Raw genomic sequence first — 70885 nt, 5'->3', positions numbered from 1 at the left:
AATCTGAATGGGGATGGGGAAGAGAAGCTGGGTGCCAAAGGATTCCTGGAAAAAGAATGTCCTTTCCCGAATACCCTTCCTCTCCATGTCCAACTGAGCTTGACCTCAACTTTGCAAGTTCTAACATTCAAAAAGTTGGGTCTGGGCCTGATTGGGCTGGTGCTAGATGTTTGTGATTTGTACAACCATCATGGCCTGATTAGGATCTGCAGATGGGAGGCCCTCAGCCATGACTTTGGGAGACAAAAGCCAAGAGTAGTTACCCAGGGACAGCTTCCTGGACCCACCCTTCGGGCTAGTTACAGGACACTCCACTACCACTTACCGCCACCCTCACTCACTCCTGAATCTCATTAAGACTACTTTATAGGTCTCCTGTCTCTTCCTTGGAATTTCCATTTCTTCTCCATTCCAAGAACTATAAAACCTCATCAATTAATTGGTAATCATGGGAGCAAGAACACAGTCCCCTTGAAATAACTTGTGTTTAAAAAGTTATTACATTGGCTCGTGGTGAACTGCTCAGAAAAGGAAGTGATTCGATTCTCTCAGGCAACATTTAATGGCAGATAAGGCTCCGGCTGGTCACACCAGAGTCTTCTTTGCAGTAAAACGCTGGTCCCCCACGGCCTCTGCTTGTCAACACCTCATAAATTTTCTCTGAGTTGCTTCATAACCTCCTAAGTACAGTGATCTCTTCTGGGAATTAGGCTTTGTAATCATTCTCTTGTGTTAAACAAATAAACTTCAGAAAGCAGGGCAAGCTAGACCCTGGGGAAGCTATACGGATATGCAGGCTGGAAATTGCTGGAAAGTTAGTTCTGAGGGATTATGTTCCTAGTTCTCAAAGGAATGTCATTTCATGGAGGGGGAATGGAGGCCCAGGGTGGGGGCGGGGAGGGTGATTGGTTGACATTTATACATGGCAAAGCCAAGGTTAGGACATAGCTCTCCAGACACCAGATTCTATTTCTCTTTAAGAGAATCAGACAACTGCATGTGGGGGAGTGAGATTCAACCATTTTCTCTCCTTGCCTGGCCTCTGCATTTTAGGAAAATTTTAAGGTTTGAACTCAGGGCCTTGCGCTTGCTAGGCAGGCACTCTTCCACTTGAACCGCGCTCCCAGGGCTCTGGGCTTTGCATTTTCAGTCAATCTTTACCATGTCACGAAGAACTTTGTGCTGTGTCAAATGAGTTTCAAGCCGGGGGAAGAAACCAGAGATACCTTAGGAGGTCCCTGAAGTCCCATCTGGAATAAGCCAGCAGTTCTCCTCTCTTTGGCTGCATTTTAATCACCTGGGGTCATTTAAAAAGTCCCCTTGTATAGGCCACACCCCAGAGTGCTTGCATCAGAATTTCTCAGGGTGGAGGCCAGGCTTCAGGAATTCTTAAAGCGCCCCAGGGCTTCCAGCCAAGTTCTGGAACCATGGAATTAAAACCATTCTGGATCAGATGAAGCCAACGAAGGGATGGATAGGCTCTGGTGGTAGTGATGAATGTCCGCCATCTGTGTAGACAAATATGTTTGATCTCAGGCAAGTCACTTAATATTTTGGGGCCTCTGTTTGCCTCATCTGAAAAGTGAAGATAATTTTATAACTTCACAGGGTTATTGTAAGGACTGGATGGTATAATGTTTGTAAGGTCTTGGCTGGGTGCCTCGCACATGGAAAATACCCAGTAACTCAGCTATTACCATCGTTATTACTTTAGAGTTCACATTGATTTTTTTCTATGCAACATAGTATAAATTAAACCATATTTCCTCAATTCTGGGAATGCTTTTTTTTTTAAATTTTAACATCTTTAAAAGAGAGATGCATCTTATCACTGATAGTGGATGACATTTGGTGACATATAGTCATATAAGTCCAGTGCCAAGTATCACAAGGGTTTTATGCTTATCACCTCCCTTACTTCTCATACTATTCCTATGAGAGGAGTTTTATTATATCCATCCCCATTTAACAGATTGGTAGACTAAAGTCCAGAGTTTAAGTGCCTTGTCCAAGTTCCAATAGTAAGTGGAAAGAGTGGGATTGGAGCCTTAGATCCAGCTATGCCCCTAACCTTTCTACTCTACAGCAGCTCAGCAAAACCAAAAATCCAGTGAGCTGAGCAGAGTTGCCCAGCTAGGACTTGAATCCACGGCACCAAAACCGTCATGCTCATTCCTGCCCTGCTCTGCCTGAAGATGAATCCCTAGCTGCTGCTGGGGAGATGCACATGTGACTGTTGGTGCGTCTGCAGGAGCAGGGCCTGGACACCTGGGTGTGTAACTGGTGCTCTATTCTCCTTTCCTCCTTGCTGAGCTGAACTAAGACCCTTCCTGCCCCTACCTCCACAGACAACGCCTTGGGCATCCTCTCCCACCCATATGACATGGTTTAGGCCAGAGTCAAGAGCATAGTTCAATTCTCTCTTGCTGGCCCAAGGCACCTATGGTTTCCCTCCTGCCTCATTTCTGCCATGCCCACCCTCAAGCAGTCTGTCCAATGGCTCCTAGGCCCTCACCTCAGTCACCAGAGGGATCCTCCTGCTAGCAGCTCCCTTTGCTGAGGGTGTATTCTGCCTCACCAGGCCTTCTGCTGAGAACTTTGTGTGCACTGCCTCATTTTCCCCAACGCTGCCTGTGAGCCAGCTGGAATTACCTTCACTTTGAAGATAATGAACGTGGGTCTCAGGTTGAGGTTCTTGCTGAGATGAAATACAAACCCAGGTTGGCATGACTGCTAAGCCCCTCTTCCAGTAATTATTTATTTACTTGTTTGTTTAGCAATGCTGGGGATTGAATTCAGGACCCCTCTGCTGCTTGAGCCACACCTCCAAGTCTTTTTGCTTTTTGTTTTCCACATAGGGTCTTGTGCTAAGTTTGCCCTGACTGACCTTGGATAACCATCCTCTTGTCTTAGCCTCCTAAGTACCTGCAATTACAGGTATGTCCCACCATGTCTAGCAGGAAATACTTTTTAAATCCATTTACTGGGTGCCTCACAGGAACCAGATGTTGGGCCTTGAGTGGTAAGCAGGGCAGGATAAGGCTGACCTCAAGAAGTTCACACTCCATGAGCCCAGGGGCTCTATTTACACATTTGAATGTGCATGCAAGCAGGCATCTCCAGATGCTGACAACTGCAAAGGAGGCCAAAAAGAGGCTGCAATGGGGGGCCTGCTTACCAGAGTGGCAAGAAGTGAGACCAGGAGAAAGGCCAGCCTGATTCAGCAGGCAGATGGCAGAGCTGCCCAGCTACCTCCACCTTGGGAGAGTCATCAGATGCCCCCGAGGTTGCAGGCAGAACAACGGTAAGGTCGGATTTGAGTTCTTATAGGCCAAACACCCCGTCTGTCTCAGTGGCTCCTTGGCCCTCCAGTGGGGGCACCCTACCATCTGAGCCACCCACCTTCCTTGGGAAAGGAGGGCAGGGCTGACAGGCCAAGCATCACGTGTTCCAGCCAGCTCCAGCTCAGATTCCTAGGAAAGGAGGAAACATCAAGACAGCAAAGTGGACTAACTCAGACAGAGGAGCTGGAAGGTTTTAATCAGAAACCACACCAAAATTAAAACCTTAGCCCAAACCATCACTGCCAGATGGAAATTGTCTGAAGTTCTCTCACAGGGCTCTCCACACACTGCCACGCAGTCAGCAGCCTTGGTGTTTAAACAAGCAAGATTCCTCGTCTGCTGAGCCAAAATTTGCTGAAACCTAATGCAGACACTGGCTTTTTAATCATATTCTATTTGTGAAAAATTAGGTATATTTGAAGATAGTAACTGTTTTCTAATAAAAAGTTAAATATGAACGGTGGCCCTAGTGCTCCTCTATAAAATGGTGGCCATTCTCTTAAACCACTTCCCTTCCTAGGTTTTGTACCTGACAGGTGCCTAAGCTATGGTGCCAGTAAGGAGGCAGCTAGAAGGAGAGCAGGTCCCTGCTGTTGAGGGGCAGGATGAGCATCTGGACAGCTCAGCCCAGGAAGTCATGAACATCAGCACATCCCAGCAAGGTCCTGAGCCCTTCTGGGGATACTCCAATCCTTGTCACAAGAACCAAGACACACACACACACACCACATGTGCACGTGTGTATACATATGAACACCTTAGGGGTATCAGAGCCACCTGAAGGCAGAATTCACAGATTTAAATTCTGTCTCAGCTCTATCCCTTCCAGATATGTGACCTTGGACAGGGTTCCTAGCCTTTCTGGGCAAATGGGGCAAATAATCACACAAGACATTCTTCATGGGTTATTGTGAGGACTGATGGAGTGAAAGTGGTTTGCGAAACTGGAACAAGATAATTTGTTAGATGCGTGTGGCCTTGGGCCTAACTCTGAGGCAGGAGTCCAAGAGGGACAGATAGGAGAGGGAGAAGTAAAAGTTGTGGAAACTAGAACTGGCGGAATGGCTCAAGTGGTAAGAGCACCTGCCTAGCAAGTATGAGGCCCTGAGTTCAAACCCCAGTACTGGAAAAAAACAAAAAAAGTGTGGGAACCTTAAGGATATCTCTAAACCCCAAAGCTAGGCACCCTGCAGCTGCTGGGGTCTCCCCTGGGCTCTGAAGCTCACCTACAATGAAAACAGAGGGGGTTTCTGGGATGTAGCTCAGTGGTATAGTGTTTGCCTAGCATGCGTGAGGCTCTGGGTTTGATTCCCAGGATTGCATAAAAGAAAAGAAAGGAAAGGAAAAAGAAAAGAGGGGGCTTACTCGGGTCAGACCCCAGCCAAACACTTTGTACATGGTAATCTCCTAAGAGCAAAGGGAGACAAGAATTCTTATTCCTCCATGCTGAGGAAGAGGAGACTGAGGCTCAGTGTGTGGTTCAGTTTCAAACTGAACAATGTTCCCCTGTGACATCCGAGCATTAGTTTTTGTGCTGCATGTGGATGACACAGATTCTAGGAGAGGACTGGAGAGTGGCTCAAGTGGTAGAACTCCTGCCTAACAAATGCAAGGCCCTGATTCAAATCTCAATACCTCCAAAAAAAAAAAGAAAAAGAAAAAGAAAGTGCTGGGAACTTCCCCCATATGACCAACTTCTCCGTTAGGCATGATGCCTATGGCCCATGACAATTTTAGGGGCCCATAGAAATGTGGGAGTTTATGTTTTATTTTTAGTGCTGAGGATCAAACCCAGGGCCTCACACATGCTAGGCAGTGTTCTACCACTTGAACCAAGCCCTTTTGTTTGTATGTTTTGTTTCTGAGATAGGGGCTCACTACCTTTGCCTAGAGTTGTCCTCAAACTTGCGATCCTCCTGCCTCTGCCTCCTGTGTAGCTGAGATTATAGACATTTCCTGGCTCCACAAAAAAAGTTTTAATTTATTTCAAAATCAGAAGAAAATTTGAATAAAATAATAATACATAGTCACGATGCCAGTTAAGTTTAAATTAGATTCATCTTTATATTAACATGCTCATATAATATATTTTTAATATTTTTTTATGGAGAAAGAGACCCATAAGAAGATGTAGGTCAGGGTTCTGGTCCCACACAGGAGCTACTTCTTCTCCCCCCTCCCCCCATGCCTTTTCTCAGCCTCCAGAGTGGCTCAGCAAGGCCTGGTCAGGGCAAGTCCAGCTGGTAGAGCCAACACCCTCAGTACAGTCCAAGCCATGCTGACTTAGCTTGTGGAGCCCCCACCCTGCTCACATCCCACTGCCATGCCAGCCTCCTCACAGCCCAGAGCCAAGCAAGGGCCAGCTCCAATTCCTGGCAGAGTCCAGCTTCCTGTTTTTCTCTAAATGGACAAGGTCAGGCTGCTGCCAGAAAGGGACACGTGGAGGAAGGAGGGGATTCAGGCCACACTGGGTTCCCTCCCCCTGCAGATCCCTGTGAGGCCTTCTTGTCTCCTCTGACCTCCTGGGCTTCAATTTCCTCATTTATAAAATGGAAAGGGGCAGAGAGTGGTTCTGTGAAACCTGCCCACCTGCTAAAAATATCCAAGATGGGAGGGGGAGGGCTTTGTCCACCATAAAGAGCCTAGCAGCAGAAGGGCTGTGATAAGGAGACATGCTATAACAGCAGCCCTCATCCCTGCCCCATGCTGGGCCTTCCCCCTCCCCCATCTTCCCCCCCCAATCTCATCTTCATGGTGACCTCACCAATATGGACTTTTTATTCCTGCTTTGCAAAGAGGAAAGTAAGATTACATGCACAGAGGCAGGTTTTCGAGTGTAAGGCTTTGGGCTACGTTCATAACCCATCTTCCCTCCTCAGTAGAACAGGGATAATAAAGTTGGGCATGGTGACACATGGCTATAACCCCAGCACTCAGGAGGAAGAGACAGCAGGATCTTGAGTTTGAGTCCAGACTGGGCTACATAGTGAGACCCTGTCTCAAAAAACAAATAAAGGAATGAGAAAAATAATAATACTACTGACCTCATAGGGAATAAGGTGTTAACGAGTTAGTTCATGTCAGGTGTACTCCTCAGCATCTTCTCATCCCTCTTCACTCTCAACTCCTCTTGCCTGACTTGCCCTCACTCCTTTCAGCCACTCTCTCTGCCCCCAACTCTCCTGTTTTCTTCTCCCTCAGCTGTTCCAGGGCCTTTCCTGAGCTGGAAAGCTAACATCCAGGAAGATTAGGCACAAGGCCATGCTGCAAAGGATCCAAGGAAAGCCCTCATCCTCCTTTCCTGCTAAGCCTTGTTGGGTCTGGGAGGAAGGGTCCGTGGCTCCTTCATGACACTCACCCTCAGCCCAAAGATTCAAATCCAGTGGCTGAAGGTTCAAAATGGAAGATAACAGGTAGCTGTGCCACACAGAAGCTGGCTTTTCATCTGGATGACCTTGACCTTGAACAAGAAATGGTGGAGGAAGGAGCCTTCCCATCACCAGCAAAAGCAAACTCAGGACAGCCCACCCATAAATCCAAGGGATGTAGGAGAATAAAACAAGGGCTTAGTGCCTGCTGCATGGACAGGTGCTTGAGAAATATTTGTTGAATAGATAAATGACTCGGGGTGGGGGGGAGTTAAAGGGTATTTGACATAGGAGCAGACAAGAAGAGATGCCAACAGCTACGTCTGCCCTGCTGAATGTAAACCAAGATGGCAGCCTCACAGGACAACACCAATAACCTGGTAGAGTATTCCCTGTGCCTCAAGCACTGTTCTAAATGGTAACTCAGTACTTCTCCTAATAACTGTATAATAGTTATATTTGCACACCCATTTTACAGACAAGGAAACTGAGGCACAGAGACATCTAGAAGCTGGCCCAAGGTTAACCAAGCCCAGGCACTTTGGTCTGAGAAGTTGTGTGTTAACCTACTATGCTCTCCTGCCTCTCAGGTTTGTTCTTAAACTTCCAGCTCATTTTTCTATTAGAATATCAGGTTCTTAGCTTCCCTGAAGTTTTTCCAAGGTCTCTACCTGCATCTCTTCAGTGGTCTTTGGTTGTTGTTGTTCATGTTCACATTGTTATCTGCCTTCTCACCCGCTCCATGTTGTCAGGCGCCTCCATTCAAAACCAAAACAAGGTCAGCAAGCAGAGAGAGATGATAGTGGTTTGTGCTAGAAAGAGAATGGTTTGGGGCTCTGCTTTGGGGATAACAGTGAAAGGACCTCCTGATAGTTCGGATGTGGTGGGAAGGTGTGAAAATAACGACATCTGCTTCATCTCAAATTAAATGATATACTGCAGGTGAAGTAGATGTAATGCATGTGACAGCCCCGATTCCTCCTTAAAACAAAGGAAACAGCTGGGCACCGGTGTCTCACACCTGTAATCTTAGCGACTCAGGAGACAGAAATCAGGAGGATCAAGATTTGAAGCCAGCCTGGGCAAATAGTTTGCAAAACCCTATCTCAAAAAAATCCCATTACAAAAAAGGGAGGATGGAGTGACTCAAAAGTACAGGCCCTGAGTTCAAACCCAGCACCAAAACAAAACAAAGGAAACCGGCGAGGGAAAGGAGAGGTGAGAGCCATGAAGCCCTGAGCGTGTTCCTATGGCCTGGAGCTTTGCGCCTCCCCCTGCCCCCCACCGCCAGCTGTGCAGAGTAACAGCTGAGACATCCAGTAGCTGGATACCTGGGACAGCTCTGGCTCAGGCCTAATGTCTGAGTATGATAACCAAGAGAGCCCTGCACCTTGCAAATCCCTGGCTGTGAAGAATTCTGCCAAAGACACCTTCAGCTGTCAGTACTTTTGTGCGTGTGTGTGATACTGGGGTTTGAACTCAGGGCTTCATGCTACACTCTAACACTTGAGTCATGTCCCCAGCCCTTTTGCTTTAGTTTACTTTTTAGAAAGGGCCTTGCGCTTTTGCCCAGTTAGCCTTAGATCACAATCCTCCTATCTACACCTTCCAAGTAGCTGGGATGACAAGTGTGTACCACTATGCCCAGTTTGTTTGTTGAGATAGGGTTTCATTAACTTTTTTCTTATCTGGGCTGGCCTCGAACCTCAATCCTCCTATCTGTACCTCCCAAGTAATCACTCATTATAATCATTTATTTAATGACACTAGACTGGGAGCTCCAGGAGGCAAGGAAAGTGTAGGTCACATCCCCAATCCTGCAGAATCCAGGGCCTGTCTCAGCAGGTGCTCAATAAATATTTGTTGAGTGGATAAACTACCTCATCTGAAGATTTAGAGACTAGGGCAGCTCCAGGGGCACGAGGAGGAACAGGAGGAGGGGGAGAAAAAGGAGGAAAGGAAGGAGGAGAAAGAAGAAAGGGAGGATGGGAGAAGCTTCTCTGAGCAGCTAAAAGACAAAAAGTAGCCATAGGACAAGTGCATCCATGCCCCACCCCAGTCAACTGCCTTTGCTTTTAGCTCCTTCAGTGTCTTGCCTCCTTCCAAGGACATTCCACCTTTGACTGTGTCCATCACCTTTGAGGCTTCGTTCCTTTATTGATTCATCACAAATTCATGTAACACTGATTGACCCCTCTCTGCACAGGACATTGGTGGCAGAGGTGAGCGCAGCCCACCACCCCTGTCCTCCAAGAGCTCACAGGTTAAGGGGGAGACAGATATGTGTCCAACTACTGTGACATAGCGGGAGGAGTTGGAAGTACACCCAGGCTACCCTTGCTGAGTGAAGGCATAGCTCTGATCCCCATAGCACCTGTTCCCCTAAGAGCCCCATCCCTTCGGAGCTCCCTGACCCCCTGCTGCTCCTGACGCATTCCTCCCACTCCCCACTGAAATCCATTATCCTGTGGCCCAGGCCAGGCACACAGTGCTTTCCAAGTTGACAACCACCTAATCATAAAGATGGAGCTGGGCACTCGTGGTTCATCCCCATAAGCAAGCCTAGCTACTTGGGAGACTGAGATCAGAAGGATCCTGGTTCAAGGCCAGCTAGGGCAAATAGTTCCCAAGACCTCTGTCTCCAAAAGAACCAGAGCAAAATGGACTCAAGCAATAGAGCACCTGCTTTGTAAGCACCTGCTTTGCAATCATGAAGCCAAATTCAAAGATCAAACCCCAGTTCCACCACAAAACAAAACAAAAAAAAAACCACTGTGGGGTCACGTTCCTACTTTGTTAGGAACGTGTTTTTAAAAATGGGCTTCGAGAGGAAACACTGTTTGTTTGGTTGCCTACTCCAGACCAGGTGGACAGAGAACTGGATCCTGGCTCCTGGGTGGGAAAGAACCTGTCTTGCAGACTTCTCAGCTTGGCACAGCAGGCAGGCTTCCACCCATCCATTTGGGGAGGCTCTGGGGAGTCCCAGATCAGATCCTGGAGGAAACCTAGAGCCAATCTGGAGAGCTGGCAGTGTCCCCCCCCACCGCCCTCGCCGAAAGGTGGCAGGGCAAGCCACCTCCCGCCCACCCTCCTCGCTTCCCATTCTCATCTCCTGTTAGTCAGATGGGGCCCTGGCTGCCCTGGGAAGCTCACCCACAAGGCAGAATTCCAGGAACTCCAGGCTGAGCCAACTCTTGGCTGTGTTCTCAGTTCCTTTTTGTTTCTTAAAGGTCTCTGGTGCCGGAGCTCAGCCCCATGACCTTCCAGGCAGGACCCTGGCTTCTCTCTCTGCACTGCTCCCGCCCTCCCCCACAAACACACTTCTTCCTTCTCCAACCTTCTGAGAATCCTAGAAGGTCACCGCTGGAAAGGACCGTATTGATAGCAAAAGAGGAACCTGAGAGGCCCTGGCCCATCTAACTGTTCCCACCTGTCTCCAGCCTCCAGAATTGCAATCATTAATCAGGCACCAACTGGTGCCCTCTTTCTATAGGTGATGAAATAAAAAAGGTTAACCATTCTAGAAAAGCGGGTGGGGTTTGCTGGTAAGTGCTCCTCATCCCACTTCCAGTAGCCAGAATTTTCTAGAAGGATGAAGGCATATCTGGAGGGACTGCTAAACTGTCTGAGTTGCAAGTGATGGGAAGACAGAACAGAGATGATGCCAGGCAAAATGGGGGTGATCTCTTCAGGGACTTTAGGAGACTACACTTAGCCTGTGATTTCTACTGCAATTGCTATGATACAACAGGCTTGCACAAGGGGATGTAAGTGCAGTTTGGGGACAGAATCACTTTAAACTCCTTCCCTTCCCCCATTCTCACCCCTCTCTCCCTCGCTGCGACCACAGACAAGAGCCCTAGGCAGGATGCACTGTGTCCTGCTGAAGCAGGATAGATTAGGGAAAATGAAGCACCAGAAGGTGAATCAGAAGCCAGAAACTAAGGAAAACACTAATAATGAATAACTTGATTAGGAGCAGGCTTACTTTTCTCTTTGGTCTCAGCATCCCTCACTGAGCTGCAGCACATAGTAGAAAACAACCCCTCTTCCCAATGATTGCTGTGCTCAGCACTGAGGTTTGAACTCAGGGCCTCACGCTTGCTGTTTGCTAGGCAGGTGCTCTTACCACTTAAGCCTCTCTGCAAGCACTTTTTTTTGTGATGGGTTTTTCTTTTTCTTTCTTTCTTTTTTTTTTTTTTTTTGTATGATGGGTTTTTCGAGATAAGGTCTCATGGACTATTTGCCTGGGCTGGCTTTCAACCTGAGATCCTCCTGATATCTGCCTCCTGAGTAGCTAGGATTATAGGTGCGAGCCACCAGCACCCAGCTGATTCCTGTGTTCTGAGAACTGGGTAAAGCATATCTTGAATAAAGACACTTATCCTGGGGGAAAAAAAGTTGGTAAAAATGACTGCTTTGATCACAGAAATGCTTGCAAAAGAAAAATATTAGTCTTGAAAGGAACATCTAGTGAAAACCCATCCTTTGCTTAAAGGTATGCTCAAAGAGAACAGACCAAACTTAGTATCTCTGGACTCTGTTGATAATGTCAAACATCGTAACTACAAAAATCATTGAATGTACCAGATGCTCAGAACAAAGAGGACAGTTATCCAAAGACATGTTCAGCTAAATCCCCTGCCCACTGCCTCGATGCATTGACACCATTAATGGTAAAACACTTGGCACGCATCTCCTTCGTGTGCCGGCATCCTTGTCTAGATGTGTACTGTCCTTTCCTTTCCTTTGTTTTACTAATAAACTTCCTTGGTCTCTACCTCAATGTGTAAAATTGTTTTCCATGACAATGTCACAATCCTGGTACCCAGATTCGAAAGAGCTGACTCCTGCCACTGGGGACCTCTTTGGGCCTTACCTTGGTCCCATTGACACTGCCACCTTGCAAAATATATGTTCACTAATTTATTCATTTCCTCCTCCAGCAAAGATTTTCCAGTACCTGATTCAGTCCCTAATGGTACAACTATAATCAAGGTAGATGTGGTGTCTGTCCTCAGGAGTGCATGGTGCAATGGGGACAATTAAAGAATGCTACAACAGAGTGAGATAAAGTGCTATGTAAGCAGAGAAAAGAGTAAACAGTAAGGGAACAGAGAAGAGGCCATCAGTGAGACTGGGGTGCTGGAAGAGGTAGCCAAGGACAACCTAACCTGGGTGAGGGTGCAGAAGCGGAGGGGCGGGAATCAACAGGTTAGTCAACCAACAGTACCTCAGCCTCAGAGGTTAATTTTCCCCAAGATCACACATCTGGTAAGTGGTAGGCACCAACTCAACTCCCAGTCTGTGTAAACTGACTGGGTTTGAATCTTCCTTGCCACTTTCTATCAAGGTGCCCCTGAGTAACTTACTTAACTGCTCTGTGCCTCTGTTTCCTTGGCTGTAAAATGGGACTATAAGAAACCTACCTGGGCTATATGGAAACTTTAAATTCACTAGTATAGCACTTCTCTCAAAGTATGGTCCTGGGACCCCATGGAAGTCCCCAGAACTCTGTTTTTTCGCAAAGCAGCATTTTTATTTCAAATTTAAAATAAAAATATGGGGGCTAGTGGAATGACTAAAGTGGTAGAATGCCTGCCTAGCAAGCATGAGGCCCTGAGTTCAAACCCCAGTACTGCCCAAATTAATTAATTAATTAATTAAAAATATGGAATGCTTCACGAATTTGAGTGTCATCCTTGGACAGGGACCATGCTAATCTCTGTTTATTCCAATTTTAGTATATGAGCTGCCAAACAGAGCACCTCAAACAGAGGTCATGAGGACAACACCATTTACACAGTAATACTAAGACATTGTTTACCTTGATTGCTCTCCAGTGGAGTTTTCCAGAGACCACACAATGTATGACATCACAGCAGATCTAAGGTAGGCATATGAATCCAGGTATCTTTGATTAAGCTAGACGTTCGTTAAAGGGATTTGGGAAAATAGAAAATAATATCATTCTTGCCAAAATGTTCTCGAGACCCATCTCCAAAATAACCAGAACAAAATGACTGGAGGGGTGGCTCAAGCAGTACAGCACCTGCTTTGCAAGTATGAAGCTCTGAATTCAAACTCCAGTCCTACCAAAAAAAAATTTTTTTTTAAATATTTTATTTTGCAAAATACAGTTGTTTTCATAAAAAATGTTTTATATATGTAATGGATTTATCATTGGTATTTTTGACAGATGCATGCTTTAAATTTTTCAGTTTTAATTTCTAATACCTTAAATATCAGTAAATGATGTGCTGGAACCAGCTTGCACCAGCTTGGACAAGTTGTAAACATCTCTTTCCGCTTCACATTCAGTAATGTCAGATTGGTATCTTGAACTTGACCCTGGTGGAAGTATTTACACCATGGAAATTGGCGAATGCTACAAATAAGGACTTTTCCCTGGAGAACCAATTGTTAAACATTTGCTATCTTAACAACAGATATAATCTACATAAACAAAGCTCTTTGGGCCCTCAAAAAATTTTATGAACAAGCCAAAAGGTTTGAAAGCCACTGAATTAGCATTTATGAAATACTTACGTCAGTGCCTGGTATCTGGTATGTCCTCTGTAACTAATTGTAATCAGGGACTTAAACTGAAATGAATGGCCTTACTCTGTGTTGTTTCTTATTTTCTTTCTTTTTTTTTTTCTTCAGTACCGGGGCTTGAACTCAGGGCCTTGAGCCGCTCCACCAGCCCTTTTTTGTGAAGGCTTTTTTTGAGATAGGGTCTCTCGGAACTGTTTGCCCAGACTGGGTTCGAACCACGATCCTCCTGGTCTTTGCCTCCTGAGTAGCTAGGATTACAGGTAGGAACCACCAGCGCCTTGTTTCTTATTTTCTAAGCCCCCTTATGTTCCTTCCATTTCTTGGAGTCCTGCTTGCCTCTCACCCCTCCATTCAACCTTGGCCCACCAGAAAACTACTCTGCCCCAGGGCTTTGAGGGACCACCCACCTCTGGGCCTGTGCCCCAGAGAAAGCTAACAGCCACAGCTTTGTTACCACCTACTTGGCACAGAGAGCACATCTGTGAAAGGCCCTTGTTTACAGTTCCAACCACAAAGCTAATTGTTTGTGTCTTTAGCTAACAGGCTGTGGGTGATTACAGGCCCTAGGGTGGTTGTGGGCATTGTTCAGAAGGTTCTGGCTTTGAGATCTCCTTGAAGGCTTACTTGGGTTTGGCGGTTTCATCGTGTTATATTTTAAGAGAATTACTGGGAAAGCCTTGCCAGATAATGCAAACCTGACTAAGGGTGCTGCAAAAGGTCCCTGGTAGAAGCATCTCCAAAGCCAGGAGTGACAAAGAGCCTGGGGCATCTGGCAGATTCCAGTGAAAGAGATTTTCTGAGGGGATACAAATTGGTGGCAGTTTTTTATACATATATATTTTTGTTTGTTTGTTTGTTTTTACATTTACTTACATGTGTTGATGAGAGTTTCTTAAACACAACAAAAAACTTTCAAGACCAGAGCTCAGTGAAGCCTAAGCATAAAAATTACTGAACAAATAATAAATAATAATAATAAAGAGTAAACAAATAGGCTGCCTAGAAAAAAAAGAATGGAGGTGAGGCCATCTCAACCCCAAAGAGAGTGAGGATACAAAAATTAACATCCAATACAGGATAGAACCTAACTTTTTCTCCTTGCTTTGTTTAATTCACTGATTTCCTAACCTTGGTCATTTGAATATCACAACTGGGTTCCACGTACACTGTTATTTATTTAACATTTTTCTCTCAATTGTCTTGCCTTTTTTAAAAACTTAAATTATTTTGAAAGGAGCTGTCATACTTTGAAGGTAAGCAAAAAATCAGTGTCATTTGCTATGTAAAAATAGATTCAATAATAACCAAACATTGTTATTAAACTCTAGGCTCTATAGCCAAGCAAAGACTCTAACCCTGAGGCCAACATTCTCTGTCTTAAAGAGGTTAACAAGTGTCAAAGACAGGCATTAAGACATATTGGAGCCAGTAGGTAGCTCATGCCTGTGTCCTAGCTACTCAGAGGCAGAGATTGGAAGGATCGCAGTTTGAGGCCAGCCCAGGCAAAAAGTTCATGAGAACCCCATCTTAATCAATAAAAATCTGGGTGCAGTGGTGGGCACCTGTCATCCCAGCTATGCAGGAAGCATAAATGGGAGGATTGTGATTCAGGATGGCCCAGACATAAGCCTGAGACTCTACTAAAAAAAAACAAAAAAAAACACCGCTGAGCGCTGGTGGCTCACGCCTATAATCCTAGCTACTCAAGAGGCAGAAATCAGGAGGATTGCTGTTTGAAGCTGGCCCAGGCAAATAGTTTGCAAGACCCTATCTCCAAAACATCTTCACAAAAACAGGGCTGGTGGAGTGGCTCAAGGTGAAGGCCCCGAGTTCAAGGCCCAGTACCACCCCCCCCCCCAAAAAAAAACACCTAAAATAAAGGGCAGGTGGTGTGGCTCAAGTGGTAGAGCACCTGCTTGGCAAGTACCAGGTCCTGAATTCAAAAGGAAAAAAAAAAAAAGATAAAAGAAACTATACATATTGGCACCAAAGTGAGCTTTTCTCATTTTCTTAATGAACCTTTCTTTTTGACTTAATTAGGGTTGAAAGAAATTCTAGGAATATTTCCTGTGGCTCTTCTCCACTCTAAATGCAGCAATGTGATCAAGTACTCCCTTCCCTGGGTTCCCTGCTCTACTCCCTGTGCCCAGAGTGGACCTGGTGCAGAGTAGTGCTCAATAAATATTTGTTGACTACATGGATTCATTAATATGCAAAATGAGATAGGTACAAGGATATTGACTTCAGCAATTCTTATTCTAGGAAATAGTTGGAAACAGGTAAGTCCATTAAGAGGGGAGCAGGTAAATTATTATCATATAATGGAATCCTTGTAAATGCAGTCTTTATAAAAATGAGGCAGCTCTATGTGTAGTATGTGGAACTCACTGATGTGTTAAGTGAAATAAACAAGGTATAAAGCAGTCTTGTACAGTATGCTTGCATTAATTTCTTAAAATAACTATGTGGATGTATGCATTTATAGATACATAAAATATATCTAGAAAATAATACACAAAAACAGGTAAGAGTGGTTACTTCCAAAGAGATGAACCTGAGACCAGAGATGGGAAAAGCATGCTCTTCTGAAATTTCTGTAAGACACACACATCAACTATTTAAGAAATAGACACAAAAGACGAGAATTGGAAAGAGAACTAGATCAGCATGGTTCCAGTGTGACTTAGAGGTGTGGCCTACCCCATACCTTCTAGTGAACCACTTGGGGGACCCTGCACCCCTCTCTGGGGAGCCATGGCTTACAGGAAAGCCCTGTCTGCATGGCATGGGTTGTTGGAAGCACATCTCCATAGATGGGCTGTCTAATCTCTGAATCTTGACACCTGGGTTTTCCCTCCACCTAATTTGAGCATTCTTCATATCACTTACTTGGGTAAAACATATCTTGCTCCTGATCAGCCCATTAGCTGGAGAAGTCATGCAACCTTTGACTGGCATTCTTGGTATGTGCTCCAGCTCATTGAGTCATTCATCCCTTGCAAGCTTTCCCAGGGGAGGTTCCTTTCCCAGAAAACAGGAGTGGCTGCAGACCTGGCTTTTCTTTCCATATGTTACCCAACTCTAATAAACACACACTAAAGACATTTTAAGGTTTTTGCCAGTGTCGCTCCATTCTAGGGCTACTTTTCACTGTTGGGAAATCCTACAAATCTCACTATATTGGCAAGTATTGCATGTCACAGAAACCTAGCTCCAGTGGCTTAATCATATAGCCAGAAGCTGAAAGTGAACAGTCCCTAGTAGGTGGGCATCCCTGGTTGTATGACAATTCCATGTACCTCTCAGAGACTCAAGGGTCATGTAGCTTTCTGCTCTACCATCACAAAGGTTTCGTTCTTCTGCTTAGACACTGGCTGCTTCACCTCCAGGCTCTAGGCCCACATTCCAGACAGAAGAAAGGCATAGGGAAAAGGGCAAGAGACAAAAGGGCATGTGCTGACTGAGTTGGCTCCTATGGTTGACCCAGAGACTTCCAGATCCATCTATTTCACTGGCTGGAATTGAGTAACATAGTTACTCTAGCTGCAAGGGAGCCAGGGAAGCATTTCAAACCAAGCAGGTCACCACTATGAATGAAATCAGACTTTTGATCATAAAGGAGAGAGTGTCTACCTCATAAGCAAAAGATATTGTTTTAAGGTAACACTGTATTAGCTGTTAGTATGCATAGCTTACTCACCTTGGGAATTGACATGCTTCTAGAGAGGAGGGAAGATGTATTTTATTTATTTTTATATTTTTCACAGTTTTAGCATAGGGCTGAAATTGAACATGGGATATATTTTGGGTAACAGTAGGGAAGTAAGATTAAATATCTTAGATGGAAACTGGGAAGTCACTAGAAGCAGGCTTCTGAAGCGGCTAACAATAAAGAACCATAGCAAGTTCTTGATCTGAGGAATGGTTCTCAAACCAATTCAATTCAACATGTTTACTAAACGCCAGCTCACCATGTGGTGATTATAAATTGCCATCAAAGTATATACTGTGTGTTAAGGAGTTAAGATAAGCGATAAATAGCTGGGAAATGTTTGATCCTTGGAGAGGAGGCATTTCATTAGTGACTTGACACATGGGTGTGATTTGACAGGCAGAGGTAGAGGGTGTTTTTCTGTCTGCAGGGAAGCCTTCATCTGGATACAGAAACACGTAGCTAGGGCAATGGTGAGTAGTACAGAAGGGAGCCTGCAGAAAAGCTGTAAAAAATAAGACCAAAAGAAGTGAATTTGGGCTAGACTGTGAAGACTTTGAGAGCCAATAATAAACTTGACCTTCATCAGTAGGTAATGGGAGCCACTGAAAGCTTCAAGCAAGGGAATAACAAACCATGTAGGAAGGATTGGCATGGAAATGACAGGGAGAAAGAGGAAATGGTGAGCTATCATGAAGGCACCAGCAGGAAGGGGAGACAGGAAGGTCCCTGACACAAAGAGAATTATAGAGATCAACTCAACTCGAGTTGGCACAGCAAGAGGCAATGGAGACTCCTGGGTTTGATGGTAATGTCATTAACACAGAGAAGCCAAAGAACAGTTTGGAGGACAATGTAGAATTGGAGAGGGCAGGTGGCCAGAGGGTGGAAATTCTGGTTTGGAGGTTAAGATCAAGGTCAAAACTGAAGGTGTTAATTTGGGAGTCAACAGCGGAGTGAGGGCAGTGGCAAGGGCAGAGGAAGCTCAGATACACGTGTCCCAAGCCAGCGTCCCCTCCTCAGCCCAGATCCTCTCTCCTCCTGACTCACAACCTCAGCATCCCAGATACACCCCTCCATCCTCATCCACACTCCACCTTTCCACTCTGTTGCTCAATACTGACTCTCTCCCTGTTTTGCTAACCTGTGCCAGCAAGGGGACAGGAGTTCCTTCTGCCCTCCACATTATTTTGCTAATCTGTCTTCCTACCACTGCCTTAGTCCAGCTCCATCATGTCACATTGCACAGCCCCACTGACCTCCAGCTCTGTTGTCAGCACTCACCCACACTCACCCACTGCAGACAGAGATTTTGTTCTAAGATGCTGTTCTAGCAATGTGATTTGTCTTTTCTTCAGCCTAACCTACTAAATATGGGTCTGTCATAGTCTAGGTCGCAGACTGCAAGGCCAGCTGCATCTGTTACTGGCATTTGACGCCCAGTTCCCAAATGTGTCTTGATTGCCCCTTGTCTTCATTTTTATTTTATTTTATTCATTTTATTTAATAAATTAAATAAAATTTATTTTTTTGGTGAGTCTGAAGTATCAACTCAGGGCTTTATGCTTGCAATGCGGGAGCTCAAAAAGCAGGCATACTGCTGCTTGAGGCACACCTCCAGTCCATTTTGCTCTCCCTGCTTTTGGAGGTGGGTCTCACAAACTATTTGCTTAGTTAGGCTGGCTTCAAACCTTAGTCCTCCCAATCTCAGCCTCCTAAGTAGCTAGGACTACAGGTGTGAGCCACCAGCACCTGACTATCCTTGTTTTCAGACCTTTATATATTACTCCTTTTGCCTTTCCACCTCATTCATTTAGCTCACTGCTAGTGTCCTTGGGAGAATCAATTTAAGTATCACCTCCTCCAGGAAGCCCTCTTTGATCTCCCCCATGTGTTCTTACCTTGTCCACAGGTTCCTTCTGACCTTCACATTATATTGCAACCATGCCTATCTCCAGTGTTGAGGGCAGGCATGCTGACTCATTCATCTGTCTATCACCAAGACCTAGTCAAGTGCCTAGCACACAGTAGATGCTCAATTAATATTTATTGAATGATTCAGTGAAGCCAAGAAGGGATAAGAACTCTAAGGGAGAATGTAGAGAATGAGGGGCTCATGAGTGAAACATGGGGAATGCCTCAATTTTTTAAGAAAAAGAAGGAGACAGAAAGCACAGTATTTCAGAAGCAGGATAGGCCACACATACCAATGACTGCTGGAAATCCTTCTCCCTCCCCAACCCTTTTTTTTTTTTTTCTGTACTGGGGTTTGAACTCAGAGCCTTGCGCTTGCTAGGCTGGTGCTCTACCACTTGAGCCATATCCCTAGCCCTCTTTTCCCCTCTTTAACTTCTCTTCTTTAAGGGTACAGCTTAGTTCTCCAAGGATACCCTCCACTAAGTTAGTCCCCCTTATCCTCTCCCACCCCTACCTCTGCAGGCGTTGGGTTTTGTGCTTTCCCCTCCAGCCTTCACCTCTACTCTGTGCAGTACTGCAGGTGACTGACTCTGGCAGGAAACTAGAAGGTGAAAGGCAAGAGAAATCCAGAGTTTTCTCACCATCCTCTTGGTTCTGAGTGGGAGCTACAGAAGTAGGTGTGTCTGCTCTGTGGTTCCACCTTCTTCTAAGTGACCCTGGCCCCAAGCCCCACCTAGTCAAGTCCCACCAGGGGGCAGTAGTTAGTTCCTGATCATTTTGTCATCCTTTGTTGGACTTCTCCACTCTTCCATCCCCTGTGTAAACTATTCTCTCATTAAATTCTGTTTGAAAATCCAGACTGGGATCTGTTTCCCTGGTTGGATCCTGCCTGACACAGTACATTCTATCTCTCCTTTCATCACTCTTACCTCAGGATGACTTAAGTTCTCATCTTTGGTGATTTGTTCCAGGTCTACTCTCCCACAAGACAGGAAGCCCTGAGTACAGGGACTGGTTTGGAGGCTCTATACTCCCTCCCCACAGTGTGACACATAGGTAATCAATGCATTAAATGGAGATAGGCTGCAGATAGGAAGTGGGATGAGGACATCTCCCAGGAGCCAGCTAGTGGGTGTCCATGGAGAGAAGGGGTGGTGGGCAAAAACCAGACTACAAGGGGTACACTCAAGTGGGAAATGAAGCAGATACCTGGAAACAGTGTAAGGGAATGATTGGTTGGTGGGTTGGTTTTAGCTTGACTGCATTGCAGGTTGAAAGGAAGAGGCTAAAGGAGGGAGATGTTAGAGGGCAGGAGATACTGGAACATTGTGGGTGGAACAATATGACCTAAGTGGTCTCTTAGAATTTTTTTTGATGGGAGCCATGCTTGCAAAGCAGGCACTCTACCACTTGAGCCACACCTCCAAGTCCATTTTGCTCTGGTTATTTTGGAGATAGGGGTCTCGTGAACTGTTTGTCCAGGCTGGCCTCAAACCCCAATCCTCCCAATCTCAACCTCCCAAGTAGCTAGGATTACAGGTGTAAGCCACCAGGGCCTGGCTCTTAGGGGAGAATTAAATCTACCAGAAAGGCTGGGGATAGTGTGGAAAGAAGACTAGAGGTAAAGAGGTGACTTAGGAGGGGAAAAACCAATCAGGAAGTGAGAGGAATTTGAGTCAAGACAGGAATCTCTAAGAAGGCTTCAAATTCAGGAGAGGTGTCTAGGAAGGTATGTCCAGGACCTGCTCTTGGCAAGATCATCTTTGCCTAATGTCCCACAGAGTCCCCTATCAGGCTTCTCTACCATTTTCCAAGATTGGCACCTCTTCCCCTCACCTGTATCACCATGGCTGCTCCTCTCCCCACTGGCTCTGAGGTTCATGGTGTCACTTCTGTCTCCCCCATGTGGGGTAAGACTGGGCAGCAAAGAGTGAGAACTAGAAGGCTGATGAATGTTTATCAGCTTGTGCAGTGGGTAGGCCTGGTTTATACCACTGGCCAATTTCCATGGTGTAAATACTCCCACTAAATCCAATTTAATCCAAGCTTCCAACATGAAGTCACAGACTGCAGAACAGGAAGACAGCTCCATCACACCACTGCCTGCATCCATTCATCCATTCCCTCTCCTGTTTCCCTGCTCCCTGCCCAGACCTCTGCACTGAGATGGCAGCAACAAGGCAGGTCCAAACTTCAGGACAGCAATGGTACCATGGCTGCAGACTTGAGTAGGGCCCTAATGGGAAAAGTAAAAATGCATCTCCCCCAGCCTCCAGTCATGTCTCATTCTTAGCTTCATGTCAGCATTCTTCTCAAGTGTAACTTGAGATCTCATAGGACTGTGGGGCCTGAAAGCCACAGACACTCAGATGATTCACCAGCCACTTTCTCAATGTATTGACTAAAAGCCAGAAGAAATTTCCTTTATCCAAGGCAAACAGAAAAGGCAAAGTGACCCAAGGATAACATTCTCTCACTGATGCACAAAACTTACTCACTCTTCATCACTCTTCTGTAGAACTGATGGGTAGCTGGCTCTGTGAAGCCCAATGTCTTTGTGGAGTCCTGCATGCAGGAGGGAAGGGGCTCTGGAGTCATACCTGGCAAAGTAAACCTGGGCAAGTTACTCTGTCCAAGCTTCAGTTAGTTTGCCCATCTATGAAGTGGGAATAATAATACTATCTATAGTGTTAAGACTGCAGATCTCTGAACTGGGGACAATTTTGTTCCCTTGGGGACATTTGGCAATAACTGGAGACATATATTGGCTGTCACATACGGTGGGTGGGGGAGTGCTATTATTATCTAGTGCACAGAAATATTCTTAAACAGCCAGGCACCAGTGGCTCACATCTGTCATTTTAGATACTTGGGAGGCTGAAATTGAGAAGATCACAGTTCCAGGCCAACCTGGGCAAATGAAAGTTTGCCAGACCCCGTATCAATGGAAAAACACTGGGCATGATGGTGGGCGCCTGTCATCCCAGCATGGCAGGAAGCGTAAAATAGGAGGGTAGTAGCCTGGGCAAAAAGTGAGACGCTCTCTCCAAAGTAACTACAGCAAAAAAGCTCAAACAGTACAGCATCTGCCTAGCCAGCATAAACCCCCCTAAATTCAAAAATCCAAGTTCCACCACCACAAAAAAAAAAAGAAAGAAAGAAAATGCTCTTAAATATCCAACAAGGGCTGGTAGGGTGGCTCGTGTGCTAGAGCACCTGCCTAGCAAGAGTGAGGCTGAGTTCAAATCCCAGTGCTGCTGCCAAAAAAAAAAAGTTTCCCAGGGGATTATTTGAAGACAAATTATATATGATCAATCCAACTTTAAGCCGAGCACCTCACGCCTGTAATCCTAGCTACTCAGGAGGCAGAGATCAGGAGAAACCCAGTTAGAAGCCAGCTTCTGGCAAATAGTTTGGGAGATCCTCTCTCAAAAAAAACCCACCATAAAAAAGGACTGGTGAAGTGACTCAAGGTGTAGGCTCTGAGTTCAAAGCCCAGCACTGCAAAAAAAAAAAAAAAATCCTACAATGCACAGGACAGTCCCCCTCTAACTATGAATTACTGAACCCAAAATGTCAATAGGACCAGGTTGAGCAAATAGTCAGTGAAGTTATGCAGACAAAACACTTAGAAACTGAACTGTCTGGCTTACTTTCTTAAGCTCTCTAAAACCAAAAGCTGATCTTCTTTTGAACTAGCACAGTCTCACCCTAATATTTTGAGTCCTAAAATAGATGGGATGTGAAACTCCCTGAGTACTGAGAACCTAGCTCGCTGCTCCAGGTGAGTCATCCTGTAAATGTCAATTCTTTTATTTAAAGCAGAGCCGAGGCTGCACAAGTGACTCAAGGCTAGAAGCCTTCCCAAATCGCCCTGGCTTAGGCTGGGAGGAAGTAATTTTGCCCAGAAGCTCGAATTCCAGAGGGTGTGTAAGTAATTCAGGCTCAGAGACACTTCAAGACTGACTCCTGGGGGTGTCGGATTGTTTCTCATCTCACCTCACACACAGTGGGGCTTGGAAAGACCTAAGAACCCAGGTCTTTCTTCTGAAACCCAGAAGCCTGCTAATACCACCCTTACTAGTGTGTAGTGGTTTGTTCTTCCTCTGCAACCTGAACTGAAATTCCTTCTCCAGAGCTTTGGGTCAACAGAGCTGACTCTCTCACACACACTATTATTAGTGCATAGGTCTAAAGACAGATTGTCTTGATAGGTAAGTATGGCATGCAGGGGAGCCAGGACCAGAGATATGTCAAGGGAAGCTGGGTAAAGCACAGGGGTCCTGAATGCCCTAAAGAAGGAAGGATGAAAGAGGGAGACAACAAAAGTGAGCAAGAGTGTGTGGAGACTCTGGGCCTGTGCCCACGTCTTTCCTGAGAAGTGGTGTGCCCACAGGCAAACAGGTGGTGGCACCCAAGTCCTGATACCTGCATGTCTAGCCCAACCCCACCTCTCCCTGAGTCACTGAAATGCAAAACTCTGGAGGTGGAAGGAGCTTTAGGGGCGCCCAGTTCAGCTTCTTTCTTGCCCACAAACTTCCAGCAGGTCACTGGCAAAGCCAGTATATGCCCCAAAGACCGTATGGCTCCAAAGAACAGGGTCTATGGAAGCAACAACCAGAAATGCTGTAGGGGTTGGACACGACAGAAGACAGGACATGGTTGGGAATATACAACATGGGCTGGGATTATAAGGAACTGCAGGCTCTGCTCTCAAGTATTCAAATTCAAAGAAAAGGCCAGCCAAACAAAGCAAACTTCTTACCTGAGGAGTGGGTAAGGCCCTCACTGTTGTAGGTTTTCAACCACTACCTAAATGAATACCCCCAACAGATGTCTGCTGGGCACAGATCTCTGGAAACGAGGATTTCAACTACCACGGACTGTCTACAAAGTGATCCAGAGCAGACAGACGTGGCCTATCCCTTCCAGAGGTAGGGGGCTCCTTAATTCTCAAGATAGCCTTGGATGAGGCCTGCTTCCCCACCACTATAGACAGTCCCCACACCTGCACTAGATTCCTGACCGAATCGCCAGCGTAGGGATCCATATTTTATTTTGCAAACTTAAAAAAGTAAGTTTGGGATTTTATTACAAATAAATACAAGCTCACTGTGGAAACACTAGAAAATATATTGGCAAAAGTTGGAAGGAGTGGGAATCTGTACCTTCCCTACTTCCCTCTGTCTTTCCCTCCTCCCATTCAGAAAGGTGCACTGTTGACACCTCTGCACATTCAAACTCAAGGTCATTTCTTAGCTTATGGAAAGCTCCCTTTTCCTGATTCTATAGCTTGTAAACCCAGAGAGGAGAGTGGCGCACACACTATGCAGCTTCTCCATCGGCGGGAAGAGGTTGCACCACGCCCGCTGCACGCTGTCTTGGTCTTCGAAAAGACCTGGGTTTCAACACACGTGGTCTTCCCTGTGCAGGCCCCTGGCTCCCCAAGCTTCTCGAGAGCAGGCAGCTTAACCTTCTTACTCATCCTAGGTACTCTACAGCGCCAGGCACAGTCAGTGTTCCACAGACGTATTTCTACCACCACCACCTTGTGCCTCAATAGCTACGACCTCACAGCAGAAAGGAAGCTGAGCAGCTAGAGCGCCCAGACGTCTCCAAGGTAACCGAAGTCGGAGCTGGGAGTGCCCACGCATGCGCCCCGGCGCCCTTCCTTCCCGTAACCTCAAGAAGAATACAACCGGTAAAGATTGCCAGAAGTGGATCGCGCATGTGTAGTTACACCAACACTCGGCTTGTCTCCGCCTTTCGTCCATCGGTTCGCCCAGACTTGGCCGGAAATAATGACCATTTCTGGTAACTAGACCTCGTTAGCCAATAGTTGATAGGGAGTGGGACGATGGGCAGGCCAGGAAGAGCCATCTCATTGGCTACTTGGGACGAGTGGGTGGGATCAAGGGTAGCTGTGCGGCCAAAAAAAGGAGGCGCGAAGCTAGGCAAAGTATCAGCCGCGGGGGAGGGGGGGGGGGGTAGGCGTGGTCCCGGGGGAGGTCGGGAAGGCGGTGCGGGGGCGGGGCGCAGGGCAGAGGCGGGGCCGGGGCGGGGCGACCGTGGGCCCGGATCGCAGCGGTCGGGGACCGGCGGCGGGAGATCGCTGGCCAGCTACACGCTACACTCGCTTGGTTGGGGAGATCGGCGCTCCGCCGGTAGGTGAATGGGCGGGACCCCAAGACCTGAAGCGGGGCGCCGTGGGAGCGGCGGGGATGGGTCGTCCCTCAGAGCCCTGCTGAGCTTCGGCCTGGCCCGCGCGCTCGAATGGTGGGGATCGGCGGCTAGGCGTCCGCGGTCGGACCCATTCGCGGCGGGCCTGGGCTCCCTGGGCCGTCCGTTCGCGCACCCTAGCTGCCAGCGCCAAGATCGCACACCGTGCTCGCCCCAAGCCTCCAGGCCGCGCACTCTCGCAGGCCACACGGTCGCCCGAAGCGTGCGCGAGGACTCCCTGCTTCCCCTTCCCCAACACCCGTGCCACCGCGCTCAGCTGCCCTGCAGCCAGGCCCGCTCCTCCTGCTCCGCGCCTTGGGTGCCCCCTTGCAGAATTGCGCGCTCCCACCTGCCCTGGCCGTGGAACCCTCTGGTCTCCCCTGGGAAGTGCCTGGGAGGTCACACCCCACCAACAAGAGGAGCAGACCCTGCCCTCGGCACCCAGCGGGGCAGTGCCGGCCACCCCCGGCATCCTTCTCTCTGACCCCGACTCTTCTCTGTAGTTCTGTGTGTTCCACTCGGGGACTTTTGGAAGCCCGTTGTGGCCCCATCAGCTTGAAGCCACCGGCCACCAGGTAGAAAGCCACTTGTACCATGCAGAGATTCACACCTGTGCAGTTCCAACTTGGGGGTCTTAAAATGTTGCTCTCAGCTCCAATGGCCTGCGGTGTGAAGGAGTGTGGAGAGGAGAGGATGAGTGGGAAAAAGTTCAGAAATCAGTGGTGTCAGTGGCAAAATTCTTTTTGGTAACTTGAGACAGGGAACATGAGTAACTTGTTTAAGGAGTCGAAAACTGAATGAAATTTAACAAGAGTAGGCCCATGACCAATGAATGTCAATAAATTAAAGTTTATTCCAAGAAAAATGTTGAAAAACCCTGTGACTAAAAACACAGTTTTTCTGAAAGATTAGAGGAAGATAGTATCCTAACATTAGTGATGTGCTGTATACTTAGCATCTTCATACCTGTAACCTTTTCCCTTTAACCCTCTGTGTGGTAGATGGATAGCATCATCCAGTTTTATAGGTGAGGCACCTAAGGCAGGTGTGGGAGGCATATTTCTTGCCTGGTGCCTCAAGTTAGGACTGAGGGTGGGTTCCCCAGACCCCTGAATCAGGATGACATAATAGGACTCTGATGGAAAAAGGAGGGAGAAGTGTTTGGTGTGATATTTACACCTTTAATGTAAGAGGACATTTATAAGGTGTTTGTTTTGCTTAGGATGTGTTTGGATTTTCTTTTGCTATTTTAAAAGTGATGTCAAAGTCAGTTCCTTTGGAGTGATACCAGACTCAGAGTTTTTAAACACCTTTGACATCCTGATTTATTTGGAAGGGTGTAATGAACTTCTCAGGAGATCTCTAAATAAAAGTAAGTGTGTCTGACTTTAGAAACTTTAGAAATTAGTCTCCAGCTGTGTGTGTGTGTGTGTGTGTGTGTGTATATATATATATATAATATAAGTTATATATTATATATCTGGGAATATATATATATAAAATATAAGTTATATATTATATATCTGGGAATATATATATATATATATATATATATATATATATATTCTCCAGGAATATGTACCAGCAGTTTGTGAAATCAGACAGCAACAACTCGCCAAGTTTTATGTCATCTTCTGATTGTTTGCTGATATACAGAGCAGTTCTGAGGGGGTTTTTGCCTCTGGTGTCTGTTAGAGTTTGTGGGAGCGGCACCACAGACAGAGACCCTGCCAAATGAGCCTTCTTCTATTAAACAAAGACGCCTGGTTGGGCCGTTTTGCCTCAGCAGATGGAGGTTTGGTTCCTCATTTTGGTTCTCCTGATGAACACTGACTCCTTTGTGATCTGCTTGGAGTGTTTGTGTATCATTTAATGCTGAGAAGAGGGTTTGTCCTGATTGGTTGTCCAGCCCTAGGCAATGGTTGTGAGTGATAAGGGTTCATCCCTGGCTAGGGTCTGGTGAGAGACCTATAGAGGTGTAAAGGAGAGAAAAGCTTCATCCAGGGTTGGTGGCCCCCTAAGAGCGTTGTGTCACTTTGGCCTGTGAACTCACTTTTAGTTTCCTATTTTTTTCCTGTCTCAGTGGACAGCACATGGACTTTCCTAACAGGCTTGCCTATCCTGTGAAGAGCTGACAGATTCATCGTGGTTGGCTTGACAGATGTTCTTTCTGGAGGGAAAACAGAAATCTTAGAACCAAATTCAGTCCTAAATTAAAAAGTCAGAGTTGGTTTGATACATATACGAGCAGCATACTTCTACTGATGGCTTCTGTCATCTCAAAGCTGTTTTTTGTTGTTTTTTTTTTTTCCTGGCAAAAGGTTAAAATGCAACTAAAATTCTGCTTTCGTGATTAATAAGTCACTACCGCAGTTGTGTCTGATGCTTCCTGTTTGCCCCATTTTAGTATTTCAGTTAAACTGGAAGCATCTGAGCATCATGGGCACTTTTGATGGCACCAGTGTGAAATGGCTGGGGAGGGGGACAGTTTGGAGAGTGGACTTGGGGAGCTCTAAAGATAAGTCAACCCTCTGGGCTCTGCACACCAAGATCCTGAATAAGGGAAAGGAATGGAGCTGAGCATCTTCACTGGCTAGGGTGTGCATTTAAAGGGTGAAGGCTTTGCATTTACTTGCTGATGCTGACTGAAAGGTTGATTGCAGTGGAGTAGATAGGGAGGGAAGGAGAGGCGGAGGGCAGATGGCACAGGAGAGCATGTAGCTGAGCTGAGCAGGGTGCTGAGGTATGGGGGCCTTGGTTATGGACCAGTCTGAATGCCTGAGTGATAGTACAGAAAAAATGAGTTTTCCTCAGTGGCTTGTGTCTTCTTCCCCCACTCCCCATAGTACTGGGATTTGAACTCAGGGCTTTGTGCTTGCTAGCCACCCTGCAAGCCCATGTGTGTTCTTCAATTCTAGTTTAAAGGGTTTGCTGTCTTTTTTGGCTGTTTTTCATCCTTTAATCCTTTAGCTCACTGATATAAATCCCTTGGAATTATGTGTATGAGGAATAATTTTTTAGCCAGGCTTTGTAGTTTCTTACAGTACTTATGTGAAGGGAGGCAGGGACTCAGATCAGAAAAGTGAAGCCTAGTGAGGAGAAAGTAGACAAGATTCCTTAGCAATTACTGTCATGCCTGGAATCTAAACCCACTGTTCTTGACATCTGCTTCACTGCTTTTTCGAACTTGCTCAAAAAATTGTAAGTGCCCCCTCCAACATAACAATTTTGAACATAATTAAACCAGGGAAGCAGCTTTATCTATCAGTTACGTCAGTTGATATCAATAATCAACTATTAATCAATACTGGTTCTTAATTAATCAAAGCTTAAAAGACAAATAGCCTACTGCTGGGACAGGTCTGCCTCTGCCCATTTTCCAGGTGTAGAAACTAAGGCAGAGAGGTCAAGTAAGCTGTCCAGAGTAATAGAGCCATTTGTCTCCAAGCCAGTGTGGTGTTTTAGAGTGTCTGCTCAGACAGATGTGAGCCACGCCCAGGTCTGCGGTGGTCTGCCTGCGTGCCCTCAGGCAAATCACTTCACTTCTATTTTGGCATGGGTGCCTTATCTGTAAGTGGGACCAGAACTATTTCATGGGAAGTTTTGAGTAGAAGAAAATAAGAGAATCCATGTGCAGTGCCGAGCACAGTGACTGTCACAGGTTGTTGTCAGCAGTGGTAGTAGAAATGGCAGTGGTAGTAGCCGTCAATTACTATATTGTGACCAGACCGGTTTTCGGTAACCTGGTGTCAAGAAGAGTCAGATTGCCTGACAGGACAGTTATTTTCTCAGTAAGATTTCCAGGGCAATGTTTCTCCAGCCTAGAGGTTTTAGATTCTGCCCTCACCTCACTCCAAATGAGCCTAAAGGGGCCCAGATTCTGCCCAGTGAGAGTTGGCAATCATAAACAGGGGGCATCCCCAGAACTCCCAGTTCTCTGAACCATAGGCAGAGCTGGGCCTGACTAGGGGCTTCGGAGGGTCCTGCATGGGGCTAAGTAGGTCCCATCATTAACTCTCAGGGGTGAGAAAAAGGAAATATAAGTCAACAAGGACTTGTTCTTTGGGGGACTAGAGACAGTGCTTGGTTCTCTGGGTACAGTTCCTACCAGCACATGGCACCCAACCTCACCCCCCTTTCTCCTTTGAAAATATGTCTTGTCATTTTATCTCTACTACTAGGTCTGGGGGCCCTGGATCTACAGTCAGGGACTTGGAGATTTCCCTTAAAATCTCACAAGAAAAAAAAAAAATCACATTAGATTTTAAATTATTTTTGCTCCCTTAATACAAAACGAAAACATAAGCTCCTACCAGGTTGATGTTCTTTAAATAACATTTTGTTTTCTCTTGGGGAAGCTGTCTTGGATGGCCGAAGAGTCATTTCTAAAGTGAACCTAGTTTTTAGAAAAAATAGATCACCGGATGTCAAGCCTCATGTGGAGCTTAGTTCAGACGAAAATGAAAGCAGCCGGCCTGGAGCGCACTTGCCTTCAGGCTGGAGTAAGAGCAGAGCCGGTAGACCCTACCCAGTCTCTGGCTGGGCCCACAGCCTGCATTTGATAAGTGCCTTAGTCATTTTCCAAGCATCTTTGCTTAGGTGAGCAGAGCACTTTCTCTGGAAGGTGAGTCACCCGTGCAGGGATGTAGGTGACAGATTTATTCCCTGCACAGTTGCAGAGGAAGTCCCAAGCAGGCCTTGCTGAGAAGTTCTCTGCCAGTGACCACTCTCATTCCCCAAGGGTTTTGAGGCAGGGAGCAGAACGGGAGGCTCCCAGGGTTGGGGCTGGCTAACTGACAGCTGGATCCCCTGGCAGGGGTCATGTGGACAGAGCACAGAGCCCAAGTCAGCAGCATCACTGTACTCCTGAGCCCAGCCACCTTGAGGGTGGAAAATGGCCCACTTCCAATGACAGTCAGCAGAGCAGCAGGAGGGGAGCTTTGGCCCCAGGGAACTGGGAAACCCCTTGGCAGAGAGTGGAGAGATACAAACTATACTTTGGCATGAAACACCTTTTGGGGAGCCCTTTTTTGCCCTTCCTTCCTTCTACCCACCTGAGTTGGAGGCTTATAAGAGTTCCAGTGATTGGAAAAGGCTCCATTACACCCTGAATTTCAGGAAGCTTTTGGAACTCCAAGCCCACCACCACCTCAGTTGTATACGCTAACCAGGGCCATTGTTGGGACTCAGAAAGAAGCAGGTTGAGAACTCCGGAGCCATCCTTCCCTCCCAGTTTCTGGTGGCTGCAGCCTCTGCTAACCCTCTTCCCACCAAAGCCATGATCAGGTGTCCACAGGCAGAGATTCATTCACACTGTGTTCTTGACACGTGCGGTCGGTGTTGAACTTGACTGCTGACTGACAGGCATGTGCATAAGCATGTTCAAGAACACCCACAAGGTGGGCTTGACATTATGGAGCTCCAGCAGAGGAACTCTTATTCTCCTGCAAGTAATCTAGTTTCCTGTTTTAGGCACAGAGATCTCCAGTACTCACATCCCAGCAGTCACTTCGGCTTCAGGCTGGCATGACTAAATAATCTTAACTACTCTGTCAAGAGTATTGTATTTGTACCCTCCCCTGTTTTACAAAAGATAGAATGGTGGCCCTAGAAAGCCAAGAAAGTTGCCTGAGGCCACCCAGCTAGTTAATGGCTAAAACCTGGCTCTGCACTGTGCTCTGCTGCCACTGGGCAAAAAACTACTCTAGGAGCAGGAATTTTATTTTGTTAAGCAGCTCCTCCCTTTATTCCCGCCCCCCCCCCACTCTGACCCCATCACTCTCAGCCTCCCTACAAGTTCTGCCAGGCTTGGGAAGGGCGGAACCTGAGCAGCTGTTGGCCTGCATCTAAGAAAAAGTAAACAGAAAACTGTTTTTATTCGATGCTTTCTCCTACCAGGAGGTTCATGTGATCGAAAGGAGGCCAAGGTTGATAAGAAAGTACAGTTCTGGGCAGGGTTACCCGGAAGTCTCAAAGGTTGCTTGCACCTGAGAGCACTTTTCTAAGTCCCTAAGCAATGTCTTACCCAAGGGGTCATTCAATGACTATTGACGATTGATTGTGAGACTCCAAACTTACCTGACACCGAGAAGCTCTTTTGCACCTTTCTTTCTGAAGAAGTGGCGTATTGCCCACCCCTTGCAGGTGGTAGAGGAGCCAGAGCAGTCAGGGGTTATCCCAGCTGGATCTGTCTGGCTCCTATCAGTGAAAGGCTCTTTCTTGAGGGCAAAGCATAATGTCATATCTGGATGGTGGCCCCCTGTAAGTACAAAGAACTGTTGTAGCTGAGGTCTACCACACACCTTCGGCCAACATTGATCTTTCCTTTAACTCAGCCAGAATTAGCATTCTGGTGGATAACTAGGGATAGCTGGGATGTTTGGAAGAAAAGGGGAGAGGAGGGGAGGCTTCACCAACTTCAAATGAGGGTATGATTGCCAGTGAAGGTTACACTTGGAGTCAAGGGAAGTAACTGAGTAAAGTAAACCTGACTCCTTGAGCCCAAGTCGAGCAGTCTCGCCTGGCAGATGCTGTGCTTTGAGAGGTAGGAATAGCTCTACAGAGAAAAACATAAAGACCCAAGTTCATGTACCACTTCCCATGAAGTTCCCATAGGCAAACCTGAGCCCAGGTGGATATTGTGCAGGTCAGAGGTTCATCTTCCCAGGCAATTAGAAATAAATGGGTCTCCAGGTGAGCGATTAGGAAAGTGGCTGGCAGGAATCTCAGCAGCCAGCTTGCAGGACACTTTCTTGCTAGGGTGCAGTCAGAAGACAGCCACTGTGATGTGACCCCTTCTTCAGGGATCTGGCTCCATCCTCTTGAGTGTGCCAGGACTGGACAGCATGGGTGCTCCTATCCCAGTCCAACAGGCTCTCAGAGCCTTGGCCCTCATTTGGTCCTCGGGGAGTGTGTCCGTCATTCTTTCACTCAGGGAATGCTTGCCAGGGGCCAGGCTCTACTAGGTGCTAGAATACACAGATGTCCCTAACTGACGATGTTCAACTTACAGCTGAGCCATGATGGTGTGGAAGCAATACACATTTGATGGAAATTGCTTCAAAATTTGAATTTGATCTATTCCCGGGCTAGCAATATGTAGTACAAGACTCTGGCAGTGCTGGAGTCTGGTGAACCACAGTTCCCAGCCCTCTATCAGTGTGCTGTGTTGTTAAGCTGTTATGTTGGGTAGCTTAGAGGTATTCAGTGCACTGTGCCGCTTGAGCCACACCCCCAGCCCCTCAGTGCATTTTAAATTTCTGTTATTTTCAGCTTACAGGATTCATTGAGACATAAGACCATCGTAAATCAAGGAGCATTGGTAAAAACAAGTACAACTCAGGCACTGCTTACCACGGGGAAAAAGATGGACATGGAAGGAGACATGATAGAGATCAGCCCAGGTGTTGAATGGGGAACCATGGCTGGAGGGGATGGAGAGGAGTGAGGAAGGCACCCAGCCCAGGTGCCCCTTCCCCAGCTTGAGCCAATGTTGGCCATCGCACAGAGCTCCCTGGCAGGAGGAGCCTACCTCCCAGCCTGCATGTGTCTGAGCGGGAACACCTCTGCATTTGTCTCATCCCCAGGCCTCTGCTTGTCAGCTTGGAATAGAAGCTTGATAACCATCTGGAAACTTCAGCACTCCCCGGGGGAATGGAACACATGTTCCACAGTGAAGGCGCTGTCAGTGGGAATGTGCTCGAACATAGTTCAGGGCAGAAGCAGACAGTGAGTGGGCCAGTTATTAGAGACAGAGCCCACTTCTACCCTCCAGGCTGGAACAGAAAGGGCATGGACCACACTGGCAAATGCCATGCTTGGTGCCCTCAGACTGAATTATAGGCAGAAGGGCCAAGGGTTAGCATTCCAAGAAGGCCTTTCAAGGTCACAACATGGAAAGTTCTTGTCTATCTTGGTCACCGTCATATTCCTCTTGGCCAGCCCAGTGCCTGGGACCTGGTAGCCAGTGATAAATATTTGTTACCGAGTGCAAGACGCAAATCCAAACTACTCCTGTTAGGTCCTTCTGGTCTGAGTGAGGGACAATGAGAGAGCCACAGGCTGTCTCCTGGTTTTCCTGCCTTCACCAAGGAATTGGTCTGAGATCTCTCAAGAACATTCCCTGTCAGACCCCACATCCCAAGTCCTTTCCTCTCCCTCCTAGGAAAGAGCAAAAAATGACCCCTTATTATAAATGGACATGTCAAATGCACCCCTACTGCTCATGTCCTCAGTCTGGTCACTCAGGCCAGTTTGTCAAAGAGTGTGCAGGGCAGTGACTGAGATGAGGTCATGGTCAGGGTTCCACTGCCAAAGGGCAGAGTGGACTGTGTGCTTCCTTCCATTCCCCATGCATAGTAAGTCTTCTTTGGAAAGCCAAGCTGTCTTCAAATTAGCTCCTCAATTTCAGAACCAGTCACCAGTGACTACAATGAACTTGAAGCCGCTCCCTTATAGGTAGCTGAACATGCCTCATTTCATCTTTTCTTGATACTGGCCTAAAGCTGGTCTCACGTATAAAAACCAAATTTACAAACCCAGAAAGAAGGATTGACCATGGCCTAGGGAGCTGCTCCTTGCTCTGATCAATCCAGAAGGTTAAATAAGAGAGTTGTGTTTCACAACAAAAATGTTGCTTATAATGATGACCTCACAGCCTGGCAAGACCATGAAGATCATTGTGGCTTATCAAAGAAACTGGTTGCAAGCCAGGTGGGATGGTGCACGGTTGTAATCCCAGAACTCAGGAGGCTGAGGCAAGAGGATTGTGAGTATGAAGTCAGCTTCAGCTACAAAGTGAGACCCTGTCTCAAAAAAACGAAAGGGAGGGAGGAAGGAAGGGAGAGAGGGAGGGAGGAAAGGAATTCATGTCAAGGGCGGGTGGCACTATAAGCCTTGGAACTGATCAGTGTTGATTAGTATACCCTACAGCCTCACTTCATGAGAACATCTAGTTACACAAAATACCCTAACTTACAGATTTCAATGACACATGAGTTTCTTTAGCATAACACATAACAACTCTTGCTGCTGATGTGTAAAATGAAGTTCATGTATAGTCAGTTTTTTCCTCAACGCTGCTTTCCCTCCATGTTCTACTGCAATCCAAGTCTGCATCAGTCTTGGTAGATCCATGGTGCTCTATGTGGTGTCCTTTCTATTAGCTATTGGCTCTCCTGGTGCAAAAGATTTGAAAGTTGAATGGAAAATACCATCCTCACACTGTTCTTTGAGAACTTATTAAATGCTCTGCATCAGGCCTGTAGACAAGTAGTGGTGGTATGTATGACAATAGCATCTGGTCTCAGGGCTTTGCTATATGAAAACAGTGACGTAGACTCAGGTGGCTGGGAGCCAGGCTTTATAAAATGAAAGGTGCATTTGAACTTTGTCATAGAACTGGTCCTTGGATGGCCCAGCATCGCTGGATTAAGGAACACAGGCCTGCCACGAGTCCAGCTTGGAGTCTTTGCTCTCTGCTCCTTTTTCTAGAACCTTTGCGCCAGCTGGTGATGCTTCCTGATTAAGATGCTTCCTCCTGGGTCAGTCCCTGGGTTTCTCACTAACAGACCTTTGGCTTGTGACAGTTTCTACATTTGGATCCCAGTTTTTAATGCTTAGATCATTAGCAAGGGGATTCAGTGTCATGGCTTAAGAGTATGGACTTTGACACAAAAGTCCCATGTACAAATCTTGCTGCTGCCACTTCCCTGTAGTGTGGCTTTGGGTAAATTACTTGACCTACTTAGCCTCAGTTTCTTCCTCCATATAAAGGGCATAATGTTGAGTCCCTGATCACAGAGTTGTGAGGATTTAAGAAATAATGCATGCATTCCATAATACATAGCAAATAATATAGCTGCTGTTCTTAATTTGTGTTAGTATTGACAACCAGCATGGGACTAAGTATACAAAAATGACAGTGGGTATTGAAAACACCCAAAGATGACCACAGAACAACTAATTTCATCTCTACTGCCAAGCAATTGTGGACCCCAGTTCATTGTGACCCTGGGTCACTCATTCCCTTCCTTGTATGCACTACAGTGAGCACAGAGGCCAGGTGGGGTTGCAGAATGCTCCTCACAGACACCTGTAGGGGCTGGGGCCATAGCTCAAGTGGTAGAGCACCTGCCTAGCAAGCATGAAGCCCTGAGTTCAAACCCCAGTACCAATCCCCTCACCCCAAAAAAGACATCCATAGGGATGATCCTTTTCTTGCTGACTGCTCTGCCCCTGAGTGCTCAGCATTCTCTTCTTTCTCCTTCCTCCTTTGGCAGCTGATAACTAGGACTGCTGGCCATAAGCTGTGTGTGGGAGGGGAGGATTTCAGCTCCTCATAGACAAGGACTTTCAAGTAACTTGCATTTGCAGTCAGGGAAAGAGTGGCTCATCTTGTAACAGTTTTTGTGGTTCCACTAACATTTACTGAGTGCCCACTGCACGCCAGGTTCTATATTGTGTAAATTAAACATTGTTTCTTGCAGTGAATCATCCTCTAAAATCCTCTGATGTACATTTGAGGATACCTACTTCACAGATGAGACAGCTGAGTCTCAGATTAAATGAACTGCCCATGGTTGCTCACCAGAGTGTTGCGGAACTGTGATCTGATCTTGGCTCTTTTATTTTGTTACATAACTGGATGGTAATCCTTCAGCATTTGTGATACGTTGTAATACATTACCTCCTAAGGCCCTTCAGATCCTAAGATCAGTTTGGGATTCCTTTATTATTATTTATTTTTCCATCTATCCATCTTCTCCCTGGCTGGATTGTTAGTACCCTGAGGACAAGGATAGTATTTGTGACAAAAAACTAGCGTATTTGGGAACACCTTCTGATGCTGCCTACCTCCCTAACATGGAAACAGGAGAAAAGAGAGTGAGAGAGAGCACGCATTAACAAAAGGATCACCAAGAAATTCCAATTCCAGGAGGTTACCACTTAGAATTACTTTTCCAAGTATACAAAAATGTGAGTAAGGGTGGGCTTTTCTTTTGCAGTGTTCTTGTAAGTCTACGCACAGAAGAATGCTTTGAGAAATGATGGCACATCTGCATCATGGAATCTTACAGAGCCATTGTAAGAATGAAATCATTCCCCGTGTGCTGAACGAAACAGTACCATAACGTATCAAGTGGAACATATAACTTATGTATTATATATGCATATCACATGTTAATCTAAAAATCTAGATGTTTGTATACGTATAGTAATGGAGCTAGGATTTACAACAAATTTAAGTGCCTCTTAGGTTGTAGGGAAGAGGGAATGCTACAGGGGTTTTCATGGTGTAATTTTTTTTTTTTATAATTGTGCTGGGAGTACATTGTGGCATTTACAAAAGTTCTTATAATATATCAAATAATATCATACTTGAGTTCACAATTCTTTATCCCTCCTCCTCCCCTGTAAATTTTTTTAATGAACAAGTTTTTCATATTTGAAAAAAAAGATTTTTTAAAAGAAAAACAGGGTCAGAGATTATATGTAAGGAGAGACTAGCCAGAAAAACTTGTTCCCCTGTTGTCCCAGCTTGGGACCAGCCCTCCAATCCCATCCCTTCATGTAGCAGTAGAGGAAGCCAGTAATTTTCTCTTGGTCCAATTCTGCCATTTTTTCCATCTTTCTGGGGCCACCTGTGCTGAGAGCATCCCTTACAGCCAACAGGAGCATTGGCCTGTAACCACTGCATACATTCATCATTGGTGATTATAGATAAAAGCAGGGAAACAGTGACCATCAGAGTTGAGAGTGACTGATGGAGTAGTCTCTGAGCACCTGCTACTTCTTGAGTCACACTGATAAAACTCAGTCCCCAGGGACAAGAAGAAAGGGAGTGAAATGAAAACCAAAACCAGGAGGGGCGAGCTCCCCTGTCTCCAGCCTCTTGCTTTAGTGGCCCAGCTGCCAGGGCTCAGTGACCACCTCAGAGGTTCTGGTGAGATGGTGAGATTTCATGCGTGTGTGCGTGCATGTGTGTGTTTGGGGGAAGCAGGCTTTCTGAAGCCTCACTCACAAACATGACCACATGCCTCCTAAATTCTCATCCTGTACTAAGAGGTCCTTTTTGTAATATCTTGTTTCCATTATAAAATACTCTAAGAGAACATCTGGAAGGGGCTATCCAAGAAAGTGGTAATATGGGAAGGGTGGGAGGGACTTAAGCTTCTGATGGTGCATCTTTTATGTACTTTTTTTTACCACTTGAAAACATTATTTAAAAATGAAAACTGAGAGGACTAACATATACTCACTGAAAATTATGGAAAAATTAGAAAAGTATTTTTTAAAAAGTGCTAAAACATCCATAAGCCACTACCTAGGGAGACCCATTGCTATATGTTTGTGCTAGGTGTCTGTTGACTTTGTTGTTGTTGTTGTTTAAGACAGGATCTCATTAAATAGCCCAGGCTGGCCTCAGACTTACTATGTAACCCAGGCTGAACTTGGACTCAAAAATCCTTCTAAACTCTAGATCTTCATGCCTCTGCCTCCTGAGTGGTGGAATTACAGATGTGCACCACCTCACCCCCCATAGGTGTCCACTTTTGTAAAGGTCAATATACTTTACAGATACATGCTATTTGTGTCATACTTTATATATAATTCTGTATCTTTTTTCTATTAACATTGTATCATAAGCATTTCTTCATGTTAAAATTTGTTTATAAGTATTTAATGATATGCTGTGTTTTATTTGATAATTTCATTTTCCCAGTAATTACATATTTTTGTTCCAATTTTTTATTATTATGGAAATACTCTAAACATCTTTGATTGTGCTTCTTTTTCTGTATTTCTAGTTGTTTCATACCTATACAGCAGTTCTATGTGTATAAAAGAAGTGGCTATTGTCTCTTGGTATAATGCTTTACAGAGTTTTTTTTGTTTTGTTTTGTGGTACTGAGGCTTGAACTCAAGGCCTCACACTTGCTAGGCAGGTACCCTTCCACTTGAGCCACTCTGCCAGCCCTTTTTTGTGTTGAATATTTTTTAGATAGGGTCTCACAAACTATTTGCCTGTGCTGGCCTTAAACCAAGATCCTCCTGATCTTTGCCTTCTGAGTAGCTAGGATTACAGGCATGAGCCACCGGTGCCTGGTGATCAGAGTTCTTTCAGTTGCATTATTTCATTTGATGAGTAAAGAGACTGAGGGTGTGATTAAGGGCCAAGATGAAGGTGTGGAGAGAGGAGACCAGGTGCTTTGGGTGGTCAGCCATTGGGAGGGACTTCCTTTTTTTTTGCCCCCCCTACCACTTGAGCCCCACTCCCTGCATCATCCTTCCCAGCCCCCCCACCCGCCAGCCATGGGAGGTGGAAGACCTGAGCCACCCCTGCAGAGTTGAGAAGCCAGGGTGTGGTAGAGCGATCACTGTACTGGAGCAAGCCCTGTGTTCAGGGAAATGGTGGTCAGATAGATTATAGACCACAGACTTTGGATTGGGCCCATAAGCAGTGCAGAGCAAACAGATGTCTTTGAGCTTGAGATTGTCTTAAGGACATGGTGTTCTAGGATGAGCTTGGCACAGTAGGGATGGGCAGATACCATGGGAAGACCTATGATAATAGAACAGATGTGAGGTGATTGCCCTAAGCATCAGAAGGAGCCTTGTAGGCCTCAGTGTTTCTGCACACTTGGGGCCTACCAGAGTCGCCAGCATGAGGTGGGGACTGGAGGACTATCGTAAGATTTATTCCACAAATTTTATTTACCCTGTAGTTGGACCTGTGGAATTAGCGGTGAGCCTGAGTAGTTAGGGGCATGTCAGGTTTCTTTTATATTATTATTGATCGGTAAGATTTCAATGATTAATGAGCCTTCACATTTCATACCCTCCTTAATGGGAAATGCATATGCAGCAATTGCCCTCCTGGGAAGCAGGCTGCAAGCTGGCCAGGGAGGCAGTTTCCTGGTTCCTCCAACCTGTGAGGTTCACTGAGAGTGCTCAAATGCAGGCCCCAGGGGTGCCCCTTCCTCCATCGCTGTGATCACTTGCCCACAGTCACTCCTCAGCCAAGAGAAAGAAATGAGTAAGCTTTTCAGAGCCCTGAAGCTTGTGGTACTGACATGCCAGGCTGGCATGAGTGCTGGTTACCCATAGCAGGGTTTTCCCATAAAGCCAAGGACCAACTGTCTGCTCCTCCCCTGTACGTTCTTCCATCTGTAGCTCTTTCCCCAAGAATGTGGAGGAATGTAGAATTATACCTACCCTACCCCCTAATTAATCCCTGGGGCATATGAGGAGCAAGCACATTCTGTGATCTGGTACCTGAACTTTACCTCCAGCCTCCTCTCTTGCAGCTGTATGACTAGGTTTATCCAGCAGCAGCTGCAAGAATTCAGGATTCCTAAATAGACTCACCTGTGGGCCTTAACTTCTGCAGTCCTCTCTCCTGGGTCCCTCACCTGGAATACCCTCTCCTTTTCCTTGAAGATTTCTTGCTCTTGCCTTGAGACTCAGCCCAGGTATCACCTCCTTTAAGAAGCCTTTCCTGACTGCCCCACTTGGTCCCTCTGCATGGTCCTGTTGAGTCTGCTGTGTGTCTATCTCTGCCCTTGAACCTGCTATGCACTTTTATTGTATGCACTTTTCTGACTACTTGTCTCTTTCCCCAGTAGACTCTAAGCTCCTCCAGGGACTGTGTCATCTTACTCAGTGTTCTCCCAGCACCCAGAATAGGGCCTTGTGCCCAGGAGTACCATGGCCTGCAGAGCTGTACAGTGGGACAGGATACCCTGATACCAAGACCTTACTTACCAAAAACCTTACCCTGCCTGCAGTCATTGATTTTGAGGCTCTTTTCAGATACCTAGAAGTGATTGTTATGCCTGTGTCCTGAGTACTCTGATATGAGTATTACGTGGTTTTCGTTAGCATTGGCCTAGCCTATCCGTGTTAGTCAGACTTGCATTGCTGTAACAAAATACATGACATAAATAACTGAAAGGGACTGAGCGTCAGTGGCTCAGGCCTGTAATCCTAGCTACTTGGGAGGCTAAGATCAGGAGGATCACGGTTTAAGGCCAGCCCAGGCAAATAGTTCACAAGACCCCATCTCAACCAATAATTTGACACAGTGTCACACACCTGTCATCCCAAACTATGCAGGAGACTGAGATCCAGAGGATTGGTATGCAAGCCAGCCTGGGCAAAAAATGTTCATAAGACTCCAGCTCAATGAAAGAAGACTGCGGATGGTGGTGGGTGCCTATCATCCCAGCTAAGCCAGAGGCCTAAAATAGGAGGATCACGGTCCAGCTGGGCTGAGGAAAAAGCTGGAACCTATCTCCAAAATAACCAGAACAAAACGGGCTAGAGGCGTGGCTCAAGCGGTAGAGTGCCTGCCTAGCAAGTGTGAAGTCCTGAGTTCAAACCCCAGTACCACCAAATAATAATAATAGGAGGAATCTTTATTTAGGTTTTAGGGATTTCAATCCATAGCCCTTGGCTACATTGGTGTGGGCCTGTGGTGAGGACAGATGGCAGTGGAAGCATGTGACAGAGGCTACTCGGCTCATGGTGGATAGGAAGCAAAGAGAGAGGAAAGGACCATGGATCAGGGCAAAATGTAGCCCCAAGGACACACCCCTAGTGACCCACTTCCTCAACTAGACCCCGCCTCCAAAAGTTTCTAGCACCTCTCAAAATAGTGCCACCAGCTGGGACCTAGGCTTCAGCACATGAGCCTCTGGGGGTCATTTCATGTTTGCACCATAACTGTATCTCTTTCCATCCCTTTATTTTGTATCTTCTGTATACAAAATAAACACAATTTATTAGTCAGCGTCTAGTTTGTCTTTTTAATCTTATGTGATTGTCTATTTTTAATCTATTCATGTATATTGTGATTAATGATACATTAATATTTTGACTGACTTCTTCCATCTTAACTTGCATTTATATTTTTGTTTCTTTTTTTTTCTTCCCTCCTTTTCTTGCTTTCTGTTAAGAGCGACAAAGTTTTCTATTTTTAATTCTTTGGAAACAATTATGTTTCTATTCTTAAAGTAGTTACTTTTAAATTTTAACATACATGCTTAAGTATAATTTTTCTAATGAAATTTAAATATTTCACATGTAAATTTCCCAAAAAGACAAGGAAGTTATTACTCTTTACCCACTGAACAATCCATTCTACCCTTCTTCCTTGTTATCTATATTTTAATGCTTCAAAGTGAATTAATTTTTATACTGAATTGCTCATTAAATTGACTGACATATCACATTAGTTCCTATGTCTCCCATTATTTCATATTCCACTTCTTTCCTCTGGTTTATTTTTCCTTTTAAAAAAAAATTTTGCTGGGGCTATAGCTCAGTGGTTTAGTGTTTGCCTCGCATGCATGAGGCCCTGAGTTCAATCCCCAATACCACAAAAAATAAGTAAATAAAATTTTAATTATTGTTGTACTGGGGGTGTGCTGAGACATTTACTAAAGTTCTTACAGTACATCATACATCCATCATTCTCCTTTATCCTCCCCCTCCCTGTTTTTTATTTCCAAAACATATCCTTCAATAGTTCTTTCAGTAAAGGTACACCATATTACCTGGAATTCTTGTTTATGTATGTGTAGATTATGTGTGGATATTTTGATTGTTTAAACTAAATCATATGACCTATTAAATCTAATGAAGTTAAAAATTATTCCGAAGTTGCTGGGTGCAGGTGGCTCAAGCCTGTAATCCTGGCTACTTGGGAGGCTAAAATCAGGAGGATTGTGGTTCGAGGCCAACCCAAGCAAAGAGTTTGTGAGAAATAACCAGAGCAATGTGGACTGGAGGTGTGGTTCAAGAAGCAGAGTACCTGCTTTGCAAGCACAAAGCCCTGAGTTCAAACCCCATTCCCACCAAAACACAAAAATCATACCAGGAGCATGTACTAGTATATGACTTGAGTAGATGTCTGATGTGTTTATTTCTAACTCATCTTCCTGATGAAACCCCCTCATACTTAGTTCTTGTGCTTTCTGTGTTATAAGGGCTGAGAAATTACTACCAGGGTAAAATAAGGGTAGTAATATTCATGTGTCTAGTTAATACTGCTCAGATCCTGGATACTCTGCATACCTTTATCAACTGGCTTGTATTCTAGAAAAAATATGGCAGTCTTTGGGTCCCAGGGGAATGGACCAAGAGTAACCTGAGTTGAACCCTAATCCCATGTTAGATGCTCTCATTGTGTGAATTGAGCCTCATTTGTTTTGGCAGGTAACTTAGCTTTCTGAGCCGTAGTTTCTTCATCCGTAAAATGGGAATAATTACCCATCTTGCAGAATTATGAGGTGCATCAATAATGCAGATAAAGTACCTAGCACAGTGGCACACAAAGACATTGGTGAATGGTAGTGTTTATTACATTCCCTGGCTCTTGCTGAGTGCATGTGGGAGGCTACCATAAAATGCATCTCTGAGGAGATAAGTCTGAAAAGATAGGTGAGATCTGGGCAGATGCTATAAAGGAAGAAGCAAGAAAGCATTCCCCAGGAAAGAGAGGAACAGGGTGAGCAAGCGAAGAGAATCTGAGACTTGCCCATGGCTGTGCTGCTCAGGTGAGTGAAAGGACCACTCTGGATAGCAAAATGCCAGGGCAGGGGTTTAGGGAAGGCAAGCCAGGAAGGAAGGGGAGCCAGGGCTGAGCGGGTTATGGGGATCTCTGGGTACACCTGACCAGATAGCTGTTTTGCCATGGCAGCTCCCTGTGCCTGGCACTTGCCCTGGGTTCTTTCTTCCTGCACAGCCCTTGTTTTTGATAGACTGAAACTTGCCCAGAGTAGCCTGAGTGCCAGGCAAACTGAAGGCTGAAAAGAGGAAGCATCAAGATGACATTGGTTTTCAACCAGTATCTTATTAAGGAAGTTGAATCAACTGCCTCTGCTCTTTCTCCCTGTGGGCATTCGGAGAAGGACAAGTTTTTACTACCAGATGAAATAGTCATGAGATTTACCCTGGCCCCTTAATGGACATTTTTGAGATGGTCCTAGAAGACAAAAATGGGAACAAAGGCTCCAAGTGTGGAATGCGTCAGGTAAGGTTGCAGACACCCTGACTATATTATGCTGAAACAGCTAAGTCCCAGCGGCTTAGTAATGGCTTTTAGTGTGGGGAAGGGCAAGCGAATGAACACTCACTTAGCACCTTCTACTGGCCAAGCCACCTTGTTGGCATTTCACGTACCCTGCCTCTTTCTCAGCTCTCAAAACATTCCTGAAGAAGCTGAGAGAAGTTGGGTGACCACTCAAGGTTAATGCATAGGCTCCAGAGGCAGCAGTCAAGTTCAACCCCACCTCCTGTAGCTGTGTAATTTTTTTGGCATGCTAATGAACTTCTCTATGCCATATTTTCACATCTGAAAATGAAGTTAATAATTTAGTAAATATTGACCACTGCTGTTCTGAATTGGAGTTATCCAGCCCTTAAATAATCATAACCAATTCATTACATTCTGGAAACTAGAAGGAACTTCAGAGACTTCCAAGGCCACTGGTTTCCAGTCTCTTCTTGAAGACCTAGGATTCTGCAGGGGGGAGAGAGGTTGAGCAGGTACAGTTCTTGCCTGCTTCCTTTAGTCAGAGCAGCTGTTTCTAATGTGAATTGATGCTTCTAGCTTTCATATATTGAGGGTTTAGTTCTGATTTCATTTGACAAAAATGGCCATACTGCTCCTTTTTTTGTTTTTTTCAAAGTTGCCAGGGCTAGAGCCAGGAACCGGTGGCTCAGTCTATAATCCTAATTACTTGGAGAACTGAGATCAGGAGGATTGAGGTTCAAAACTAGCCTGGGCAAACAGTTCGAGAGACCCCCATCTCCAAAATAACTAAAACAAAATGGACTGGAATTATGGCTCAAGTGGTAGAGCTCCTGCTTTGCAAGCATGAAGCCCTGAATTCAAACCCCAGTCCCGACAAAAAAGTTTCCAGGGCTAGAACTCATAACCTCTGGTTCCCATTCTGGGGTTTTTGTTGTCCTATATTTACTAATAGAGGGAACTCAAATATGATACATTTTAGAAAGGTTGTCTTCTCTAAGCATCAACATTTAAAATACAACTTTTCTACCTTCTAGTGAGTCAAAATTGTATTTAGCCTAAACCTCTTTCCTGTCCCAGAATGCTAGGAGCAGAAATTTCACTGTCAGAGAAATCATTACTAGCATAGCCTTCAACCATAGAACCTTCTGCCATAATGGAAATGTTTTCCATCTGTGCTGCTCAATATGGTAGCTAGTGTCACAAAGGAACTGGTTTTTAAATTTGATGTAACTATAATTAAATGTAAATAGCCACATGTTGCTGGTAGCTACCATCTTGGACAGTGCCTTAGAGTAGAGAGACGACAAATTGCTGTCCCTCTCTTGATGACCTTTGCATCAGGATCATCCAAATAACTTGTCACAAGTACAGATTCTGGGCCTAATGCCCAGTGACTCTGATTCAGCAGGTCTAGGAGGAATGCATTTTAAGAACCCATCTGGTTATTCTAACTTGCACTCAGGTTGGAAACCACTGCAGTAGAGAGTTCTTCCTTGGAGTAAAAGAGCAGAGGCAGAATCAGCTGTGGAGCCTTGGCCATGACCTAGGGAGACCAGAGCAATCTCCTGGGAAATGGAAGATCCTTGTGAATAAACTTTACGGACCCCTTCCCTGAAAAAATACAAATCACATATTTTTTTTTTCCCAGGGGCTCACAGATCTCCTGAACACAGACTAAGAACTAATCTTAAAGACATGACCCAGGGTTGATCTGGTAGCCCACCAGTCATTTCTTCCCCCAGACTTCTGCAGGGTTATGATGGCAACACAGAAGGAATGTGTGTGCACAGAGGCAGTGTGTATGCATCAGACCTGAAAGAATGCTGACCGAATTCTACTCCTTTTCTTTTCTTCTTTGTTTTCATGCGCTTGTGATGGAGGCTCTTGCCATTGCTCCAGAGAGCAGGAGGCTAAGTACATTGGAGGCAGAGTGGAGCTGGGACAGGGTCTAGGCTGAGTAATGGAGCAGGATCTTGACCTCTCTTCAAAGGCAGAGGCATAACTGGCTCCCACTTAGTCACCACTCCCCCACACATTGCAGAAGCTGTGAGCTGGGAGACAAGCCAGTGTCTAAAGCCCAGAGCTGGGAAGGCTACCTGACCAGCAATCCCAGGGTTAATGTAGAACCACAGAGAAATGGGGAGGGAGGAAGGGTGGGAAGGAGCAAGCCTGTGTGTACATATAGGAGAGCTGCCATCAGGCCAAAGTATCCCGAGAACAGAGCCATTTGAACTGTCAGTGAAGGTCTGAGTCACAGTCACATGGCACAGGAAAGTCAGCCACAGAAGAAGCTTTACCACTCTGGTGCCATGATTTTTCTGCCCCTGAGAGGTGAGGATCAGCCTGTTTTCCCTGTGCCCTTTACAGGTCCAGCTGCCATCTGCTGGGCCAGCTTCTCAGTAGCCTCCTTGTCACTCTGCCTGCCAAGCTGGGGATGAGTCATTGGGGAGTGGACAGGAGGCCTTGGCCTCAACTTCTCCCTGAGGAGAGGGTGCCTGGTGTGGGCGTGGAGAAGGATCAGGGCCTCTGGCTCACTGCCCAAGTAGCCACCAAGATGAAAGAATGGCTCCTGGGATGAGGGAGTGCCCCCACAGCCTCTCTAGAGGAATGCTAGCTCAGGATGAGCTTTCTAGAACATCATTGAGCCATGCAAGACAAGGGCCCCACCATCTGAGTCCAAGCACAGCAAGGTCTCTGAACAAGTGGGCGCCCTTTTCAACCTCATTTTCCTCATTCATTAGTGCGGCTCTCTGTTCATCTGTGGTGCTTGGGATCATCCTGCTTGTGAAGGTCATGAAAAGCACTCTTGATTCTTCCACTCCCTCCTGCAGCCAACATGGTTCTTCTCATTTGTGCTTTGATGTACTAGATACTGAGGCGCTAACCTCAGTATGGGGTGCAGGGCACCCCCTGCCTCAGGAGACTTGACTAGGGAGGACCATGAGATTCCCCTCCTGGGGATGGACACCCAGTCTGAAGAGTCTGGGGTCTGGATCCTGGCCCTGCTCTACCACATGTGGGTTGGGTGACCTTGGGCATGTTCCCACTTAGTTAAGCCTCAGGTTCTTCACAAAAGAACGAGGAGATTAAAGTAACTCCGAGCCCCCTATAAGCATACCTCTACTACTGGTAAGTTTGGAGGGCTTTTTGGTTTTTCTTCAGATAGCCATTGGTATAAAGGCTATAAAAGATCTAGGCCTTAGGTTAGTTCTGTGAGATGGAGGGGTTTGGGGAACAGGGAGATGAGAAAATGGTTATAGGAAGCTGGACACCAGCGACTCACGCCTGTAATCCTAGCTACTCAGGAGGCCAAGATCAGGAGGATTGTGGTTTGAAGCCAGCCAGGGCAAATAGTCCACAAGACCCTATCTCAAAAAAAAAAAAAAATTACAAAAAAGGGCTGGTGGAGTGACTCAAGGTGTAGGCCCTAAGTTCAAGCCCTAGTACCACTTAAAAAAAAACAGCCTGCCATTGAGGCCTTTCGCTCAACTGGAAATCAGAAAACCCCCTAGACTTCTTAAGGTGACTGTGAGTTTGCCCATTCAGCCTGCCCAGCATCTGGCCTCCAGAACCAGGCATCACTGCCAGAAACTTGGAGCTGCCCTGAGTTCAGACATGAAAGGAACAAATTAATAGAGCCCAGCAAGCCCCCATCTCATCTCCCAATCGAGCTGGCACCATCTTCCATAGCCGTCATAGTGGGAAAAGAAAGCCAGGCAGGTTCAGTAGGAAGAAGGCTTAGGCCTAGTATTCGTCAGCTTCCCACTATGTCCTTTACCCTAGCCTGATGAGGCAAAGGCCAGAGGCATTAGAGGTTTGGCTTCCTGTGGTCTGCCTTTCTGCCCCAAAGGCAAACAGGCCTTACCCAGGTTTTATGCCATTAGAGCAGGGAAGACTACACCTGTTAGTATCAGCTCTAAGACCAACCCACCAAAAGAAAGCGATTATTTAAAACCTGTCTTGGGACTGAGGCATGGCTCAAGTGGTAGAATGCCTGCCTACCAAGAACAAGGCTCTTGAGTTCAAATCCCAATACCACCAAAAAAAGCTATCTGCACTTGGTACCTTCTGAGAAATTGTCTAAAGCAAGTCACACCCCAGAGGGGCTCTGTCCTTTAAAAAGTCCCTGTCTTTAAAAAGCCTTCCAAGGTTGAGGCAGAAGGATCTGCCAAGGTTGAGGCAGAAGGATCAAGAGTTCAGGGCCAGACTGGGCTACGGAATGAGACCTTGTCTCTGAATAGATTAATTAATTAATTAATTAAGCTTTCCAAATGCTAACAATCTCAGATTGCCACTGTTCTCTTTCATGACAATTCTAGTCTACATGCTATTTGCACAGATTGTTGGAAACACAGGGCTCCTCTCCCATGTAGCTTCCTTGGGAAAGCACAGGACTGGTCAAGATGGAACCCAGAAAAAGGCAGAATCTCATGTTTTGTCCTCAGATTTCTAGAGGTATTGGTTGGTGTTAGGGCTTCCAATATAAATGCTACAACCTGTGTTTTCTGAAAGAAAAATGATTCCTAGAAGTTTTTAGCAAATGAGTTTGGACATTAGAAGAAGGAAGCATGTCATCCCTTCTGGAGAGCCACAGACAGATGCATCTTGGGAAAGGAGCCAAGTGGTGAATGCTGTTTGCAAGCTGAATATTAGACTTTGTGAGGTAGATAGACACACATATATTTATAACAGCCATGCACTACACAACAATGGTTTGATCAATAATTGGCTGCATGTATGACTGACCTCATAAAATTATATGGCCCAGTGATGTCACAGCCATCTTAGTTTGTGTAAGTACACTTTATGATGGCCACACAATGAAATTGCCTAATGACCCACTTCTCACAGTGTATCCCCATCGTTAAGTGATGCCTGACTTGCTAGGGGACAGAACAAAACCTTGATTCTTTCCACTTGGAGAAGAGCCACTGTGGACAGTGTAGATATGTCTTCTCTGAATGCAAGTTATATGTGGGGCCAATGAGGTGGTGGTTTTGAAGGATGGGATTGATCACCCTGTCTTGAAAAAGCAAAGTTTGCCAAACAGTAGGAAAAGATTCAGCCATTAAAAACAAAAACAACCAGCTCCCATGTTTGTGTCATTGCTGTTCTAGGGGGAGCAGGCTACTAGAATCTTCCTTTTTGGCCCAGGGGAGGAGTTTGTAGTGGGGTGCTAGTAGGGCCAAGGGTCCCACACATGGAACATGGGTAGATGTTGCAAAGTTGGCTCCTTGCCAGGCGCCAGGAGCTCATACCTGTAATCCTAGCTATATGGGAGGCTGAGATCAGGAGGATCATGGTTAAAGAGTAGCCTGGGCAGATAGTTTGCAAGACCCCCATCTCCAAAAAAACCAGCGCAAAAAAACAAAACCAGAGCAAAATGGATTGGAGGTGTGGCTCAAGCAATAAAGCACCTGCTTTGCAAGCACAAAGCCCTGAGTTGAAACCCCAGTCCTACTGAAAATAAATAAATAAAAGAAAGTTGGCTCTTTCACTGCTCAGGGTGTTTGGAGGATAAGTCCATGTGGCATAAAGAGGCCCCTGCGTTTCTCCTCCTTCTCAAGCCTGACCTGTGCCTGTCACACAGGTCTGGGATGAAGAGTGACCTGTTCTGTTTGACCTCTCTCAGGGTGAGCGTGAGCCTGGGAGATGGCAGTGATGGAAGTGGCCTGCCCAGGCACTCCTGGCTCAATAGTTGGGCAGCAGAAGGAACTCGCCAAAGCCAAGGAGAAGACACAGTCACTGGGGAAGAAGCAGAGCTGTGTCTATAAGCTTGAGGCTGTGGAGAAGAGCCCTGTGTTCTGCGGGAAATGGGAGATCCTGAACGATGTGATTACCAAAGGCACAGCCAAGGAGGGCTCCGAGGGTGGACCAACCGCCATCTCCATCATCGCCCAGGCTGAATGTAAGGACCTGGGGTGGTATGGTCATGGGGACAAGTGGGCAGTCCTGCAGGTGTGTGGCTAAGCATAGGAGAGGCCACCCTCAGCATTCCCTATAGAAGACAGAGGTCAGAGTGACCATTCTATAAGATTCTCATGAGACATAATTGGTGGCCTAAACCCAGAATCAGTGTGAAGTGAGGGCTATAAAGGTGCCATGGTAGAGCATGGGTAGCATGTGCCTATCATGACCAGAGCAGGTGAAGGGAGCTAAAAGGCAAGACTGCTGGGGGCTCTTTGCAGGATCAAGCAGGCCATTAACCTGCTGTGACCTTAGGCAACCCCAGCATCTGGAGAGTCCAGATAGGAAAGGCCAGGTCTTATGGAAAGCCCCTTGGGGCTTGCAGTCCCTTCACTACCTTCCACCTGAGATGGCCCCACCCCAAAGAATGAATACCCTGCTCTTAGGCCTGCTGAGCCAGTCTAGTGGCAGCTGGTCTCCTCAGGGTGAGGCCAAGTCTGGCCTTTCCACTTCTACTCCCGATACCTGGAAATAACGAGTAAGGGTGGCTGCCCCACAGACAGAAACTCCCAGGAGGGCTGGAGAGGGCCAGGAGTCCTCTCTCCATCACCCACCCTCCAGCCCAGGAAGTCTCTTGGGCTGAAACCCTGTGAGCCTGACAGCTCATGAGGGCATTTCCCACACATATACATCCTTTGCTTGTCTTCTACTGCCTTCTGGTTATTTTTTAAGGAGAGATGACAGAAAAAAATTTTCAATGGAGTGAGTACACACTTAAACACATACATATAAATACACAATAGCATATGTTTATTGAGCGGCCACTCTGTACCAGATGATATGTTGAGTGTTTTGGGGAGCCCATCCCATTGAAACTTCACAGTAAGCAAAGTGAGCCAGGCACCCTATGATTCCCATTTTATAGAAACCCCCTCTTCTCTTGACCCATAAGCTTGAGGGAGGGTGGCCACCAGTGAGAGAAGGTGGTGATGGCTGGGAGATGAACCACCAGGTAAGAGGTAGTCTGAGAAGGGAAAGGAATGGCTCAAGAGGGTCTCTCTGTAAAATAGATCTGTCCTAAGTACAGAGTTCTTATTCTTTCTTCTCTCTGCTAATCCAGCCCCTTTTTCTTGACTTCAAGGTGAGAATAGCCAAGAGTTCAGCCCCACCTTTTCAGAACGCATTTTCATCGCGGGGTCACAGCAGTACAGGTAAGAAGGCAACAGAACACAGAGTGGGAAGAAGAGAACTGACACCACGCATTTCTCCCCCAGCTGCCTGCCCAGGCTGCTTCCAGCGGCCCTTGGCTCCCTGTTTCAGCACCTGGGCTGTGCTCCTGGCAGCCACCCAGCTTCCCTGGCCCAGCCACTCTCTCAGCCAAGTCAGCTTTTCAGAAGCTGCTCACGGCTCGCGGATGACTGCTGCTGGCTCCCATCAACTTGACGTTTTATTTTTATTCTCCTCTGAGTCCTTGAGGCACCCCTGGTTTCCCATCAACAAGGAGAGTGCCGGGAACAGCAGCTACTTCCCGCTGGTGTCCAGCCGTGAGTGCAGGTCCACAGGAGCCACTTTCTCTGTCCTCTAGGGAGACACCCAAGCTGTCTCATTCCTGTGAGACACACTGAGCAGCCATGAGGGCTGTGAAAACAGGAGGGACACAGACTCCAGCTACTCAGTGACCGGTGGAAGGAAGCCAGGGCTAGGTTCAGTCTGGCCCCAGTCTCTCCATTTCCCTAAAGATGATTTTTGACAACTGAGAATTCAACCTAGTTCCTTCCTCTATCACCAGGCCAAGTTTGTATCATCAGCATTTGCAAACAGCTAGTGCTAAAAGGGTCTGGACCAGGGCAAGGGGCTGCAGCCCTGGAACCAAGAAATGCTCAATGTTTGTTCCATCCCTCATGTCTTTGGCCCAGAAAAAATGAGTTTCTGATGAACCCACTTCTTTCAGCTGCCTAAGAAAAGCCTGCAGGCCTATAGCATTCCAGGCAGGAGGAATCTGTCTCCTTTGTTGGGGGCAGAAGGTAAGGCCAAGGGAGGGTGGCTGAGGCTGGGGTCTGCCCCACAGCAGTTTTGCAGCAGCCTTTTCGAAAGCTCTTTTGAAACAGTTCCTCTAAAACCTTGCAGGGGTAGGAGCCAGCTCAGCCTCGGTGCCACCACCAGAAAAGAGCAGGCACCTGGTAACCAGGCACCAACCAGTCTGTGTTTGGTAGCGCTCCATGGCAACTAGGTAGCCCCAGGTACCAACGGAGGTACAGGCAACAAAAATTAACTCACTCTTGTCCATCAGAGCTGAGGATGCCTGCCCTGATGTGGCCCCCTTCTGGGGCAGCCCAACTGGAGAGCAGCAGGAGGCCTGGGTGTGCTGCAGCCCCCGTCTAGAAGAGTTGAGTGTGTACCCCAACCCATAGTAACAGGCATGGTTGATGGGCGGCCTGCCTAGGGCAGTCACTGAACTAATAAGCTTTCCAAATGATCTATTTCAGCCTTTTCTCCACCCCACATGGCAGAAAATACTGTACTTGTTTTATAAATGAGAAAATTGACATTCCCGTGATTTAGGAAGGTACACACACTCACACAAATACAGTCATGGGTCACATCATGACATTTTGGACAACAGTGGCCCACATATATGAGAGTGGACCTCTAAGATTATATCACCTAGTGCCATCATAGCTGTCTTAGTTTATGTAATGCACTCTGTGAGGTTTGCACAACAAACTCATCTAACGCTGTGTTTCTCCGAATGTATCCCTGTAGTTAATGCATATCAGTAATGACAAAGGTGGGGTTTGCATTTGATTCTGTCTGACACCAAATGCAGTTCTCTGAACCATTCCATCTTCCTGCTTCCTTGTACTCAAAATGCAAATCTCTTCCTTTTTTGACAGCCAGTCTGAGGGTCTTGATCAAATCCCCAACAATGTGGCCCATGCAACTGAGGGCAAAATGGCCCGTGTGTGTTGGAAGGGAAAACGTCGCAGCAAAGCCCGGAAAAAACGGAAGAAGCGATCAAAGTCCCCGGCACAGGTGGATGTGGCCTTGGCCAAGCCCCTTCCCAGAACCCCTGAGCAAGAGAGCTGCACAGTCCCAGTGCAGGTGAGACACACTCCCCACCAGGGCCTAACTCGTGGGGCCTTCAGAATGGGGCCTGTGCCTTGGCCCTTGTGCTATGTCCTGACACCTGTGTTTTTCCTGCAGGAGGATGAGTCTCCACTAGGTACTTTGTATGTCAGAAACGCTCCCCAGTTCACCAAGCCTCTGAAAGAACCAGGCCTTGGCCACCTGTCCTTTAAGAAACTCGACGAGGGCCTTCGACCAGTGCTGCCTCGACCAGAACTCCACAAACTGATCAGCCCCTTGCAGTGTCTAAACCACGTGTGGAAACTCCACTATCCCCAGGACACAGGCCCACTGCCCCATTCTGCTCATCCCTTCCCCTACAAAAGACTGCCCCATCCCTTCCCATTCCACCCTCTCCAGCCCTGGAAACCTCACCCTCTGGAGTCCTTCTTCCTGGACAAACTAGCTGGTGTAGACAGCCAACAGCATCTGCCTGGTACACACCTAAGCAAACTGGCCTGTGTAGACAATCAAAAGCCCCTGCCTGGCCCACACCTGGAGCCTGGCTGCTCGTCCCGTGGCACTCGTGAGAAATTTTCTGTGGAGGAATACCTGGTACATGCTCTGCAAGGCAGTGTGAGCTCTGGACAGGCCCACAGCCTGGCCAGCCTGGCCAAGACCTGGTCAGCAGGGAGTTCCAGGGCCCAGAGGCTCAGCCCTGAAACTGAGGACAATGAGGGGGTCCTACTTACTGAGGTAACTAATCCCTCAAACTTCTGCACACATAACTCCACCACCAGCTCCCCGGCTGGGAGTCAGGATGGGGCCTGATGTTGACCAGAGGTTCACTCACTCTAAACCAGCTCAAGCGGCAGCAAAGTGCTTGCTGGGGATTGTGTTAGTTAGCTTTCTGTTACTGTGACAAAATACCTGAAATAATTAACTTAAAGGAAGAAAGATTTATTTTGGCTTAGTTTCAGAGGTTTCAGTCCATGGGCATTTGGCCCTGTTGCTTTGGGAACATCCTGGTGTGAGCACCTGGTAGAGGAAGATTGTTCACTTTGTGGCAGCAAGGAAACAAGGAAACAGAGGAAGGGGCCAGGGTCCATGTCCCCAAAGACGTAACTTCCTCCCATTAGGCCCCACCTCTTAAAGTTTCCACTACCTCCTGGTAGCACCATAGGCTAGTGACCAAGCTTTCAACACATGGGCCTTTGGGAGACACTTAAGATCCAAAAATCAGTTGTATCCACTTGCAGGCTTACTTTTCACAGCCTTTCTAGATATTTTTAGTTTTATTTCTTCCAATTAGCTATCTCATAATTGCTGATTTGTGTGTATTATATGAATAATATACCTTCTATGAAATAGGAATAAGCAAATAGCAACTGAAGATTTTATCTCATGACCTGATAGGAAGAGAATTTTGCCATCTTTACTACCACTTCCCTCCCTTTGCCTCTAGTTCTCTTCCTAGATAACTTGGAACTTTGATTTTACTCAACTTTACTTCTGGGTTTCATTCCATTCACTTTAACATTGTCCCTTTACCCTTGCCCCCTCTTATTGTTCCTCCCTTCTACCTTCCAACTCCTGAGTTGTTTTTTTTTTTTTTTTTTTTTATTGTCAAGGATGATGGCAATTCCATTTCTGTCCTCTCATAAGGACCAACTGGTCCCCCAGGTAGCCCATGGAGGTCTTTCTTTGCCTTCTTATTCCTCTAAGTCCCTCTCTGGGTCTGCCCTCCTCAGACACTGAATGATGTCTTTGGTTGTAATGCTTCAGCTCTCGTGGCCCTGGGAAGGGCCACTAGCTGGAGAACCCTCCTCGCTGTAGCCTTTCGTCCCTCTGCTACTCTGACCACTGAAACTGGCCTCTTTTCCTGCCAATTCCAGAAACTCAAGCCAGTGGATTATGAGTACCGAGAAGAAGTCCACTGGGCCACACACCAGCCCCGCCTGGGCAGAGGCTCCTTTGGAGAGGTCCACAGGATGAAAGACAAACATACAGGCTTCCAATGTGCTGTCAAAAAGGTAAGCAAAAAAAAAGTTACCCCAGGGGAAGACAGGCAGGGGCTGCTGCGTTCCCTCTGCTTTCTTTCAACCACAGTCACAGGGTAGTTGGGCTCTAACTTTTAATAACAGATCCTGGCCATCACTAGCTACCCTAGATCAGCTAGAACCAGAAGGGAGCAATTTGTCATGTGAGTCTGGTTGCTGCCTTTGGTATGTGTGTCTGTGAGAGGCAATGCGTGAGCACATAGCTTCAGGTCTGAATGCAGCCAGGGCCTGTAGGGGCAAGTCCAACCTGGAAGATAGTCAGAACCTCAGGAAATTCATGCTGAACCAAAACCCTTAAGCCACACAGTGGATCCACCCCACACCTGGATCAGAAGGTGATTACAGCAGTAACCTCCACCTGTTAGGTGCCTCCCAGCGGGCAGACACTGGAGTTGGATCTGCTCTGAGTTGGAGGCCTGCCTCCTGTTAACCAGGTGCAATGTCCTGTGAGATGAACACCACAAGGAAACAGCTCAGCAAGAGACTAAGGAGCTGACCTAGTAGTAGAACTGAGTTTAGACCCAGATTTGTCTGACATAGGATGTGGCTTTGAGCCACTCTTCAGAAGAGGGGAAGGAAAGAAGACTCATGGTCCTAGGGGTCTTGATTAGTAGCAGAAGGCTCAAGTCATCTTTCCCATTCCTCATCTCCCCAATGACTTGACCAAGGCACCATCTAGGCCGAAAGCTGAGGCCCCCTTCTGTCACATCACACAGTCCAGCCCATGTGAGACTTGGGCAGCTGCAGGGGTCCACAGACCCCAAGGCTGTCTCCCTTCAGCCTGCTCTCACACCCCGGCTTCATTGGAAGCCATCTTGTTCTCAACCCAAACTCAGGACTATTTTCTTGGCCTTTGGGGTAGGGTGAAATAAGCTCAGAGACAGACGTTGTTTCATGTGACTTATGTCACATAAGTTACTCTGCCACTGCTGTCATGGCTGCCTGTGGCTTGGAGAGTTGAGGTCCCAGCTGGGATGTGAGTAAGTCTGATTTCCTGAGTTTATACATGTTGAACTGTGAGAGTTCTCAAGTTTGAACCTCAGGGTAGTGGGATGAGATAACAATCTCTAAGTTTTACCCCAAACTTCAACAGACTATCAAATAAGCCAGCACCACCCTCCCCAACCCCCACTGGCAGAAACGCACTGAGTTTTTGCCAACATGGATCGTCTTCTTCCACTTGGATGCCAGGGCCGCGTGCCTGACCTCCTCAGCTGCAGTTCCCCTCCCCAGGCCACCAGAGAAGGCTCAGCTGTCCTCCTGAGAGGCGGTGGGAGGAGGGTGAGAGAGTGTGAAGTGTCCTAGAGACGGGTGCCCAGTGCTGGGAGCTTAGTCACTGGGCTTCTCAGCTGTTCCTCTGCTGAGGTCTTCTGAGTCCCAGGCAACAAGGTAAACAACCCTAATACAGTGCAAAAGAACAAATACTCCATTTCTCATTCCCTGCGCCCAGGGAGGCCAGGAAAACTCTAAGCACCGTGGCTGTCTGTCTCAGAACTCCCTCACCTTCCCAGCAGGAGCACCCAATGGGGACGGCTTGTTGGCAGTCCACATGACTGCCATGGGTAGAGCAGTCAGCCATCCCTCTCGGAAGGGTTAGGGCAGACAGTGGTATCCTGTAGGGTTTTCAGTAGGAAGACCACATGAGAAACCCTGGGGTGGGCGTGTAGCTTACTGGTAGATCATTTGCTTCCTAAGCATGAGGCCCTGAGTTTGATCCCCAGCCCTGCCAAAAAAAATCAGTTCCCCGATGAGGAGGTAGGGTCAGTGGAAGTGGGCTGGGGTCAGAATAAATCCCTGTCCCTCCACTGCTTCTGGGGAGGATCCAGAACATGTGATGTCACATGTTGATGCTAGCATTCCCTAGGTCTTCTAGTACTTCCTTGGCCTTAGGTCACAGGTCCAGATTTCATGAAGGGTTTTTAATTTTTTTTTAAAGATTTCTTTGCCATGGTGGCTCATGCTAATAATCCTAGCTACTGGGGAGGTAGAAACAGGAGGATCACGAGTTTCAGGCCAGCCCAGACAAAGTTAGTTAGACCCTATCTCACAAACAAAATAAAAACAAACAGTTAGGGGTATGGCTCAAGTGGTAAAACACTTGCCTAGATGCACCAGGCCCTGGGTTCAGTTCCCAGTAACACACAAACACACACACACACACACACACACACACACACACACACACACACAGAGACACAGAGGTTTTCTTTGATCTTACCTTTAAATAATTTGGGGGGGGGCAGTACTGGGGTTTAACTCAGGGCTTCACACTTGTTAGGCAGGTCTTTGATCTTACTTTTAATTGCAAACAAATATAGGCTCATTATAAAAGAATTCAAATGACACTCCCCCCAAAAAGCAAAAGTTTTCCTGCTCCCCACCCCATTCCCAAAGGTAAATGCCATTTGACATAAATCTTTTTAGACTTCTTTTGCATAAAGTTGTTTCTTTCATAAAAAATGAGATCCTACTCTACAGATTGCTCTGTACTATGATTTTTCCATATAATGTATATCACAGAGTTCCTTGTTGGTATGTAACGCTTATGCTTTTTAATAGCTAATGTAACAGTTCCAGTCAGTGGATAGATTCACAGAACCCCTGAATTCCTGGAACTTGATTCAAATCTGTGTGTTGCGTATATGGTGTGTGCACACTTTGATGGACAAGGGTCCTTATCATTTATCACATTCTCAAAAGGGTCTGTGGCCCAAAGAGGGTTAAGAACTGTACATTTTAGGACATCTGGCTGGAACATGGAATTCTGGGAGCCTCCCTTTGGCTCTGTCACTGATCTGGGTGTAGTGTGGTCTTGACCAAGTCAAACCAGCTGTCACTGAGCACCTGCTTTGTGCCAGACGCTATACAGGGGGTAAGGATAGAGATGTGGAATCTACAGGCCTGACCTGAGAAACTCAAGTTGTAACCATGGTATGAAAGCAAAGTAGCCATCAGCCCTGAATACTTGTTTAGAATAAAAACAGGACAAGAACCGGGGGAGACTGTCTTGATGGTGATGAGGAAAAATAGGGGACCATTGGTATTTATTTCTTAAACATCTGTGCCTGTGTTAGTCACTTTCCCATAGTTTATATTCCTGGAATCTTCAAAAGAACTTGTAGAATTGAATTGCATATGTTCCCTTTTTTATGATGGAATAAAAAGCAGTCTCAGCATTAAGCAGGTCAAAGATAGAGCAACTGGCAGCTCTGGTGCTCTGTTCCCAGTAACCTTGGACAAGTTCCTTGTCTAGTCTTCAGCTTCCTCATCAGAGAAATGGGGATAAATGACACCACCACATCACAGGCTGTTGTGAGATGTAGGTGACCAATAATTAGGAGGTGCTGAAACAGTAACTAGCTTGTCAGTGGGCATTGACTGTTAGTTCTCAGCAACATCCCCATCACAGTCCAGTGCCCTTGCTTTGGGCATGAGGACACTGAAGTTTGGAGAGGAGAGGTGGGTCAGTTAGGCTTCCAGCCTGAACTGGGAGGTGGGAGGGTTCCTCCACTCAACTGTCAGGACCACGTCTTTGCCTTGCTTCCTTGAGATCAGCCAGACTTCTTAAGCACCTTATTTTGTAAGTTTTTCCATCCCACCCACTTTGGTCTAGGTGTTGGAAATGTTCTAGGATTGCTGAGACCCTCTAGAGGAGTTACAGATTTCTTAAAGGTTTTCACACTGTCATGGTTCATAGCCCTTAATATCTGTCAATTTTTTATGGCACCCCAAGCCAAAACAAACACCTAACTTCCCTTTATTAATTGGTTAGGTCTAATAATAATTTAGGTTATCCTAAAAATGACCAGCTATTGAAAAGCAATTCACATAAGTCGAAAGGAAAAAAAATCTTTGTATGCTTTTTTTTGGCAGTACTGATGTTTGAACTCAGGACTTCATGCTTGCTAGGCAAGTGCTTTACCACTTAAGCCATGCCCCCTTCCCCAGCCCTTTTTGACCTGTTTAGTTATCTTTCAGATAAGGGGCTCACTTTTTCGCCCAGGGCCAGCCTAGGACCAGATCCTTGTACTTACGGCCTCCCATACAGCTAGGACCATAAATACACACCACCATGCCTGGCCCAGAGTAGTTTCTATCACAGCATCCTGAAGATGTATCACCAAAAGGAATTTGGTACAATCTGATGTTGGAACTGAACCATCTCAGCCAAGTATGTCACACCATCTCCTGCACATACGAGCATCTATTTCCCTCAAATGCAAAATAGCCTGTTGTGTCCTTCTGAGTTCTCTGTAGTGCCCTGGAGCACCTCATCTCACAGTCTGGCGGTGGTAAGACTAAAGACACTTGCTAGTGCAAGTCCTGTTGGTAAATTAGACCTAGTCAGGTTCAGTAGCCATTCAGAGGAAGCACTGACCAAAAGTCAAAGTTCACATGAGTTAATAAACCAAAGCAGGTATTCTTTAAGTAACCAGAAGAGAGACAGTTTCCACTGATAGGCAAACGTCTGAAAGTCCCACATTGCCAGAGCTCCTGCTTGCCAAGTCAGCAGGTCTCCATCCATCTAAATAAAACTGCAGGAGAGCCCTCCCACACCTCTTCAGGCTTGTCTGTTCCCACTGGCGCCCCCTGGTGATGCTTGTTTTTTGCAAAAACAAGCAGCAAGAAAGACCCTAGGAAGAAGTGTTTCATAAGCTATTGTCTGAGCTGGTGAGAGAAAGTGGGCAGTTAGCACTTCCTGTGTCTCCACTGGTCACCAGGCACAGACCTGGCTAGCATCCTTCCAGATCCTTATGCCACCCTGGAGCTGGCACCACTGTCCCCACTATTCACATATGGAAACATGGCTGATGGGAAGCATGCACCCATTTTTTAAATGGCCTGGACGTCTGTATCCATGGTCCAGTTCTTCCTGCTGTGCCAAGCTGCTGGTCCCTGCAGAAAGGAGTGAATGATGCCAGTCCACAGCAGGAGAGGCACTGGCCAAATCCCTCTCCAGAAGTCTTGCATGTGCCCAGGTGCTAAAGAAACAGCTGCAGAGAAAATATAAACACAGGACTGTCCACGTGGACATTTTAGTCTTCTGGGGAAGAGTGAAGAAAAGTGCTGTGAGGGCTGCTATGGATCCAGAGGCACCTGACTGAGCCAAGAGTGGTGGTACATGCCTGTAATCCCAGCAGGAGGATGTTGGTTTGAGGCTGGCCTGGGCTACAATAAGATACTATCACAAAAAAAAAAAAAGCACCTGACAGAGTCTTATAGGTAAGAAATTGACTTTGAAGAGGAGACATGGATATTGATAAAAGACTCATGTCCTAGAAATTTTCCAGACAGTTGGACTGAGGGAAATGTTGTGTTTGGCTGATTGTGGGGTGGCGAGCCTGCCTGAATAAGGACTGTGGTTTCGTGTGGCTGTTTTTGCACACACTCAGCTCTTGCACCTGACATCAGTTTAGTCCGAGGGCCCAGCAGCCCCTCTTGGCTCTTCCATTGTGAGTATTAGCAGACTGTGTGTGTGGAGCCCCAAGGGTCCTGAGAGGATACCAGGCACTCTGTGACCCTGACTCAAGTCACCTCTGGACCCTTCAGGTGCGGGTGGAAGTGTTTCGGGCAGAGGAGCTGATGGCATGTGCAGGATTGACCTCACCCAGAATTGTCCCTCTCTATGGCGCTGTGAGGGAAGGTCCTTGGGTCAACATCTTCATGGAGCTGCTGGAAGGTAAGGTGCCAGGTTCCATTTTTTTCTCCCTCATAACTCAAGGCCAAGGGTAGCCCTAATCTTGCCCAGGTTGGCCTTGGTCTCCAATTGATCCACACTTAATCTCTTGGCTCTTCGACACCTGCAGGGAAGTCCTGCTTCCCCACCACTTGCCCTTCACTCTTGGCCTTGGCTTTCGTGGAGGTTGGGAAAGCCCCGTGTGAAGACTGGCCATTGGTCTCCTAGGTGGCTCGCTGGGCCAGCTCATAAGGCAGAAGGGCTGTCTGCCGGAGGACCGCGCCCTTTACTACCTGGGCCAGGCCCTGGAGGGACTGGAATACCTCCACACGCGAAGGGTTCTGCACGGAGATGTCAAAGGTGAGCCTCCCCTTCCACACCCCCTGCCCTAGTCCCTGCGGGCTGTTCCCACCTGGTTGTCTCCAGTGGCAGGGCTGAGTAAGCTGACAGGGCTATGCCCTGTGGGAAGGGAATGATGTTCTCCAAGCCCTCAGTCTGGCACTACAGTTTTTGGTGGGTAGTGTCCATAAAGAACTTAAAACCAAGCTCCACCCACTGGTGGCCTCTGAGAGAGAGTGGGGCAACAGAATAAAAAGTGGCATTGTTCCCAGTAAACCCTGCTCCTGTCCCTCACCATCGAAGATCCTGCCTGATGCCTGCCTCTAGTCTGAACTGATACTTCCTCCCTTCTTCCATGACTAATGAAACTAATCAGAAGCAGCAGCTGCCATGTAGGGTCAGCCAGAAAATTATCTCACTGGAGGCCAGGCCAGGCCAAGACGGGGTGGGCTGGGACCAACATGACTCACCTGTTCTCCTTCCTCTCCCTCCTCTTCCGCCTACAGCTGACAACGTGCTCCTGTCCAGCGATGGGAGCCGAGCAGCCCTCTGCGACTTTGGCCATGCCATGTGCCTGCAACCTGATGGCTTGGGGAAGTCCTTGCTCACAGGTAAGTCCCCAGATTGCCTCTCCTCACAATGACCATAGCCAGTGGCCTTTACTAAGCGTTAACCTTGTGCCTTTCTGTGCTCTCCGTAATGGGAACAAGTCACATGAGTGCTGTATGGCCCCAGGAGATTTCAGCCCCACAACCACCCTGGGTTATTATAGGCTTTTGTTATGCATAAATGGACGTGAGGTATTCATTTCAGATACTCCCTAAGTGTAGTAATGGACATCAGGTGCTCATTTCAGATGCTCCCTTACATAGCGAGAACAGAATGACTGAGGACCTTGCCATAAGTCTCAGACTATATAGCTAGTGAAATGTCTACTTTGAACTTCCTTTTTTTTTTTTTGAGACAGGGTCTTGCTATGTAGCCCAAGTTAACCTCAAATTCGCCATCCTACTGCCACAACCTCACAAGTGCTGGGATTACAGGTGTGTTCCACCACACCTGGCTTTCTGGTTAAAAGTATCCATGCTCATTCTAAAATAATTGCTAAGTACAGAGTTAAGTGATATCAAAAAGGACAAAAAAAGAACTCTCACTATTCCTTTTGGCCAAAGAGATAATCATGAATAATTTATATAACTCCATGTTTTCCCCCGTGCTTAGTTAAGGCCATTATAAATCAGTTTTGTGATTGATTTTCATTTATAACCCTAAGCAGAAAATGGTTCCATTTTGACCAAAGGAAAGGCAATCTTTTAGAAGTACAGGTTGAGCATACCTAACCCAAAAATGCTCCAAAATCTGTACCTTTTTGAGCTCACATAAGAACTCACAATCGAAACTCAGGCACACTAAAATTATTATATAAAATTACCTCAGGCTATATATATAACACATAAAAGAATGTCATGTTTACACTTGTCCCATCCCCAAGATATCTGATTGTGTATATGAAAATATTTCAAAACCAAAAAAAAATTGAAATCCAGAATGTTTCTGGTTCCAAACATTTCGGATAAGGATACTCAACCTGACAGAGGTGGCGTGTCATTAAAGGTCTTTGTGGGTGATTCTGAAGGTGTAAGTTGGATACCTGATCTCTACCTTAAAATAACTTCAATGGTTCTTTTGATAGTTTATTACAAAAAATAATATCTTTTTTTAGTATATTTTGAAGAATGTAGATCTGAGCAGAAATGTAAAGTACAAATCACCAGAAAAAAACACTGTTAACATCTGCTGGTTGCTCCTTCTAGTCTTTTATGCATGCAAGTTTTCTACTACTGGCTGTTCTTTTTCTCATGTAGCTAATATTTCAGGAACATCATAGCAGTAATAAGCCTTCTATAAGTGAATTTCCAATATCCACCCCCCTCCCCACTAAGGCTTCAGTCTGGAGGGCAGAGCCTGTGGGTAGTTGCTCTGCACCTGTGTCCACCAGCTAAGGCCCTGGCTGGGCTCATCGCCAGTTTGACTTAGAGGCTTTACATCTTTGAAGAGCTCCAACTGGGGCACAGTCACTACACCCCAGAGATGAGCTGGAGTGGACATTGCATAGGCTCTTGCCCACCTGAGTTCACAGACATTTCCATCTCACCCTTCTCAGGGGACTACATCCCTGGCACAGAGACACACATGGCCCCAGAGGTGGTGATGGGGAAGCCCTGTGATGCCAAGGTGGATATCTGGAGCAGCTGTTGCATGATGCTACATATGCTCAACGGCTGCCACCCCTGGACTCAATACTTCCGAGGCCCGCTCTGCCTCAAGGTCAGTGATGGCACTCAAGATGGTGGGGAGAAGAGACCAGCAGGGTCACAGGCCTGGGCCCTAGGCTTGAGGAGACTCCCATTTTGCCTACTGTTCTGCCTCTTCATAAATGTGTGGTCCTGATTAAAATACCAGACACCCAGATCTGTGTGTACTAGGCAGCATCCCAGCCAGAAGGTCTTGTAGTTCATAGCAAGTTCAAGCACTTCTGTCCATGCCTTGGGCCCCCTCCACCTGCCTCCTACAGGCTGGGCCTGGAGGACATGAGTGTCTTGTCACTGGGCTGCCTGTCCCACCTGACTCCTTGTTTTCCTTTTCTCAGGAGAGTCCCATCCTGGCTATAGCTCAGCCCCCTCCATTCCCTTTGGCAGACCCCCGTCAGCATGGCAGCAAGAGATGGTAGAGAGCAAGAACAGAAGGCTGGGTGCTGGAAATAAGGGGGGGGCAGGCCTCATGTGTTGTCTTTTGGCCCCCAGATTGCCAGCGAGCCTCCGCCTGTGAGGGAGATACCCACCTCCTGCACCCCACTCACCGCCCAGGCCATCCAAGAGGGGCTGAGGAAAGAGCCTGTCCACCGAGCATCTGCCGTAGAGCTGCGAGGGAAGGTCGGCTGGGCACTGCAGCAAGGTAAGAGCCAGTAATGGTGGCTCTCCCTAGTGTGCCAGAGAGCCATGGCCGAGAGAGGGACTGGGCAGGGGTGGTGAAAAATGAGGTACCCAGCCTCTCAAAGCCTCAGTCTCCCTTTCTGGAGTACAGGAATGACCCCAGCCTCTGGGTGCTGGGAAGATTGAGGTAGCGTGAGAACCCATGCTTAGAACAGAGGCTGTGCTGGAGAACTGGGGGTGGAAGGGCTCGAACCCATCAGGGATAGAGTGCAAAATAAAGCCAGATACCATTTGACAGCCATTCAACTGGGAAAATTCACCCGGCGCTGGTGGGGCAGTGGGGCTCTTAGGCACTGCAGGAAGGTACGTGGATAAGGCTGCAGCAACTCTGGAGGGTGCCTGGCAGCACTCAGGAAGACGTCTGTACACCCAGACCCCAGCCTTTCCACTCCTGGTGCTGAAATCCCACCAGCTCCGTAAGGGCATACATCTGAAGAACTGCACTTCTGCCTCATTGTGGGAGGGGATGTTGGATGTGATCAGGAGTCCCTCACCGGGGCAGTGGAGAGGCAAATGGTGGGGAATGAGACACCACCCAGCACTTAAAGCCACTCAGCACTCACAGGCAGTAGGGACTAACCTGAAAGCATAGTACTGGGTGAAAAGAGGAACCTGTAGATGAAGTCGGGGAGCATAATTAATAAATAAAGCCACACATTTTGCAAGAATGCAGTCAAAAGTAAAGAGTGAGGTTAGATGAGATGGTATGCACCTGTAACCCCAGCACTCAGGAGACTGAGGCCAGTTCAAGGCCAGCCTGGGCTACAAAACAAGACTGTCTCAAAACAAACAAAAAGTGACGTGTAGAATATAACAGAATGTCACTTAGCCTCTGGGAAGGGAACAGCAGTAGTTATAGGAATGAAAGGGAATAAATAAAACAGGAGAGAGACCTTGCTTAGTTCCTTACCAAAACAGGTGATAGTCACAAGGGTAAGAATGGTCCCTAGGTCCAAACCGCCCCACACCAGTGCAACGGTGGCCTGGGGAAGCCACAAGTCTAGGGACAGGAGTGAGACAGTGGGTCACGGAGGATGCTTAACTTGGGAACTCTGGGTGAAGTTGCCCCAGAGCCTTTTGTTTCTGTGGTGCTGCCTTACCACTGAGTTACATTCCCACACTCCAGAGTCTTTTAATTTGTTGTTTATTTGGCAGTACTGGAGTTTGAACCCAGGGCCTCATGCTTGCTAGGCAGGCACTCTTCCACTTGAGCCACCCCCAGAGCCTTTTAAAAATCTTCTCACTCTTAACAAAGTTCTCTGGAGCAGATTTCGTTGTTTTGGAATTTGCTGATACCAACACAGAAATGCAGTCCTGTTCCTGTTTATGGGCCATCTCTCTCTTTTTTTTTTTTTTTTTTTTTTTTTTTGCAGTACTGGGGTTTGAACTCAGGGCCTCACACTTGCTAGGCAGGTGCTCTTCCACTTGAGTGGGACCATCTCTTGAAGAGCCTCCTCTGGAGATCACCAGACTGCCTCCCATGGGGGGCTCCAGCAAGTCCCTCTGGCCTTCCACCTAGGAGAGGCTATTCCTGCCGGGACTGACATCCGTACATTAGAATGTTTCCATCTCATCATCACGTGGGCTCTCTCTTACAGTGGGAGGTCTGAAGAGTCCTTGGAGGGGAGAATATAAAGAACCAAGACATCTGCCACCAGACCAAACCAACCATCACCAGACCCTACATGCCCAGCTGACTGAGCATGTGCCAACACAGGACACCGCAGGCTGGGCCCCTAAGCCTCAGCCTCCTCTACCACCAGAGCCACCAGAGCGGAACAAGTCCCCAGCACTGAACTTGAGCAAGGAGGAGTCTGGCACATGGGAACCCTTGCCTCTGTCCTCCCTAGACCCAGCCTCTGCTAAGGGCCACAGCTCACAAGAACGGAGAGCTACCCTTCCCGAGCTGGAATTGCAGCAGCTGGAAATAGGTAGGGTGGCCAGACTGTGGCCAGGGCCTAGGACCCCTGAGTGCCCGCCCTTGGCTTCCCACTGAAGCCTGGGCTTCTCTCCATAGCAGCCTGACTTTTCTTCCAGCCCCTTCCCTGCAGTCTGCGCAGGAAGAACCCTGGCACCACAGTGCTTCCTCCCAGCCTCCCACAGTCATCTTCTGCTTTTCCCTGCAGAATTATTTCTGAACAGCCTGTCCCAGCCTTTTTCTCTGGAGGAACAGGAGCAAATCCTCTCATGCCTCAGCATCGACAGCCTTTCCCTGTCGGAGGACAGTGAGAAGGTGAGTCAGCTGTGGACCAGAAACCGGTTCTCCTGGCCCTGGCACAGAGCAGGTGGCTTTGTGTCTAGCTGGAAAACAGGCTGTGTGCAAGTGGTGGGTAGGAGAGGGTCCTCACTGGGGCACAGGCTCATGGCTTCTGAGAGTGAAGCAATCCATCTTCAACACACCTGGGAAGGGGTGTAGTGGGACTAGTCCCTTGGTCCCCATAGAAATACAACTTTACCTCCTTCAGCCTAGGACAGTGAGCAGCTCTTCACCTCCAGGGAGGGCCCAGGCCCCTTTGCCCCAAAGGAGACCAAGGCCAGAAATGATTCCCTGAGTGCAGGAGCCTGAGTCTGTGCCCATTCTTGTATTCAGAATCCATCAAAGGCCTCTCAGAGTTCACGGGACACCCTGAGTTCCGGCGTGCACTCCTGGAGCAGCCAGGCGGAGGCGCGAAGCTCCAGCTGCAACATGGTGCTAGCCCGGGGACGGCCCACTGACACCCCAAGCTACTTCAATGGTACAGCAAACTTTTTCCTGCTCACCAGCTCCCACACCAGCTGGGCTGCCTGGGGCTGTGGGGACAGGGAGGGGTCGTGGCTCTGCCCTTGGCACAGGAGGAGGGGTCCTTGGTAAATAAGTAAACAAGTCAGGTTTAGAGCAAAGCTGTGGCCATCCATAAGCCTTTCCTGATTGGCTGCTGAGGGAGTCCCAGAAGGCCTCCATCTTGGGGAAAAAAGCAGCCTTTTCTGGCCTGGGGTCTAGAAGCTGAGTAATTTATGTCTTCTGAAGGGAAGAAAAAAAAAAAAAGGAACAGGATTTATGAGCATTTTAATCAAGTTTGCAACATGAAATAAATAAATAAGAAGTCTGACAATTTTGCTGGAGTCCTCCCCTGGGATTTGAGGCCAGAAGAGAAAGATGACATAAGTTTGTTAATTTTCAAGCTTGGTTGTGATTTTGCTACAATAAGAGTGTCATCAGCTCACAGGTCCCCAGCTTTCCCCAGGGTCAGCGTGACTCATTGCTTCAGGCCCCCATTCCCAGGCCAAAGACCACTTTCCTCAAGGAGCAATCTAAGTTGCCCACAATCTAATTTAAGAATCTTTGCATTCACTTCATTTCTTCCTCTTCATCCCAGCCAGACCTGCTCTCCTCTACAGAGGGCACAGTGACTTTCAACTAAGATTCCCCCAGACCTTGGTGGGTCCCTGCTCCTTGGGGAGCCAACAGCTGCTCTGCTCTCCTGATTGTCACCCTGCCTGCCTTCTAGGTGTCAAAGTCCAAATACAGTCTCTCAATGGTGAACACCTGCACATCCGAGAGTTCCACCGGGTCAAGGTGGGAGACATTGCCACGGGCATCAGCAGCCAGGTAAGCGGACAGGTACACACTTAAGGGAGAGTCCCACCCTCCAGGAGGAAGTCTTTCAAATAAGTAGAAATATCACTATAGGGAATAGTTGAATATGGCCTCAGATGACCTACCCGCCCCAGGATCTCAGGGCAAAACTAGCAGTGGTGGTTGGGTGTCCTGAGGACTCACACTGGGCCAGATGGGATTTTCCCACACCTCCAGAATGAAAGACAGACAGTGCCTCAAGCTTGCATGTTTGGGTAGAGAGTGATGTCTCTCAGCTTGTTTGGGGACCATCGGCTTTACACTTCTAAGTAGCTTCTGTCTCATTGGTTTGCTCCATCCCCAGATCCCAGCCCCAGCCTTCAGCTTGGTGACCAAAGATGGGCAGCCTGTTCGCTATGACATGGAGGTGCCAGACTCGGGCATTGACCTGCAATGCACCCTGGCCCCAGATGGCAGCTTTGCCTGGAGCTGGAGGGTCAAGCATGGCCAGCTGGAGAACCGACCCTAGCTCTGCCTTCCGTCACCGGCTCCACTGCCCACAGCAGCCTTCCTTCTCAGTGTTCAGTACTGCCCTGAGACACAGGCTCAGCCATCCCGAGGATCTGCTGTCCCCTGGCTCAGCAGTGAGACCAGGACTGGCAGCAGCAAAGTGGGGACCAATGAAATGCCTCCCAGGACTTCCACCTGAGTCCTGCCCACCTCTGTAAGGGAACTCTCCACCCATGTAAGGAGATGGAGAAAGCAGGAGAGCTCTTCCCTCAGGAGCAGAGAGGGGGTTCTCTGTGCTGCTCCAAACAAGTTGGCCTGACCTGTCTGGGTCAGTGACCACTTGCCAGCCTGGGTCAGGAGGGGTGGGTGATCCCTCTGGGCCCCACAGCCCCCAGGCAGGTGTGTAGGTGTTGAGAGTCTAAGGACCCACACCCAGGTGGTGCAGATGCAGAGCATCAGGTGTGCCTGCCGTGGGGTTAGTGAGGCCTCTGGCCCCATGTCTGGTCTCCCTGGCCATCCACCTCCAGTGGGATAGAGCAGGAAGGAAAGCCCAATACTGGGCAAGCTCTTTGGTACAATGCACATTTTCAGGTTGTTGCGTCATAGCTCCTGAGTTGAACTTCTGTTCATCCATGAACCAAAAAAGGAACTGAAGTTGTTCTCAGCTCCCAAGCACGTGTCCCCTTGCTGCTGGTCACTCCTCCCCAGAGCAGCACTCCCAGCATCCAGACCCTGACTAGCTGGCGCTCAGTTCCCTCATCCATGAAAGTGAAGGGTCATATGAGACCCACCTGACAGGAATGGTCTGTGGACAAGACAGTATAGATGCTGAAGAACACAGCAGGTGTTAGCACTGCTACTCCCTAGCCATGCTGTCACTCTCCAGCACTCCGGCTTCCTGGTCACAGGGCACTGCCAGCTGCACTTTGCACTCTTAACTTCAAAGCACTTTCCTGGCTGCCCTCCAGGAGGACATGGACTCTGCACGGGCACAAGTAGACCAGGGGACGGGTAAAGGAACACAGTCCTGACCCATCTCCATGAATGTGATCCCCTCAAGCTTCTTTCGGATTTAAAATGAGTGCCCCAGCCCAGCCTGTTCTCTGGGGGGGAGCTACTCAGGACTCATGTAGCATTAAATCAACTGTGAATCATTGGGGGGAGGGACATTGAGACCCCTCCTCTGGAGAAGCTGATCCCTACATGGAGCTAAGGTGGTCTCTGCTCAGCTTTTTGCATGGAGCCTGGCTGCTCCAGAGAGAGACCCCGGCCCCAGCACATGAAAAACTGCAGCCCTGGTGCTGTAGCATTTGCTTGTATAGAGCTCTTGTAAGAAATAAAACTTGCAGTGAGGACAGATGTTTCTAGGCCATTTTTTTTTTGCCAGTTTATTCTTTCTGAAATAAACCTTCGTGCTTTAATCTATTTGCCTTTTACTTACTACATCTTGATGACCTTTCCCCTCTACGAATCCCAATTTTCTGCTTCTACAGAGACTTTTTTTTTTTTTTTTTTAAGCAATAATAGGTTTTGAACTCCACAGCAGCTAGGCTTGCTAGGCAGGCGCTCTACCACTTGAGCCACTCCACCAGCCTCTAGGCCATCTTGCTTGCCTGCTTGCTGTACCCCATGACCCCATCAGCTGCCTTCCTTAGCCTCTGGGTGGGCCTCTGCAAGTCTCCCCCTTGTTTGGGGCAAGATCTGTCTTCAAGCCCTTAACTGTGGTGTTTCTAGTCTCATCTCTGGGCTATCCATCACCCAATGGCAGCAGGGAAGTCCCTAGCCAAACTGAGGGAAAGGATGCCAGGCGGCACACTGCCAAGGCAAGGCAGCCCAGTACCACCAGAAGGGAAATCAGGTGGTGTGCTGGGCACTGAGCAGACACTGAGAGTGGGTGCATGCTGCATACCTCCATTTACCACGCCTGCCTGAGGCCTGGTGTCCAAAGAACTGACTGGGTATAGACCCGATCATCTGCATGGGGTTTTCATGACTTTCCCAGAGTGAGTTCCTTGGTCATAGTGCAGAGCCTGGCAGAGGATGGATGCCACCTCACACAGAGTGCCCTATCTGATCTGCTTCCAAGCCCCCGAAAGCCGTGCAGAGGTGTGTGTGCATTGCACACATGTGCAACTTGGGTTGGTTTAGCCGATTCTTGGAAGGGTCCTGGGCCAAGGGCAGAGACCTTGTGCCCAATGTGCAAACCATAGACTCCAGCTTACCATTGCTCACCGTCCTCACGCTCGGCGGAGGCGCGGCAGCCCCAGGTCTTCCAAGAGGCTCCCTGCGCCGCCCACGCCCACTTGCGGGCCAGGAAAATTGAGCGCGGTTTTCTCCCTGCGGGGTCCCTGCGGAACGTCACAGAGGCGACGACATCACAGGCGCCAGCGCCCCAATATCTCTAGCGCCCCCTACCTCCCCACCAGCCAAAGAGCGCACTGGAGGAGGAGGGGCAGAAGCCACCAGCCCGCTCCCTGCCTCCCGGACAGAACCTCCGTCAACATGGGGATGACAGGTGGGAGCGCGCCGGCGCGCGGGCGGTGGGGGCGGCGGGCCGGGTGGGGAGAGAGAAAGCGAGAGGCAGAGGAGTCAAGCTGGGGCGCCGGAAGTGAAAGTGAACCCCAGCCAAGCCCCTCTCGCCCCACCCCCACCCCGCGCAGTGCAAGCACGTGTGCACGCACCGGCGCACGTGCTCACTTTGGGTTAAATTCCGTGCGTTCTTGGGAGGGGCTCTGCGCCCACGGAAGGAGCGGTGGCATTGTGTCCAAAAAACGACTCATGAGTTATCCCAAACTGCAAATAATCAAAAACAAATTTCTTCCAATTGTCAGTTGGTGCCTGGAGCTTTTGTAGGGAGGAGCGACAAATATTTACGGATTGCCTCCTTGTTGCCTTGTGCCCTCTTCTGAGCCAGTGAACAAAAAGGTCTTCCCTTTTCATGTGGAGGCTCAGATCTCCCCTGAAATGGGGCTTTCCTCTGGACGCAGAAGGACTTGGACCAGCATTTAATATGTGCCAAGAATCCACAACTAGAGGGCACCTTCCCCCTTTCCCAAAACTCATAGAGTAAGAAATTTTCACAAACATCCTAAATCACTCCTATGACATTTATTTTACTCCTTTCAAAGCGTACCCTTGATCCCAGAGTCTGGTAGTTGACTAAACAAAGGTGAGATGCAGGTTAGACAGCTTGAGTTTGTCAGAGATGACACTGGGTTTAAATTGAGTTTTCAGGCAAGTATAGGATTTTACCAGGAGAAGGCTTTCCAGGTATAAGAAATAGCATGTGCAAAGGGACAGAGACACAAAAAGCGACCCCCATGCTTAAGTTTGGGGCAGGGGACCTGGAGCAAGATGCCAAGAAAATGAAAAAAGCAAGCAGAGGTTGGACCATGCAGCATCTTTGAGGCCACAGTTGAGTCTGGATGTGATATAGCAGACCATCTCAGTGAGAAGCCAGACTGGAGGGAATATGGTTGTAGTCATCCAGCTGGAATCAAAGATTTAAGACATCACAGTACTTAGCATCCCAGAGTTTGGAGCCAGCCAGACATGCTTTCGGGTCAATTGCTGCTGTTCATAGATGTGTAACCTTGTGCATGTTTCCTCATCTGAGAGG

The 70885-nt window shown here is 47.3% G+C and overlaps 1 protein-coding gene and 1 non-coding gene across 3 annotated transcripts; one reads left to right on the top strand and one right to left on the bottom strand.

Moving 5' to 3' along the window:
• Window positions 1-12377: 12377 nt before the first annotated feature.
• Window positions 12378-12480, bottom strand: LOC141414312 (U6 spliceosomal RNA). Its single transcript, XR_012439372.1, has one exon. It is a non-coding gene; the product is annotated as a U6 spliceosomal RNA (small nuclear RNA).
• Window positions 12481-24941: 12461 nt separating this feature from the next.
• On the top strand, window positions 24942-68621 carry Map3k14 (mitogen-activated protein kinase kinase kinase 14). 2 transcript variants are annotated; one of them, XM_020171820.2, is made up of 16 exons: window positions 24942-25063; window positions 48791-49066; window positions 50207-50276; window positions 51960-52167; window positions 52270-52887; window positions 54027-54164; window positions 59742-59871; window positions 60097-60228; window positions 60714-60818; window positions 62372-62535; window positions 63012-63162; window positions 64799-65131; window positions 65327-65433; window positions 65791-65935; window positions 66689-66789; window positions 67121-68621. In XM_020171820.2, the coding sequence occupies exons 2-16, from the start codon at window positions 48811-48813 to the stop codon at window positions 67283-67285; spliced, it is 2823 nt and encodes a 940-aa protein (XP_020027409.1). In that variant the 5' UTR covers window positions 24942-25063; window positions 48791-48810; the 3' UTR covers window positions 67286-68621. The 2 variants fall into 2 exon arrangements, with proteins under 2 accessions (XP_020027409.1, XP_020027418.1); XM_020171829.2 differs by lacking the exon at window positions 64799-65131.
• The last annotated feature ends 2264 nt before the right edge of the window (window positions 68622-70885 follow it).

This window comes from Castor canadensis, chromosome 11 (assembly GCF_047511655.1).
Source record: "Castor canadensis chromosome 11, mCasCan1.hap1v2, whole genome shotgun sequence".
NCBI classification, from domain to species: Eukaryota; Metazoa; Chordata; class Mammalia; order Rodentia; family Castoridae; genus Castor; species Castor canadensis.
This window is presented reverse-complemented; position numbering and strand designations above follow the sequence as displayed.

Coding starts and splice junctions, on each gene's coding strand:
- Map3k14 (XM_020171820.2), top strand. CDS start 48,811: ATGGCAGTGATGGAAGTGGCCTGCCCAGGCACTCCTGGCTCAATAGTT. Junction 62,536..63,011: donor GAGGCCCGCTCTGCCTCAAG/GTCAGTGATGGC, acceptor TTTGGCCCCCAG/ATTGCCAGCGAGCCTCCGCC. Junction 65,936..66,688: donor CACCCCAAGCTACTTCAATG/GTACAGCAAACT, acceptor CCTGCCTTCTAG/GTGTCAAAGTCCAAATACAG.